Here is a 58078-nt window from a genome sequence, read left to right as displayed (position 1 = left end):
TATTTGGCTATGTTTTGCCACTGGGTGGCTCTACTAACATGTCAAAGATACCAGGTATAGGTTTCCAAAAATGATACTTAAGCATGGTAAGTCTTTAAGATGCATTTATTAAAGTTAATAATTCAGATATTTAGCTAGTGTCCCTGTGTACATAAAGAAACCAAATATTCAACTATAGTCTTCTTCGTGTGCCTACCAGCTCTAATGAAAGTGTTTTTATTTTTTTCTACCCAATTCATAAAATCAGCCATATTTAGTTGGTGGTATTCCAAACTTTTTTTTTTTGTTTTTACACATGTTACTTTGTCCCATTAGAGGTGGTGCGAGGGTGACAGCATGACAGATGCTTCTGGGAAATCTTGGGAAATGCAAAGATGCAACAGAACTGGGATAACAAACTGCACAAGTAACTTAAATATGAGTCAAATATAACATTTTATTTAAGAAACTCCCTTTAAAAAGGGATGTCGGTACCATATTAGTTGATCTAGGTAACCAGGTATGGATCTTTGTGGGTTTTTTCATCTGCATGAGTCTGTAATGGATGGGAGAGCCTATGACTTGCTTTTATAGCTAGCGTTTAGGTGAATGGGGCAGCCCTGTCACTGCAATTAGGTTGCAGCCGTTTTGGCAGTGCGTGGTTACAGATAACAGTTAAGGTATGTGTTACGTTCTCGCTATACAGGTATCCCCCGCTTTTCGAAAGTTCATCTCACACCACTTATGTTAGTACCTGTTTTCAGTAACCAAAAGAAATCCAAAGAGAATTTTCACTTTTTGCAAGTGACAGTAGTGTTCATTGCTTATTTGATTTATGCCATTTCAGCCTAGGACAGGTTTCATAGAAACACCCTATTTTTGGGTTGTGGGGTAAGAATGCAAGCTAACAGAGCCTATAAAACTATAGTGCAAGCTGTGCTGACAAGGAGCCTCTTGGGTGTCTTGGATCCATTTCTTTAGACTGTAAGCTCAGCAGAGCAGCTAAGTGCTAGCCCCCCAGGCAGATGCATTATAATGTAATGGACTGTAACTGCCACAACATTAGTCCTTGAGGAACAAGGAAACCCAGCGGGCCGTAATATTGAAAGGAAATTAAGTGTTTATAGGTCTGTTTATAGTGTAGAATGTAACCTCTAGAGAAGGACAAAAAAGACAGGTAAGTGAAAGTTTTCCAGGCATGGACTGTCTTCTGTGTATTGGATTATTTTATTCAGATTATAAGCAAGGGCCATATACCTCCATAATAAAAACTAAGCAAACCCTATTGCCCTAGAGCAAGATGGAAGCCCAGTGAACCACAATAATGGTTAAGGAAAAGTTAAATCTATGCTTATAATTCCATTGTTCTATTAGACTGTAAGCTTAGCGGAGTCTAATAAAACAGGAAAGGGGAAGATATGCAGACTCTGTCTTGGTTCTTTTGTCAGATTGTAAACTCAAGAGAGGAGTTAAGTGCTAGCCCTTTAGACAGGGTTCAATAACATCAGTGTACTGGACCCCCAAACGCCACAACAGAATACACCATGAAGAAGGGGAAAAAAGCAAGTGGACCATATTAACGAAGGTAAATGTAAGGTAAGTCTAATAGTATGTTTATAGTTATGTTTGTATGAGAAAGTAAGCTTAACAAAACCTAATAAGACCGGTAAGTGAAGATCTATAGATAAGGATCATCTGCTTCTTGGATTCTATCCCTTAGACTTTAATCTTAACAGAGCAGCTAAGTGCTAGATCTGTGAGCAGGGACTTTATTACTTTATAGTGTAATCAACCACAAAACATTATGATACCATAGTCTAAGGTAGTCTGGGGCATAATATTAATGAAGGTAAGTGTATATTTCTGTTTTTTTTTTTTCTGTTAGAATGTAATCTTGGTGGAGCCTAATAACATAGGTAAGGAGGAGATCAGAACACAATGACCCCACTCTGTGTCTGTGATCATGTATTTTAGGCTACATCATGTGTTTTGGCCTACTAGAGGATAAAGGAATCCCACGAGACCATATAAGGTATAAACATACATTTATGTGCCTGATTTCAAATTACAATGTGAATGCTTACTGAAGGAAAATAGCACAGGTAAGTGCAAGTTCTGCACACAAGGGAACGCTTCTTGAGTTAAAACGAGCAGCTATCTGATAGGTCTGCAGGTAGTGACATTATTACCCCATGGTATGATTATTGTGCGTGAGTTAGTAAATGTTAGTAAGAGTATGTACATGCATGTCAGTGAGTAGGTGTAAGTGTGCATGGGTATTAGCATGTGTATATGGATGTTAGCGTAAATGTGTACAATTGTGTGCATATGTGAGTTACCTGGGGAGGCAAGGGGCCAATGAGGCCACTTGGCTTTACCTGCCCCCCAGGTAGGAACCTGCCAGCTCTCGCCTGGTAATAAGAGGAGCATGAGGGCCCAGGCTTTACGTCTACACTAGGCCTCATGATTTCTGATGGCAGCCATGCCGACTAATTGCCAGCTCTATGAGCAGGTACCTTGTTTCCTATTACCGTACTGCCTGTTCATGTTCACACAGTCCAAATTTGTGTCTACTTTTTCAGATTGTAAACTAAACTGTGAAGCTAATTGCAAGCTTGGCACAAAGGAACTTGCTTTCTGTGTGTTTTAGCCTTTCACTTAGTTTGCTAAGCCTACAATCCATTTTGAGTGTAAATTCTGTGTACAAGGACGTGTTCTGTATGTTGACCCTGTTGTCAAAGACTGCAAGCTTGCCATGGAACCAAAACACTTAATGTGTGGGCTGTGATCTTAGTTACGAATATTGTTTTTGTATATGTATGTTCGTGTTACATTATACTCAGCAGAGCATAAGAGGGTGGGTAAATGTAAGCTGTTTGGGATTGGACTTGGGTATACTTTATTTTAAACTATTCTCTACGGGTAGATATTTCATATTAGCAAAGCATAACAGGGCAAATAAGGGTTAGCGCTATGAGCAGGGACTTGCTATACATTAATACTTTGGGAAAATGGGAGGCATACAGTATATATTGTCTGGTTTTAGAGTACATCATGACATGGAAGATTTCAGTATAGTCTAACATATATGAACATTATATATATATATAACATCACAGAGAGGTATTGGGAGGCAAATCCCTGTGCCCCACTTTCCTCCCCATGCCCTCTTTTCTAGGAGCTCAGAATGTTTGCTGGTATGACAGTATCAGTGTTCTACAGCCCTAAAAGCTCCAGAAACTTGTGTAGAAACAGCAGGAAATGGGTTTTTAAATGATAGTTATAAAGTAGCAGTGTATCATCTGGTGGGATACGAATGGTCTGCCTTTGTGTCACTGTGTGATTTTAGTTCCCTTTTTAGCAGATCCATAAAGTGTATTTGTCACGTACATGAGTCAGTATAGGATGTGTTGCGTATTTCAGCTCTGTTTGTTTAAAGCAGGTGGGACAGCCCGGTCCCGGAGCCGTCCTCTCGTTGTGTATGTTTGCCTAGAAAAGAACGTTAATCGTTGATGACATTAGGGGTGACAAGTTGCTGTGAATTTTAAAGTGAAGCAAAAATAACAATACTATATTTTCCAATTATGTATTTATTGTACAGTTCATGTATGAAAGATTATAAAGTACACATTGCTACAAAATTTAAATAGCACATATTTTCTCTGTCTATCTATACATTGGAATCAGTAGATAAACACATTACACTGAAGGAATATATTGTACACTTCTATATTGTATACATTTTGCTTCAACGTCAGTCACAGTTTTACTCAAACACACTTCTGTTCACTTGGCCCTGCCAGGGTGCTCTGCGCAGCCCTCACCTACCTACCTGTCAATTAAAAGACAGCAGAAAAAAAGGACTGATTAGGTTGTAAATACCAGCAAAAGAACAATCAAAACAGAGAGAAATGATAGCGTTACCCTAGTATACTGTGCTACTCAGCGGTGAAATGTCTATTAAGCAATGGAAGACAAGGTGGCTGATCACCTAATAGGGTAAGTTGCCCGAGATTTGCATCAGATGGCCTTCTACCAGCCACCGTAGACCCATCTGCCCGAGCTGGCCTCTCTCCAGGGCCTAGCAAAAAAAAAAAACAGGTTTCCCAGCGGGACAGTCCAGGGGCTTGCCAAGCAGCAGTGCAGTGTCTTAGCTGGCTTCCATTGAACTCTACAGGGAGTTTTGTTTGGATAGGGAGACTTTGTTTTAATACGTTGGTCAGGTTTGGGCACAAATCATAATGGGAAGTTCTGTTTGGTGATCTCACAGTATCTGGATAGCTTGACACACATTATCCAGTAAAATATTTTTAAAATTGCCATATATTTCCATACAAACTAAGGTTCTAATTTTTAGCACTTTGAAGAATAAACTTTGTCTGTCTAAGGTAAAATGACAAAAACGATTACAGGCCCCTTGGTAAACCATAGTAAAACCAGTTGGAGGGCTTTCATTTTACTTTTCCAAAGCATTCAATTATATAAGGCGATTCACAATTCTAATCAATCTAACCCAGTTAGCTTAAAATGCCAAACAAGCTTAAATTCATCAAAATCAGCTGTGCTCAAAGAAATAACTATACAACTATGTCTACATTTACACTCATCTGAGATTTTAATGAACTGACAATACTCAATGCATGCCAGCCGTAGTGAAATGTTACTGAGTGGTGTACCAAAAATGCAAAAGCGCTGATGATTCCACAGGATGCTGAATGGTATAAACGGAGTAAAGTGCTGTGTATCAGAAAGGAAAGGCAATTTGCTCATTAAACGGTAGACATGCGGAACGGCAGAGAACAGCTCATCTTGGGGTAAAAAAAGATAAAATTGGCCTATGCAATTTTTGTAATATTCCTCTACTAAATCATCTCTGTCAAAAAATTCACATACAAACTTGTAATAGGCTTTGTCACTGGTATGGAGAATTTGAATGCGATTGGCCGCGGAAGAAATTTGGGCTTAAGGATACATTTGGAAGAATCCAACATAAACTGTATTAATGAAACAACGAAAGGCAATATTTTATCTACTCGAAAATACTGGAAAATGACTAACACAAACACCAAGCGCAAGTTAGCCATATTTCCCCTTCCCTGTTTTTCTGTGTCCTTTGTGGAAACCATAAGTAACATCCGAGACCTCAGATTCAGACGGCACAACAGGACAGTGTTTAAGGAAAGTCAGATAAACTGAGTAATGAGCTTTTGATCATATAACATTAACCTCTTGGTATATTGGTCACTAAACCTACAGAAACTATGTTACTCTCCAACGCATTCAGGACACTTTAGAAACAGAACGGTTACCCCAATTCCAGTAATTCCCAAATCTCAATACATTACATCAGAGAACTGTATACATACGCAAAAAATCTCTATTAAATTCTATGTTTGCCTACTATAGACAGCTTCCCTTAGGAATGTAGGGACTTCTAAAAAGTGCATGCAGTGGCTACTGAATACTCAGTATATTTTCTTCAAGCATATGATTGGCTTTTTATGAAGGCTTTAGTGCATTAGGTGTGTATGGCATGTATTCCATAAACACCAAGGGATTCTTACCCTAGTAGACCATTCATTCTAAAAATCCCAATATCCAACCTGAAAAAAGGCTATTACTGCACCAAAAAGTAGTCAATTGTTTCCTCATTGAACAAGCAATGAACATACCTGACCATCCAAAGGCAGGTGTTCACTTGTGTCCCGGTGGCTTCCAGCCTTCTGGCAGTCCAGCTAGAGGAACATGCTCAAGGCCCACAAAACCGGAAGGATAGCATTAACATCACTGCCACATTCTGTCCCGACATTGTGGGCAACCAAGTATTATTCTTCATCATTCCTCATAAAAGCACAAAGTGTTACAGATACATCTAATCCCATATCAGACAAAAAACATACTCAAACATGTAAGAAAGTGAAAAAATATAAAAGTCTAAAAACTGATTTACACCCCTGTTAAAAACATTTCAAATTCATATAAAGATGCACATTACATTAAAGGAGCAATATATTAATAGTGTTAATCCACTGTCAAAATTTCCATTCTTTAAAATTCTCATTTGCATAAAATGTGTTAATATATGATACACACTCATGACGATGACACCTGTGTGATATGTCCCCCCCCGTTTGTGTCACAACACAGAAAATGCTGCTGAATTTACTGTGATTTATGTTAGTTATAAATTAATGTTACATATTTTATTTCTAAAACGTACTTTGATAATATGCACTAATATGCACACAGTAAAAATGGCATGCAGCTACACAAGTACAAAAAATACCCTAAAATCTTGAAATATTTAACAAAACCCCAGAAGTGAAAAAAAATCTAAGAATCTTTCATTAACAAGGAATACATCACTTAATATATAGTTTACATGGACGCCTCCTGAAGGCACATTACAGGTGAACTCAGTGAAATAATTTAAATTCTTAACATGTAACTAGTGAGAAAAGTATGGAAACCCCTGGTGGTATATCTGGTGAGGTCATAATTACTCATGTAGTCTGCTTTCAACAAAGATCATTTTACCCATCTTAAAGACCCATGGTTCCAATTATCAAACGACTCTCAGTATGGCACCATAAAAATATCTACTCAAAGGACAGCAAGTCGGGATGGGGACCTTCTTTGTCCAGGCTTGAGTTTGTTGGCCATGAACCACATGCTGAATCATTTGTCTCTTCTCTTAGCTCATCTTGGCTAAAGCTGATTTTCATGTCTGTCTTATACGAGTAGTTTGCAGCTGGAACTCGGAGGTCTGTCTCCAGCATTTCTTTGTGAATTAGGTCAGGTACAGTGAAGGTTGCCTCAGAAAGAACCCCGTTATGCTCCTCAGCATGCTCCTTAACATCAGTTTCTGCTTTTCCGTTGGGTAAAGGATCAGGCTGGTGTTTTGATTCTGGGGATCTGTCCTCTTCAACTACAGATTCGTTGGGGGTTTCACTTGTTATGTTATAGCTGGATAAAGGGAAACTCAGATGCTTCTCCGAGTTGGTTATTACCGGATTTGGTGAGATCATCATATCCTGTGTCGTCTTTAAAGCCCGTGGGGTGCGTTTCTTCACAACAGGTGGAGGAGGTTCAAGGCGAGGAAAACTCTCCAAAAACTTTGACCTACAAAATTTACCAGATAAGCGTCAGTTAGTCCAGAAGCTTAGAATGTTATATGGTCTTTTGTACCAAGAAAAAATAATATTTGTTAATTCACCAGCTTAATTACTTTAGTAATATGAGACCCTTCACAACTGAAAAATAACTTGTCACTTTTGATCAGATATCTCCTTTTTTGTTTTAGCATTCTGTAGCAAGTTTGATGAGACTACTGCTCATCTTTTTTTCTGAAACACTTGTTTCCTACCATATATAGTATTTATTCAAGGGTCACATAAACAATGCAAAGTTTTTAATTATTAATGAAAATTAATGAAGCATTATTCATGAACACCACATTTTAGGGATCACTGTCTCCTTCAGAAAACATGATGTCTGTGGAACACTCACATTTCTCCTTCACCAAGATTCCGACACAAAGACATCTCACTGCTGGTGAGCGCTGTAACCACAGTCTTGTTTACTTCTGTGACACCAATGTCTCCTCGATCAGTCTCTCTCCTTCGTAAGAAATCATTCACCTTGGCACCAACTGCTTTGCCTAGGTTTTTAAGGTGCTGGGTGCTGCCAACCAAAATACCGACTCCTGCAGGATCGGAGTTACTTTGTGTCTTTGTCAACTGGCTAAGGGATCGGCTGGGCTGTAGCTTTGGTGTGTGAGCTGCATTTGAGTTCTGGAATATGCTTTGGTCAACTGTCAAATAAACATATGATATCATGAGCTACATATTTTATTCACAAAAAAAGAAACACTAAACTATACATACTACTGCAGATACATAATAATTACAATATAAAATTCATAGTAGCCACAGCTAAGCACGCCCGTGTTATAAGGCAAGTTGATTTTGCCCACCACATTTCATTACACTAATTACATTCAGAAATATGTTCCGCCCATCTCTTAATAGGTAATAACAACATTTTTGAAGACTATTAGCTTGTTTCCTTTTTAAGCTACAAAAATGGCTTAAGATATAGGGTTAATGATCAAGATGATGACTAACCTAACCCAATCGGACTCCTTGATATACACTGTATGTAAATATGAGACAAGGTTCATGCTTTATTAACACCCATTTTCAAAACTGGTTAGGGCCAAGAATGATAATTACAATGGGCATCACATCCAAGACAAAACTATCTTCCTTAACCTACAGAAACAACTCCAATACTAGTGGGGTATGGACACAACGAATAAAACACACAAAGACTTCAACTGAAAACAGAAAAACAAAATAATGATCAGATAACGTAAGTGAATTGAAAACAATGAAGACACCTTGTTTTAGAAACACAGTCTACGGGGCTGTGGATGACACAAAAAAATACACAAGAATTCTGAACCACCAGGGGGAGAGAGTCACGTCTTACCTTACAGAGAATACTCGGGCAGCACATTATAAGAAAAGGAAACACACGTCATTTTGAAACCCATTTAAGCAATTATTGTTTTCACAATTTCCCAACTATTAACAATACCCTTAACTAATTTTGGTGGGAAAAAAAATTAATAATAACCAATATCCATGTGCAAAAAAAAAAGATATCACATGCATTAGTGACCTATTCGCTAAGTGGTCAATAAGCATATACATGGAATATGTGAGGTTTTTAAACTTAACGCATTGCTTAGGTGCCCGTAGCAATCCTCAATATTGCCATAACTATTAAATTAATGCACGTGCAGCTCCCAAATTAACATTAAGTCATATGTGTGATGTCAGAAGGTATTACAGCGAGAAAAATAAGGGTTATTTATCAAACATTTGTGTTAAAATAGGAATTGAAAACAAGGATAAACAAAAAAAAAAGAACAAGACAACTAAAAAGAAGAATACTACAGAATATTAAGAGACAGGAAAAGACATGTTAGAAATATAAAGTTTATTGTTAATTAACAAAGAAGAGGTAAGTGCACTTTTACAGACATAAAAACAGATCTAAGGAGTCACTAGCACAACAGCTTTATAAATGAACCAATACAGCTTACCCCAGAAGGGCACCGCAAATACAGAGCCTGACCGAGTCCAGTTCATACAACTTTTACAATGTTTGTGTTGTAAAACTAGCACTGCCGACGCACCGTGGATGCAATGGAGGCTTGACGGGATATTGGTAAGTACAACCACCCAGTGCAACTCTTCTAACCCAGCAACTAGTAACCCCTATAACCCCCTTGGACCTATAGACCATAATAGCTGGAGCGTAGGAGACTGTATGTCCCTTTAAAAACCCAATATGTTTACCAATGTTGACTTTGGGTTGGCTAAAAACAATAAAACGCAGTACCCAGCTGAGCCTATAGAGCATGATTACAGAGGGACGCCAAGCTGACTGCTAATGGCTTAATGGCCAATTTTGTTGAATGTACAAATCATTTACAAATATCACTTTAATAACAAATATAAAAGGTTAGTGAGGCCTGAGTGTTTTATCAGCCTTTCATATCCATACAGTATTTCACCTCTATGCAGCTAAGCTCTCCTGCTGGTTGTTCAAGACAAAAAAACAAAATAAAAAACTAGTGAAAATGTAATAATCATGTAAACCCACTTTGGGCATAGATTCCATAACTTGCAATATCAATTTTTCATTTTTCCTCTTGAAACTTTCTTTTGCATTCTATGGCAGAATTGATAATGAACTACCCAACACAACACAGTCCAACCCATGTAATGTAAGGACTGACAAGACCAAGGACTGATTGAAGGGTTAGTCTAGATGGTTCTTATCCATCATAAAATACTATGTTCAAGGTTTCTCTGGCTACTCTACCCTGGGAAGTTCCCAAGTGCTGCACAGAGAATGTATATATGGACATAGATTTACATTATAGGTATATAGATATCGAGGCCTGTCCTATTGTCCTGCAACAAACACATTGTGTGGAATAAGTACAGGTTTGTCCTAATATCACAGCCATTCTGCATGCTGGGAACACTATACATGTAACAAACCTGGAGTCAGGGAAGGGCTGGCACATTCTGGCCTGTGGTTGGGTGCTTAAAGCCAAGTGCCTCTTGTTGACCATCCCCACCCCACCAGTAACTCACACATACACTAGCAAACATACTCACACTCACAGTAACACACGCCTACACACTCATGCTAACACACCCTCACACATACACATTCATGCTCTCACACATTCACTCTTACATTTCCTCTCATACACGTTATGTGGTCCAAATGTCTTCACAAATAGGAATGGTCTGGGGGAGAGGGTAATTACCCACCTGCCCCCTTGGCCAGCATGCCCCTGCCTGGAGTTCAACATTCCTGCTCTGGATTTAAGTAACCAGAATGTGCATTTGTGCTTTCAGAATGATCACAATCGATAAAAAGAATTATGTTTTAAAATAAATCTCCTGTAGCAGTATGTTAAAGTTTTGTTTGATATTATTTGAGTTCCTTCCTTCTATCAGCTGTCAGATATGAGATATATTTACAAGGAATTTGTTTTTATTCTTCGTATTCATGTTTTTCAGTACAAAAATGTACCTACAAAAATATAATTTTATAGTGTATCAATTTTTAACAAAAGGTCATATTAATGCAATTGTGTTAATTTTTATGAAATCCATACAAGATGGATTGTGAGCCTCACTTTTTATACTTCGATATAGTGTTGCTTATATTTATTCTTTTTAATTGCTTGCATTACAGATTACCCCCAAAAAACATTTTTATTTAAGACCTCAAAAATCTACAGCCACCCTCAATTGCCATAAATTGATATTACGCAAGATATAACTACAACCATCAGTTCTTACTCAGAACTCTGATGCCGTAGAGTAAATATACATATTGGTCTGATATTGAACATACAATAAATACTGATAACTGCACATTTTAAACTATTACCACCATATAACACAGGCATAAAAAAACAAATGAAAAGAGATGAGGTAAAGTTACATTAATCTGTCCTGATATTGGACACAGAGTATAATTATACTGGAGTGTCCAGACACCAGGCTCAGCATGTAAATACAGTTTGAATACATCTGAATGTTTTGATACCAGGCACCATACGTATATATCTCTATGATGTCACATAATCAGGTCTAAACATAAATATACCCATGTTTCATGATATCACAGATGTACATTTTATAAATACAGCCAAATCCCCAAGTACTGTATATGAAATACATGAGTAAAAAAAAAAAAAGACAGCTCTATAATCTTAGTTTCACACCCAACCCTTACAAATACACTTTACATTTACACTGCTATCTCATCCTCCAGACTGTCCCCTAGCATGTCCCTATGTAGGACATGTGCCAGTCTACCATCGTGATCTTGTGCCCAAGAATCCCTTTCCTCACTGTCATCTGTGTTCGATTCGTATTCAGAGGCTATGCCAGACTCTCGGAACCTGTAGAGCTCCAAGCTGCCCAGTAGTTCACCCGTTCCCTGCCCTTCGCCTGGCACAAAGCGGTAACACTGCACCTTGACCAGGCAGTCTGTCCTACCTAAAGGGCTGCCCAGTTGAAAAGAGGGATCCGAATCAGTGAGTTGAGGCAGATCTTCAGGCTTTGGAGTGGAAGGGTCACACAAAACCGGGAGGACATTGGGACGGAATGTAATCTCCAGGAGACTGTCTTGAGATCCCACTAAAATTACACGGGAAATAAAATCAGCAATAAATCTATAATACGTTCATTACCACTTCACTGCACTTCCCCGACACACAATAATCATTGATGAGTTTGGTAGCTTAAGTCCTTCATTAATCGGACACTGAATGCACACAAGCCTTGCCCTGCCTTAGCTACATTACCTACATCACACCCGCACTAAATTCATATGACAAAACACACAAGACTGTGATCACATGTAAATGCCAAATAACCAGTACTATTCCAATAAATTCACTGGATTCTAGAAAACACCACTTACTAGGATTTTTTCCAGACAACTTGACCTCCAATTCCTGAACTTGTCTGACCAGCAGAGATATGTGCTGCAGCAGGTCTTTGTTCTGCAGAAGGAGCTGATGGACTCTTGCCTGAGATTCCAGCCTGGCAGCAGCTTCAGCCGACAGCTGGTCTTTCAGTAAATGGACCTGTGGAGAAGTATACATTTAGTGGGCATTAGTAACACAGTTTTGGTGGCAGGTTGTAAGCGTAAGAGAAGAACTGAGTTATGCAGAGATATATAACGGCTGTGTTAGAGTGGAATGACCTGGGCAGCTGTTGTAAATTCATTTTTATAATTGTTTGTCTTACAGGGAGGATCTATACATACATATCCATAGATGGAAACTATTGAGAGACAATGAAAAGGGAACGGGAGAATTTACAGATTACCTGAGATAACCAACATGAATGTCTTCAACCCCACTTTTCACAAACTGAGTATTTTTGGTAGAGGTTTCTAAAAGTTGTCATCTGTTATGTTAGCTTTAACAATGGGTAGTGGTCATAACTTTTCTTACCTGTGCCACGGCCACTTGAGTTTGCTGCTGTTGCTGCTGCAGTTGCTGCTGAAGAAGCTGGATCTGGTGGTGCAGAGAAAGTGGCGCACCAGGAGGTAGCTGACTGCTGGCCGGGAGAAGCAGCTTGGGAGAGGCCGGAATCACTTGGTCCTTCTGCATGGCCGAAAACACAAACCTTTAAGTGGCTTTAGGTGCATACCCATGCATTATACAATGCAAGAGCAGAGTATGTATTTGCATGTCAAAATGATTGGAAATCAATGTGCACTATGCATTCACCTTATTTTCATTTGTGTGATCGGTTTCTATACGAACAGCATCCAGGTCAGTCACTCCGCGGCTAAATGCTGGACCTTCCCCGCCTGCGAGAGGACTGTCCAGCGCATCAATATCCGTCTCATCTGCAGGATGATCCACACTGGCAACCGTTTGTGTCACTGGGGTAGGAACAGAAACAATTTAGGAGAACTGTCAGAGCCACATGAGAGACACAGGTGAAAAAACGTGGTAGGGCACAAAGCTACGATTTTGTTAGAGTAGAAGAATGTTAGTAGAGACAATACACATCTACACAAATAAAGTTGTTAAAAGTGATATTGAGAAAACACAAAAAGTGACATAAGGAGACATCAAAACAGAATAATATGGAACCAAGGAATGGTGTGTACCTATATACTGTAACTGTAAAGCAAATGGGTATTAAGGTACAGGACTGCTATGACTGTTAAGTGTCTGAATATCGATGTGTGTATGTGTACACTCGTACAACTTGCTTTCGCACTGTGGCCCCTTAGCTTTGTCTGTGGTCCCGTGAAATGTATGATGTACCCGACACCCGCTTTAGAAGAATCTTAAAGTATTTATCCAAAATGGAAAAACCCACCTAAATGATGTAGTGAGAAAAAAAAAGGGAGCAATGTCAACGCTTGGGGGTCAGCATTCCCTGAGCTGGAGAGAGTTGGCGGTATGTATATCTTATGTCGGCAGATCTGCAAATATCTGGGTGGAGAGGGGAAGGGGTAGATGCATATTGGGGTCTTCTACAGAGAGGAGAGACCATGAACATTTAAAGGGTAGACAACTATCAAAAGCATTAATGTGCATACACTGAAATAGGGCCCATAGAACAGTATTGCCCCAGGGCCCCATTTGATCTTGATTTGCCTCTGCGTTTTGAATTTCGATGGAGGAAACGCAATGACATAGCGCTCATCCTTGTATCACATGTACCTGGTACCGTGGAATCATCAGTACTCTTCTCACTATCCACATCTTCTTGTCCATCCCCGCCTTGCTCGGTGTGCTGCAGACTCAGCTTGTGACAAACCTCAAACGCTTGCCCCACCGTCCGGACAACTCGCATGGCCTGGCTCTGTGCAATAAGACATAACATAAGGGACAGTGTCATCCCGTCATTTGTCTTATACTTCTGTTAAATTATGAATATCCCTTTTATTTAGCTTTTGTTGATGTCAGTTAAACATAGGGTGTTATATAAAATAAAAAAAAACAATTCTGTTGAAAAGAAATTATATACGTTATATGACCAAAAGCATGTGGACACCTGACCATCACACCTATATGAGCTTGTTGGAAATCCCATTCTAAAACTACAGGTGGTAATATGGAGTTGGTGAGCACGGGAATTTGTGCCAAACATTTGCAAGGTCAGGGATGGACGTTGAACCACAAACCCTGGCTCACAATTGGTGTTCCATGGGGTGCACAGAGGTCCAGTCATGCTGGAACAGGAAAGAGCCTTCCAAAGTTCCAAAGAGTCCTTGTGCTGATGTTACTCCGTAGTGAGTGATGCTACAGAGGACAGGCACTTTGTTTTACTTGCTATGGGCTTTAGCACACGGCAGCCCCGCTCTTTGAGTGTGTGTGTGGCCCACTGCTTTATGGCTGAGCGGTTACTTCTAGATGCTTTCTCTTCATAATAATACGTTTAAAGTCACTGATCTCTTCTGCATGACCCATTCTACAGCCAATGTTTGTCTATGGAGGCGCCTTGTCTATGTGCTTCATCTTATACACCTGTTAGCAATGGGTGTAGCTGAAACACATAAACCCAATAATTAGGAGGGTGTACACATACTTTTGGTCATACTTTTTGTATGTATTGTATATTTTGTATTGTATATTTTTAAAGGATTAGTAGGAGTTTCTTTTGATATTAATACATACAGAAAAATATTTCATTGGATTAAAATATAACAGTGGGTGGGAAAGCAAAAAAAACCCTACACATTTACATTACATTTAACTTTATGAACTGTACACAACAAATGCAAATGAAATAAAAACATATTTACTTTTCTTTTTGGCTTTTAAAGAAACAATTGAAGGCGTATTTTGGGAAACATCCACAAAATATAAAACTGCTCATTACTCTCACCGTCTATGAATGTTTTCCTTTTGTATTCTGTAACAGTAATTCCCCATATCTATGGGTTTATTTTTATTTTTTCTGGAGATTATAGGGTCAGGCACTCCATTACATACTACATTATCTTTCTTTTTTTGTTTAATATTTTTGGTTGAAAGGCAGCTTTGGGGATTTCTAACGTTTTTTTTTGTAGTTAATATGTCTACTACAAAAGTTACAAGGTGTTTGGGGACATTTCCTGTTTTTACACAGGGATGGTGTATGTATGTATGTAAGAGTGTGTATTAGCATGAGTGTGTGTGATAGAATGTATGTAAATAGGTGTGCTAGTGCATATGTTAACTAGTGGGGGGGCATGGGGCCACTTGGATTCACGTGTCCCCTGGGACAGGAGGTGCTAGGCCTCCCCTGCTCACTTTAATCTTACAAAGGCTGCAATTAACCAGTCAAGAATCATGTCTACCCCATTAGGTTTTTAAATTAACGGGAAGGAATAATCAAGCAGATCCTGACAATATATAGTTAAAACAACGTTCCCTCATGGTATATAAGTGTTAGATTTTATATATTTCTTATTGTTATATGTGATCTGCACATATGTTATCTGGTGTACAGCATTTTTAAATCTGACTTAGAGCAATTGATCCATTTTAACCAATGAGTCTTTAAAATCGAAGGATCTTCATGATTGCTACAAGCTATAGAAACTTGCGCAGCTTTGTACATAGAATGTTTTTTAGCGCATTGTTTGTCATGCATTGTCCTGCTGTCTTCATAGTAAGACCGATACAAGTGCAGAACTCCGATCTCAATGCTGGAGAGGGTAATAAAAACTACAGGCAGGGAAGACATAACACAAGTGACTTTTTATTGCCTGAAGTAGCAATAAAGGCGGATGAATGTGACCATGTTGAAGTCAAACAATGAGAAAACACAAACTCAGCTTATATTGAATCTTATTTCTGTCCAGACAGGAGATTCTCCATGGCAACTGCTATAATGAAGCCTTGGAGCAGTCTATTCTCTTCTTGTTGGTATAGGGTTTTTTGGGTTTATTCACCAAACACTAAGATATTGGCGAGATGAAAGAAATGAAGTATTATTTAAGGCCACCCTAGGAGGGAAAGAGGCCAGACCACACCAACAAGGAAGGCTCCTTATCGCATGAGCAGGACTCCACCAAATCCCCGTAAACGTTTAAACAAATGCAAAATAGGATAAATTACTGCAATTTAGGAATGGCGACTGATGTTTGAAAAGTATGCTGAGTTTAGAGCAGTGTTCCTGTGCATGTATTTGTTCCCCTAATATTATCCTTAGCTAGGGTTTTCCAAATATAAAGTTACGGAATTGAAACATACTGGCTTTTTCTAGAAACCGAAGGTATTCACTGATACTGAGGATTGAATTTATCTAAAGTCTCCGGTTTTTAAAAGACTACATTTCATTTGAGAAGCCTTTACATTAAATCACCCGATTAAAAATGATGTAGCATATGTAGAGCTGTATGGGATCCATCAAACTGGGGCCTTCTCGTGGCAGGTAACCTGCTGAAAGAAACAGGCCCCCGGCCCCTGTGCTAGCTTGCTCTTGCACGAGTTGCACTCCTGAGTTCAGTCCCCTTGCAGAGGTTCAAGGTTTATCAGTAACACTAAACGGAGGGTTTAGGAGATAGGCCCAGAGAAGTTTCATTGTTTTATTAATTTGTTTAAATTGTTTTAGTGTTTTACTAATTGTATCTCCACTATACCCATGTAAAACAGATGGGGAATGAAAAGTTTATCGCCTCGCAGTTGCTGAATTCCTGGATTTATGTGTATCCTCTAACCAGCAGCAACATTAATGGGCTTCACTTCACATCAAGTCAACATACAGTCATCCACAATAACATAACACGTCTGCATTTTAGAACTGATATGAAGTTATCTCACTGCAGACTTGCATTGTGTTGCCTTCTCATTATGTTTTTTGGCCCCAAAGGTACTGCAGCCCCAAGCTCCCTTGAAATTAAACAACCCCAAAGCACTGTGTTATTTTGGACATGTTCGGCCATTTTTATATAAAGCAATATGCTTCCAGGTGCCCACGTTATGTGATCTTGCAGTGGTAGAGAGGCAGCAGCAGGCACCTCCCACGCAGTGCAGACAGACCTCCACAAGGTACGAGTGAGGGGAGCGGTGTATGTGTATGTATAGTGTGTGTATGTGTATGTATAGTGTGTGTTTGTGTATGTATAGTGTTACAGTCAGTGTGTGTACAAGTACAGTGTTAGAGTCAATGAATATGTGTCTTTACATATAGTGCTATAGTCAGCGTGTGTTTACTGTAGTGTTAGTATGTGTGTGTATGTATTTTGTCAGTCAGTGTGTGCTCTAATGTTAGCGAGTGTGAGTATGTTAAGTGCTAGAGCCAGTGTGTGTACTGTAGAGTGCGAGTCAATGTGTATGTATACTGCTAGCCAGTGTGTGTGTGTGTGTGTGTGTGTGTGTGTGTGTGTGTGTAGTGTCAGAACCATTGTACACAATCAATTTGAGCCGTGGCAGATTCCGTAGAATACTCCCATGCATTTGCAAAAGTAACACAATGGAAATTTAAGGAGATATGTGATGGCAGGAGTGTCCCTTTAATTGTATTTACAGGATGAGGCATATCTAATGTCCCTTTTCAAGGGCAGACTTTCATAAGAAATTATTACTGGCTTATAACACTCCACTTGTGCTAAAAAAAACATGTTTCAGAAATAATCACTGACTTTGTACACAGGGTACAAACACTTGTTCTATAACTTGTAGTCAGATTACCTGCTTGTGTGAGGGGTATGAAGAGAATAACATTAAGCATACCTCTGACATAAAGCAAAATAGCATTAACATAATATTTTTTGATGCATATCTGAGGGGTTACAATGCAGTGAGATTATTTAGGAGACTGGGGAACGCTGATTAAATGGAATGTATGATTGACAAAAGAAGTAACACGCATACATTACCTTCTTCTTTGACTTGAAGACATTGCAGCGGAAGATGTTACTGGTTCCGTCTCTGGCAATATAGCTGAAGATCTTGAGATCCTGGGAGTCATGCGATACATAGAATATTCTTTGGGCAAATACAACTTGGTTAGAGATTGGAAATAATGTAAAGAAGATACTCAAGAGGAAAAACAGTGATAAAATTAGAGCTAAAGTGAGGTTACATGTGTTAAATTCAGGGCCGGCCGAAGACTTAACGCCGCCTGGGGCGAAGTTTAAAATGCCGCCCCCCCCCCCGCCGACGCTGGGGGGGGGGCGCGGCATTTTAAACTTCACCGACGCCATAATCTACCCCCCCCGGTACTTACCTTTAAACAGTCCTGCGGCGAGTCTCACTGCTCTGCCACGGTGCCGGCTTGTAATGCTGAGCGCCGGAAATTGACGTCACTTCCGGCGCTCTGCATTACAAGCCGGCACCAAGACCGAACAGGGAGACTCGCCGCGGAGGAGAGAGAGAGAGGGGCGCTGAGCGGGTAAGCGAAAACCACTCGGTGCCCCTCTCTCTCTCTCCTCCGCTTCAAAAAAAAAAAAATAAAAATAAAAGCGCTTGGGGCGGCAAAGTTGCAATTGCCCCAGTCGGCTCCATTGTAGGGCCGGCCCTGGTTAAATTCATATATAAATTATGATTTAATTTATAATACATTACACATAAGAAAAGGAAACCCTTCTCTCCACATGTCCTGATGAGATCTCTTACTGAATTGCAATGCCACTTGGCCACTGGCCATCGCTGGAACAGTCTATTAGTTATGGGAAGAAGCTGCTGGATTCAAGGCCAGTTTTACATGCTAAGTGCCCCTAGGCACTTATCTGCACACTTTGCTGTACCCCAAAAAAGTAAAAATTAGAAAGGAGGGTATATGTTAAATATGGGTTGGGCATAGTGTAACAGTTGAGTAATGCTAGCTCTGGGAGACAGGCAGCTAGAACAAGTTTTTTAGGGGTGCCAACCACCCATTGATACAGTTAAATATGAATATGATCTCATGGACAGAACTGTAAACCCGTAGATTTGTGGATAACCTCTGGGGTATTTGGAGCAGAAACAGCCAATGGTTTTGCTTGATGAGGATGTTTTTTTATGTTAAATACAGCTACGGCCTTCCTCAAGACCTGGTTCAGATCACCATAAGCACAGCCTACATTATTCCTGTAACATACATTTTATTAGCATGTCAAGAAAAATGAGACAACTTGCTTGTTCTCCACGTCAAAAAAACCCAATAATATTTAGTAAATCAAGAAAACTAACCTGTAAATAGGATCTTGCATAACTAGCATCTTGTTCTGATCCCAAGCCCACTCCTTCTTCTGTAAAGAAAGCAAAGCTGAAAGTTAATTTTAGGAATTTAAGTCATCAGCGTGACCAGTACTCCTGAACATTTTAAGTCTTATTTTAACACAAAAGCCTTTAAATGCTCCAGCGGTTGGGTAAATCCCATATGGCTTAGTTTGATAAAACTTTGCAATTAAACTGGATGTTAGCAGACCCGGTGTGGCCAGCAAGGGTTTTCGTACAGAACACAATCTGCCAGAAACGTTAATTTACTGCTGTACATCATTCATTTCAGAGAATCATAAGCTTCTTAATATTATGTGGCTCTAGATGGAAAAAGTCAGACAACATGGGGATAGACGGACCCACCATCGCAAAGTACTCACAGAGTGACCACCAAGGGAGTTACGCCATCATGCTAGATTTACCATAATTTAAAAGAAAGGGAACATTAGCTTACAAAAACAGGCAAAATAAAAGGTAAATTATCATAGCGACTGTTTTTCTAACCTTTTTCTTCTTTTTTAGGGTCACCTTTACCCCATCCACAGACACCAGGATATTCACTTTTTTCTTTTTGATGTTCTTGGCTTTGAATTCATACTGTGGGGAAAACAAGAGCTTTAGCGGGAGAAACGAAATGAGAGAGACTAAAAGGACGAAAGACTTTCAGGCAGACACATTAGAGAGGCAGTAGATGGGACAGAGAAGAATATATTTATTGATTGAGAAACAAAAGGTAAAAAAGATACAAGAAGAAGCAAAGAAAAAGTGTTTTGGAAAGAAACAAGTATAAGTAACAAAGAAAGACATGAAGACCTAAATTTAAATTCATCTAAAGCGTTACTGGATTCCTAACGAGTTCTGAAATGTGGGTGTCAAATATTGTTTACCTTAATCATTACTACTGAACCAATTTTGCGTAGCTGAAATCCAAAACGAGAATGAAGCAAGCAAAAACAACCCATGAAAACTCTAAACCCATTTCCATGAAGTGTTTTTCATGTCCACAGTTTGACCCAAAGCCTCCCTTCGTGCCTTGGCTCCCAATCACGTGCCCACACCACAACCGAAGAGGTTGAAATTACTCCCTGTCCCCTCCATGCCGAGGTCAGTCACCACTTCCAAGCATCACAAAACCCATGCCATCAGCCAGTGCATTGCCATCCCAAAGCTTCTTCACTCTGCATGTCTAAGCCCCACAGCAATACAAACCAGAGGTAACAGCACCCAACAAAGAACCAGAACATTATTTGTCATCAACCTTAGCAGTTAAAGCGAACGTCCCAGGGAAGTGTATGAACGTATTACCCTTTGACACGCGATTACATTTCTTCTGGGATCTATTCACTAAATAGGGTTTAAAGGAGAGTTTGCCGGAGAGTTGTGCTTCAGTTCCTTGATCTCACTATTTAATATGGAAAGCCAATTCTGGTGAGTTTCTGCTGCAGGGGAGCGGGGCCAGCTCTGTATAGTGCATAGAAGTCAGTGATTTCTTCTGCAAGTCTGCTTTCCTTGCTGGTGAAAACTGTCAGAGTTAACCCTTAAAAGTAAATAGTGTGACGAGGAAGCTAAAACCACAACTCACAGTTGCACGCTCCTTCAAATTACTCATTTGTATTACCAAAACCTCTCAGCATGCGCATCCAAACTACTATCCAATATCTGAATTAAATAAGATTTCTGTAGAGCACAGTCTGCAGCATGCGGCCGTTAACACACCAAGTCACCACTGACCTGTTACTTTAATCCATAGAGTTCATATCCCACCAGTGAGGGCACAAAAGAAAGAGTGAATCAGAAGCTAACAAAGACTTCTTATTTACAATGGGCAGCTTCCATCTCTCAAACATCCACTATGCAAGGACAAAGAGGAGAGTATATTTGGGTGTAAAGTGTATAAAATAGAAACTATTGGTGTTAACAAGTGACTGATCCATGAGCCAAATAAAATCCATTGGCAACTAAAAAAAGGATGATATATTGGTTGCAGCAGGCAAAGCTTCACAGGTAAATACAGTGTGTTGGTTTATTATATATACAGTGAGGGGAGGATATTCATCTGCTCTTGGGTTGAGTTGTAACTATGAGATTCATTTTCCAACAACATATGGAGAACTGCACGACTACCTCCTGTTTTTTGAGTCCCAATAGATGGTCAAATGCAGAATGTAAGGGTTGGAGCTTATGAGTAAGCGCTAGGTTTAGCGCAAAACGCGTTAAGAAGTTAGTTTGCCTAGATTCCTTGGCACTTTATTTCATAAATATACATTCAGAGTGCGGGACCTGTGTTTTTCTTGAAGATCGTAGATGCTAATCAACATAGTTAGGAAGTTAACAGACTCAGAGTAAGCGAGGGTTGTCCCCTGGTGCACGTTATTATTGTTTATGGTTTTATTTAGCATCATCATATTCTGTATCGCTGTACATCTCCAGCATGCAGCAGTCAGGATAGAACCAGCCCTGCCTACCCTCGTGATGGGCTGCACAGATCCATCGATTTCAACATGGATGGGTGAAGCAAGGGGCATTGGAAGGAGTCCAATTGTGAAAAATACCATAGCTGAAGCAAACATTCCCAGGGTGCAAGCAGCAGCAGAACAGAAAAGATCAGAAAAGTCTGAAAGCAGCCCTATAATAACACAATGATTTATTTAAGAAGAAAGAGGACACAATGGCATTAATCATTCTAACGCTGTAAAACAAGGTTTACAACATTGCTTGATTTAAAATAAACATCCGACGGTTAAATCACAGTTCTTGGTAAATTGTCCATGTGCCTTTTGAATCTCCGAGCATTGCTATAATTAGTGGCTATGGATTTGGCACAAAGTTGAAGAAGCCTACATGCATGATGAAGGGCTATGTAAGTTCTGTAAACTCTTTCTTCGGAGTGTGTGGTAGCCACAGATTTCTAGTTTGGTATGGAGGGAACTTGATATTGAACCCACTGGTGTGACCTCAAATTAAAGAGTACTCCATGTCAAACAATAAGCGGTAAGCGGTGAGTACGTTGGCCCACACAGGGAGTTGTATAAAATGAACTTTTTTCAGACTTAACTATACAGGAATGAGTATAATTCAGATGAAATTACCAGTTAGAATTTAATACATCACATGCAAACTGAATGTACCATGCACTGCACATTCTTCATAAAGGTTGAGTTGACACACGATTTGTGGTTTCAGTTCCTTTATGAAGATTCAACCCCAGTGGGCTTCTGTTACAGAAAGAGCTTGGTGGGTCTTGTATAATACAAAGTGATATCTTAAAGTTGGATTTCTTCAAACTCTCCCCATCCACTGAATTATGCATCACACAGAGCCAGTTTACCCTTTTTGACACTTTCAACAATGCACAGTGAAGTGAGGGAGTTTAAACCTCTCCCGCAAACTCCCCAGCCAACTCTCTCTTTAGTAAATACATTCCAATTCCTTATGGAGACTGGTAGTTCAGCTCTATGGTTTTGTTATGACTTACTCTCAGGACAAAAAAGGTCTGCCACAAAGCCTTGGGTCCTACCTAAGACTGTAAGCAGCAACACAGAAAACATTTTGTCTCCTATATTACAAAAAAAAGTCAGAAGATGCAAGTGCACTTAAAAGAACACATTCGGATCTACCTTACGTAGCAGAAAAAAATAAGTATGCCCTCTTTTAATATATATATATATATATATATATATATATTTATGCAATTATTTTCTAAGCAACATTTGGCTGCTTATGAAAAAAAAATGTGTTCAAAAAATTTAATTTGTGCATTTAGTCAAAAGTAAAAAAAGCAATTTTAAAAAAGATGTTATAATCTGCAAAACTATATATAAATAAAAGTTGCTAAATAATTGGCCAGCTGTCCCAAATGCTGGTAAGGCTCATGTGATTTCATTCAAAAGGTTGAAACAAAAAAAAGTCTATAGTTTGGAAAAGTGTGAGAATCTGCACACCAGATATTTAAACATTTTTGTAATTCAATTTGTCTTTAAACAGCTTAAGTATTTTGTTAAGCTTTGTGTTTTATAGTGCAAATGTGTATCAGTTGATTATTTTAATGAGTTTTCTATTTTCATTCTTGCTGCGGTGTGCGATCATGAATGATGATGATGGTGAGATAGTCTTGCAGTTGTACTTTCAGTGGAAAGCTTTACAGATATGGCTTACACCAGGCACTAATAAGTAGCATACAGAACCAGACTAACATAAATCTTTACAATATAAGTTACTTGGATACTTAATAATCTGCTACATGAGAGCAAGATGGCTCTTCCCCCCAAGAGTATTTCAAAGAATTTACAGAAAAACGCAAGATTGATATCAAATTTACAGAAAGAAATCCGTTTAGGGATACATTTGGTGTTAAAGAATGTTAAGGAAAATTACAACATGCCAATCACACAATATCTCTCTCTCTCTCTAAACATAAATTAGGTTTTAGAAGTGGAATATATCCTGTGGGGGGGGGGCATACACAATATTCCCCCCCATTTTTCAAATGTGTTATACTGCATTTTATTCTGTAAATAGATATAATTTGTGTGGTTATACTAAAATAAAAAAGAAAGAAAATTGGGCTTGAAGGAAGACAGAAAAAAAACAAAAAATACTGCTTGTGTGAAACAGCTTGGGTCCTCAAGGGGTTAAAAAAGTGTTTCAACAAATTATAATTAACCAACACAAAAACAATGCTACTTTTTGAGTAAATTGTGTATCAACATACAAATCTGGATTGTTACAGAATGAGAGAGTACTTTTCCAGATTGCCAAATAAATGCATCAGAGTAGTGCGAGTATGTTCCTAGTGACACCGACACGCTTCTATACTAGCCAGTAATCTGATTGTATTCCAACACATGTAGCCAATAGGATGTTGAGAGAAAAAAAATGTTAACGTGTGATTGTTATCAAGGAAATCACCAGAGTTTCCAGCATTTCCTTGGTAACGGTTGCGATGGATAATTAGTTGTCTCATTTCAATAAATGAGAATGAGGAAAACACCATTGAGGTGACTCATACACTGCTTCATTCACACATGGACATAAAAGGATAACCTGGAAACACGTTTTGTTAAGCGATTAGTGTTAAGAACCACTAGAAAAACCCTTATGTCAAAAAACAACTGAAAAAATTAAAAGGACAAATAGACGTTGAGTAAACGTAACCTTTTGCTACACAGAAATATACCTTAAATCATTTATCTTATCTGAAGATCTTGTTTTTCTTTCACACCATATATCATTTCTATTATCTGTATGCCTATTCCAAACATATTTTTTTAATAAAGGGATTACTATAAAGAACTCAAATCCCAGTTGGTTACAAACCAAGGCAACAATAGTGAATACACACTAAGATGTAATACAATGCATAATACAAGTTCCACACTGAAACCTAAACCAAGTTCTACACTGACCTAGATTCACCATTACAGACCAGACAATGCCATGTGAACTAGGATGTACCACAGCATAGTACCCACTGGTAGGAGAACCTGGGGTCCACCACAGCAGACCAGCCAAAGTCATGCGAACACAAGCCAACCACAGCTGATATGTCAATAGCGTATGAAGCTTGCACTCTGTAAACCTGGATTAAGCCCAAAAGTCATATCAACACCACAAACACATAGATGCACCCTTAGAATCCAGTAGCATTGACTGTATGTAGACAGAACTATAGCAGCTACCCAGCAGAACCTAAAATGTCAAATGCTGCCTTTGTTGGACCATACTGATCATACTTGTGTTATACATGTCTAAGATGTGCTTAGTTGTCCAGTATATGCCAGTAACCTTTGGCGCAGCATTTTCCTAACCCACACAGGAGAGCAAAGAAACACATATTGCAGATCTTGTGTTCTACAGTGCATGTAAAGTATACCATGAAGGATTCCTTCTAGCTGATCATCTTATCTCTGTGCAGTTTCTCCCCATGCACATTTTATGGTCTAGGAAGAGCACTGAACATATTTGCACAGTAATTACCAATAATAACACTGTTTCTGTGGGCAGATGGAGGCCCCAGAGCAAGACAGCTTTGATTAGATCTAAATACCTGGGGACGCTATGAAATGAATACATTTTTCAGTGAGTCAGCTGTAAAAAAAAATGCTTTATTATTATGATGTCTTTTTGATAAAATGGAAGGTACATTTCTTATAACGTGGGATCTAGCTCAAGGGTCTTTACACAGTGTTGTCCGCTTATGTAACTTGATGTAAAGATTCCATTCGTCACATTAAGCAAAATAAATCTTCACTAGAGCATTAGAGCTATGATGTTAAAAAACAGCATACAAAATGCAAGATGCATTTACACACTAGCCAAGGTGTAACATTACACAGTGAGAGACCTATAAAAGGCATGTAACCTAAATGGGGCGCTCTTCCCCAATAGGGGCTCAAACACATGTGAAAAACAAATAATAAATAATAGTATTGTATTATTGGATCTCAATATAAAAGGAGGGGGATTTTTTCTATGCACTCACAAAAGTCCAGAATGACCCTGAGTCATCAGAATCAATCCTTTTTCTAAAAAAAACAATAATTAAAGAATATAGCATAGTATCACATTTCAGATGTGCAAAATCCCAAAAGAGCAGCAAATACGGTACGTAAAAGTTCGTCCTCAAATAGTGATGGACTGTAATCCTCAAGTCTTGGGCTTCTTCGGGAGGTAAGTTGCCAAAAAATATAGAAAAAGTGTTAAAAGTTTTCTGTCTGCCGATCATCTTTTGCCTGTGAGTCATAGTTATACCTGGAACCTCTCCGGGTTTCGTTCCAGCGCATCAATCAGAACAAACCCATTAAATTTGATGGGCGTATAATTATATATATATATATATATATATATATATATATATATATATATATATATATATATATATATATATATATATATACATACATATACATATACATACACACACATACAAACATATATAGAGAGATACACTTGCAATGCTCTGGACACAAAACAAGCAATATTCATTACTACTCCTGGAGCAGTGTATGTGTGGCAGCACAGTTCTGAATGCACACTTAATGTGAGCACGCACTTAATGTGGACAAACATTCAAAATAAATACAATTTAAAATAATTCATAAATTTTATTTACAAAGACTATAAGAGAAAGCTTTACAGCTCCATTCATGGTCATAGAATTAGTCCTGATGGAAGTGTAGGCAGAATACAAGCAAAGACGAGAATATATTAACTAATTGTGTTTATGACTCAAAGTTAATTGAAGTGACTCAGAGCATCGCCACTTCTTATACATTCTCCCTTCGTAATCCATAGGGGTGCTACTTGTGAAGACTGTTGCTTGGAGAGTCTATACAAGAGGAAGCATGTGCGCCAAATGATTAAAAGGTTAAAAAAAAAGGGAACACTAAACGGTAGCAAAAAAGAAAAAAAATAACAGCTTTTCATTTGGACAATGCATGTGAAGCTTGGGTTGCATGAGAGGGCACAGCACAGGTTGCCATAGAAACCACTGAGATCATATATATGGAAATAGCGGCTCTATACACAGCCCCCAGTTGCTTTCAGTACATCACAGTTTGCAGGACTTCATTCTCCTCCATAAGGGCCGCTTGCTCCTTTTTCTACTACAGCACCATTCTGTGTCTACTGCCATAGCAATAACCTCCATTGTGTTTGGGAAAGATCATGTTTGGAGAGTTGCTGTTGATGGCTGCCTGGTCATTAATATACGTTTAATAATTCCAGTTCAAAGTGGCAGGCGCTAAACTATACTTTCAACTAAAGTACGAGGGAATGGGAGCGGCTGGAGACAGAAATAGCCTATCTTCCTGTAGATTAAATGCTCACGGAAGAAGGAAATTCCTCTCCTATTTTAGTTTTGTTAAGGACATGATCTGTTATTTGCCGTGGATGTCACTATTAAATAAACAATAAATAATACATTCATCAAGCCACGAGTCTTACACCCAGACAGCCCTCAAAGACTATACAGAGTTAGATGTCAAGGAAAGGTATAGAGGTGCGGGCAAAAAAGTGTGGAGTAAGGGGTTTATCCACCTGTGCTCAAGTGGAGATATACAATAAATTGTTCTGCTTAAGCCACTTGAGAACTATGTGACCTTTGCAAGCAACCCAAAATGCTCATTCATCCCAAGATTTTGTTAATTGAATCAATCAGTACCATTTTTCTTTTCCTCTGGCAAGTGGCCCTCAACAGACCTTGTAATCCAACACTTTTCCTTACAAGCAAGTAAATCAACTGAAGGAGTCAGATCCAGCCTTAATCCAATTCCTACAATGACTGCACTCCCCTTCTGATGAGCCCGGCAAAGAGAATTCCATGGCTCATACTCCCACACTAACACATTCTTAAAATTCCTTCTCTATACTGAAGCCTGGTACAAATCTATGACCCCCTCACCTCGGTTTGTAAGCTCTCCTCCTTGTCCTCATTCTCCCTCACTTTTTTCCCCTTTAAATTGGTTCTCTACCATATCTGGCTTCCTGAACAAATATGAATTGGCGACTAAGGCCTTTGACAACCAGCTATAACCCTTTGACATCCTTTTGTGGGCGAGTTTCACCACACAGAGTAGAGCTTTCAACACAATGCCATGGTGGTCAGAGAAACGCTGACTTCCACGAATGTTAATGAATGGGATGAAGGTTAAAGACAATAAAGTCTTCTTCTTATATTACAGTCCCCTAGGTTCACATTGCCAATATATGAATACAGGGGTTACTGTCTTCATAATCCCCAAGCACACAGAGGAAAAATTGTATTTCCTCAAAACATTATTACAGCGCAAAGGCTATAGATCTGACGCAGGCATGTGATGGGACGGTGTTCTCATTTTCTTCTTCTTTTGATCTCCTATACGGTTGTAGAATGTGCGTTAACAGTACATCGCTCAGCTCCAGAAATAAATGTAACATCTGGAGGATTTGTTTGGAATTAACATTCAGGAATTTATATTATTGTAACAATGTGAGTGCTTGGAGATGGAGCCGGTGATGCCTCACTCGCATCTCTGTCAAAGGATTAGCTTCAAGCTTATCTGTTCACGTGACCGCAGTCACATACAAGTAAATCCTTCAGATTTTGCTACACCTCAGAATAAAAAAGGGCCGAGCAAATCCCAGTGCTGCTAAAATTTTACCGTCTCCTAAATGTTTGTTTAGGAGGTCTTTTGATACATCTCCTGGATACTGTTACAGAAAGAAATTAAATCTGACTTCCAAAGTGGGTGAAGGGAGATAGTAACACATAGTACCCTATTCTCTACTGCCTATGGATACAGCATGTAAAGGGGCCATAGCCTAAGGAATCAATGCAATAGCTAAGAACTTAATGCAATGACTGGTTACTCCATGGGTCCCCCCAAAAAATGTGGGTTTACTGTGTAAACAAGGAACCAGTTGTCTTGCAGCCTTTAAACTGTGGCTCTATGGGTGAGTGAGACAGTGAATTAATATATAAATGTTAAGGGGCAGAGGTGGCACAGGCAGGCTGTTTAGGGGAAAAGATGGAACAGACAGGCTGTTTAGGGAGCACAGAAAAGCTGCTTGGGGACAAATATGACAAATATTGCAAGCCCATGGATTTATCCATTACTTCCCGTGCAACTGCTCTGTTCGCTCTTTGTTGTTGCCCTTGTGTGGGGTATACCAAGAAATAACCTTCACACGGTTTGCATTTTTACTCTGTTAATTTTAAGATCTGGTTCCCCTCTTTCCACTGCCAGTCACAGCCTTGTTTAAAATGCTCTTTAACTGCAGAACATTACTTTCAAAGGGAATAATTTGCGGCGCGGATCTCCTCACCCTGCACAGACCACACACTCACCTCAAGATATCAGCTCTGGTGCAGACGTTTTGGTTTTCCTTTATTATTAATCACATTAATTTATGCTCTTGCTACGATAAATATGTTTTTATCCATCTAAACTTTTTTCTTTAATATCAAAGTGCATTAAAATGTAATTGAGACATTTTTGCAGCTTGCTGATGGCATTTTCTTTAACTTGCTCTCCTCTGAAAGAAACCCATTCCTGTGTCATGCCCTGCTCGGTAGCACTGCATTGAAGCGGCAGCAATTCTCATGCATGCTCGCAGTATCATGTTCAGATAACATGCATGTGATTAGCTGTTGCTGCTGGATAGAATGGGAGTTCTAGGGAGCATGCGCAAGCAGCATACTATGGTACGCTTCCTGCTTCCAGTAGAGGCAGCTGGGGGAGGAGTTAAATGGGACACAAATCTCCTTTTCCAATTCCAATAAATAAAGATAGCCTACTCCAACCTGAAAGCAGTTTAATGCACTGGAGCCCATTAAGAGCGGACTCCAATTTGCACTTAACATTTAAATAGGGCCGGAGTGCTCCTCTAACAAAAACATACCGCACTGTGAATTTTCTCTTGGCATGAAAATGAGGAACATGGGAAAAGGAGTATCAATTACTCTTTGTTTAAAGGAACGAGCTTGTGTCCCTAACAGCCCTACTAAAAATGCATATTTACGACCTCTTAAGAACGCATTCTTAAAACAAAAAAGAAAAAAACAAACAAACACATACACACATTCTTATATGAAGTAGAAGCTGCAGCTCTGCAGTTGCCTTCCTCCTCTGTGGGCAAAAAACCCTTGCTACTGATTGAGTGTTTGAATGGAGGTCTGAACAGATCCCTGCCCACATCGTTCTCCTAATCAGCACTGGAACTGACTGGAGGTATGTCCGGCCAAACAGATCTTCTGTTTGGAAAATAACTGGGTTAGGGGAAAAGGGGCAGAGGCAAAGGGGGGGGGGATTCTGCAGATGCATTTGGGACACCATTAAAAGTTAAAGGGACTATGCATTGAAGGGCTTTATGTCTATCTGTGCATGTTAAAATCCCATCAATGTTTTAGCCTCTACTACTTCTGCTACTTCTGCTGGGAAGCTGTTCCACCTATCTACCACCTTCTTAGTAAAGTAAAACCTCCTTACTTGACATCTAAGCCCTCTAATCTTAGATTATGATTTCTTGTTCTAACAATTAAGATTAAACTCCCCTCCTGTACTTTGTTAAATCTTGATTATAATTGTTTTACACAAGACACCCGTTCCACAAACAACTCAGTAAGATCTCAAGAGATGCGTGTGATTAGCGATGAGTTCTACACAAAACCCAAAACGAAAGAAAATACCTTATTTACCTGCGTCTATTAGATCACATTCCAAATGCCCCTGAATATCTTATTGTATGGCATTCTCTAAAGATACATTTTTGTGGTTTAATGTATATCAATCATTGTCAAGACAGGGTGTTTTATTAATATTTTTAAAGTATAAAACAAACCGCATTTTACATTCATATTCTCACACGAGCTCTGAGTTGAAGAATGCAAGGTCCCTTGAAATAAATGTGCCAAAGACTTAAACCATTGCCATTAAAACAACTCCAGAAGCATGTAATACTCAACTGAAGTATCAGAAAATTTGTGGAACCTCCGCTCCATCCACTGAGGAATCTTTTCTCATCTTGACGCATCACTTTAGTATATATTTCACATATTTTCTTAGCGACCCAGTTAATTAGTTTGACGTATTACCCAGCAACCTGACGATACTCCCACTAATGATGTTGTTATGTCAAACAAATTCCTGAATCTTGTTTATACAGTCCCTATAGGGGTCAGGGCTTACAGGTCTATAGTTTCTTTTACCCATACCCTAAATATACAGCAAACAACTTCCATATTTTCACACTACACCATGTCAGACACTGTATCAAGGGCCAGTCCTCAAATAGTGCCCATGTAAAAAGCCTCACAAACATTCTAAGTCTTTTATATACTTAGAAGGCCAATACAAGCAAAGATCTCTGGTGCATGTCTCCCCACGTTGAGGAGGCTTCTCTTGCACCGTGGTTAGTCGTCAACCAAACCAGTGCAGAAACCAGACTGACCGCTACACCCTAGAGACATTATCTGGGTGACTGCTGGCACCTCGCTGGTCCATCCATCACAAGCAGCAGCCAGAATCTGAGATTGGCCCTGAACACGTCAACCCACTTGCATAACACAAGTCCACAGAATAAGCATGCAAGCTTCATTAGCCCCACAACACTTATCGCCCCTTTGATACAATCACACAAATGTACAACACAACCGTCCATCACATCTCTTCAGCCATTATTTACACAAAACACTCGTTCCACAAACAACTCCATAAGATCTCAAGAGGTGCATGTGATTATTTGTTATTATTTTCAGTGCAAATATGTTCACCAGTTACCTCACTGGGCTCCCTGTGCTGTTTTTTTTTTTTTTTTTTTTTTTTAATTTTATTCATTTTCCATTTTAAAAAAAAGTAACGTTCTTCTATGATGGGAAGAGGGAGAAATATTGCCTCTCAATCTCTAATACAAACATATCCAGCTTATTCTTTGACTTACTCTTATTCGCCTCATGGCTGCAACAATCTCCACTCTGCTGTTGGGCCGCGGGACATCCAAACTCCCGATGTACTGCAAGAGACACGCAAGATGTCATTGTATTGATATATATTGGTACATTGGATATAACGGTGTGCCAGGTCCTCGTATATTGTCAAAAACACACATACAACACGAGGTCTCATTTGTTTCACAGAAGGAGTAAAATGTTTACACTGAACTTGGCTGCCATACCAGAAATACAAGAAATGTCAGGAGCTTAGAAAACGTGGTCAGCAAGGGAACCGTAAAGGGAGAAACAGCAAACAACACAAAATACACAATAACACAACATAAAACCAGAGGCTTTGCATGTAATAAAGCAGAGTTACAAAATGTCGCAGTCAAGCGAGGTCACCTCCTATACTGTCATATTTATTATACGAGGACGGTTTCACCATCTGCTTCTAAGTACTTCCTGAGAGTTTATACAATAGAGTTACATATTTCTACACACAGAAACTATACAATACCGTTTACATACAAGAACACGTTTCCTTAAACACAAGGACAATACTTTAGGGTATGGAGTATTAAACTGTGATACCTTTTAGTGGGCCAACCAAGAAAAACATGTAAAATTACATGAGCTTTTGCGACTTCAGAGGCTTCTTCTGATTTCATCTTAATATGGTGGATCACTAAAGGGTATCAGCTTCATTACATTACATTTATTTATATAGCACCAGCACATTCTGTAGCGCTGTACAATCAGAGGCTGTAGGATAAATGTAAAATCCCAAACAATAACAAACTGGTACAAAAGGAGAAGATGGCCTTGATCTTGGGAGCTTACAATCTAATCGGTTTAGTGGGGAGTAAAGACTTTATTTTCACTTGGGGCAATAAAGCAATATGCATTTTTCTGCATTAGGGTATATGATAAGAGTCCACGCTGTTAGCCAAGCACTCTATGTCTTCTATGAGGAACAAATGTCTTTTGTGATCTGCCTTTAAACCACAATAATGCTTGTTGACTTACAATGGTCTCTGTTTGGAAACAAGTGTGGTACTGTTAACAAAAGGGACAAATGTCTTGCGATGTGCCAAATGTGATTTTTAGTTTTGTTTTTCCAATGCCAGAAATCCCATAACAAGGTCAATGGGAGTAACATGTAAGAAACCCTACAAAGACCCCATGCTAGCCGGCTAACATCATGAACAATGGATATTAGTTATGGCCTTCAAGCCATTTTGGCAACTATTACAGAATTAAAGTGACAATACTGAAAACCCTTTAAAGGTCATTGAAATTATGTGGCCAAAAATCTCTTTCCCCTCTCTCTTTCTTTCTCCCCCAGAGCTCTCTCTCTGTTTTCCTTCTTTCCTCATTCATTTGCTCTCTCTCCGTTCCCACCTCCCTTTCTTCCTCAACTCACCCAGAACAGGGGCAAAGACACAGCTGCCTCAGAACTTCTTAAACGATAGTAAAAATTAAACAGATAAAATAAATGTTCATTAAAAGAACGTGACAACACTTAATGATTAAAGAGGGTGGATTTGATTTTACACAGTGATAAGGCCACATATACATTATATATATATATATATATATATATACATTATATATATATATATATATATATATATAATATATATACGCATACATACATACACTCACACATATCATATTATATATATATATATCTGTTGCTTTTAAATACTCAGCATTGGTAGGGTATATACAGGCTGTATAATATATTAGGTAAAGATTTGTTCAGGTGGTAGTTTGTCTTTATACACAGAAAGCCTTAAAGCATTTACTGAGAACTACCGCAGCAGGGAAATAAAAATGACCTTAGTTAAGAGATATAGTGATTGCGGAGGACAGTAAAAAAAAAAAAAAAAACGGTGGCATAAGAGAGATTATGTGTAACATGAGACAGACCACAAACTAGGCCGAGGAGAGAGAGAAATGTTACCGACAGAGAAGCAACATAAAGGATTAGGGGGGGGAGATCAAGGTGATCACTAAACATTAATTTCCCGAGAACATCCGCAGCAATCTAGTGCGTAATGCAACATTTTTAACGAGTTACTTTCCAGAAATACAAATAAAAGGTAAACAAAGCAGACCATAACATAACATATTTTTATACAACTGAATTTAATTGATTCTATGTGTACAGACACATATAATGGAAATATATACCTATATAAGTGTGTGCATATAATATATATCTATAGATCATAGTATTTCTGGTGCCAGTTATGGCAGTTGGCCACAGATTAGGGAAGGTTTATTAACCAGGATGGCAGAGCTCTGGCAAAAGACTCAGGAACCATTGATGATCCTCAAACAAATTATCGGGAATAAAAAAAATGTATCTATTCATGTGGCGATATCATAAACCATGGTGCTTTTCTTTTGTCCACTGCAATTCCATGATCCTCTGTGAAGTCTCTCTCTCTCTTTATTATATATCAAATAACAGATGGAATAAGTATCTCGTGATAATACCTTTTTTATTGGACTAACAATTTTGGAATGACAAGCTTTCGGGAGCTCTTCTCCCTTTCTCAGGTCTAAAACACTGAGAAATGTTTTAGACTTGAGAAAGGGAGAAGAGAAATTTCGCTCCAAAATTGTTAGTCCAATAAAAAAGGTATTATCACGAGATACTTATTCCATCTGTTATTTGATATTGACACCAGTGGACTAATACGGCTACAACCTCTACTCTAATTATATATATATATATATATATATATATATATATATATATATATATATATATCACCATTTCAGGTGCACAGTTTGCTTTAAAACTCAGCCTTTATAAAACTTAACCTGTTTTGAAGAAGGTGAGTGTGTTTATAAGGCTGTCACATATAGAACTATCATAAAAGATGACAACGGCTAATTAATTTATTTATGCTGTAATCAAGATTCTTTCCTTTTTACATTTACTGTAAACACTAGGCTATTTAGGCTTTCATAGAAAGCAATGAACTAAACTGACATAGTCTATTACTTATTAAACCGCACATCGCTCTTACTAAAATCGCTTAAAACTGCTTTAGCCAGCATTTTACAGACTGGGATTTCTTAAGGTGCACCTGTCATCAATAAAGTGAGGGTGCAGTTCTTGACAGTTTTTCTAGACAAACCGTGAGTGCATGTAGAGTTTACTTAATAAACATACAGAGGTTGTTTACTTAACCATAACGTTTAGGGAAATGTAGGTGACATAAAACAGTTTGCTGATTTCCCAATGCGTGATTAAAGGCTACAGGTCTCCTGTGAGAAAAGTTATGGTTTGCATGGGATGATGTCATGATTTTTATCTATACATGGTCCAGCACAGTCATTCTATTACAAAAGAACTTCATGACTAATATATAACCCCGGGAACTTTCCTAGGTAGGCTACCCAGAACTCTCCCACTTCTGGGTGAGTGGCTTTGTGAGGGGGCGGGGTTAGCTGGACATATGGGTGTGTCTAGCTATTTGGGGTGGTACTAGCCTTAAGTGTACATCGCCAAATGCCACGCCTCTGCCCGGAGAAAAGGAAAAGTGACTTGGAGACCCAGGGAAGTAGCAGTTCATTTGGAGACTTTGGAGTTAACCCTGGAGAGTTCCTAGGTATGGTGATATAAACAGCAGGAAGTTTACACGAATGGAAAATTAGGCATCCTTTACGGTAATTTTGTACTAAAAATAGGTTACATTGCTCTGTTTTTGTACAATGTACCATTGTGGTTATGGCAACATAGGTTGCTACAGAGAATGCTCCACATGTTCTTTATATATGTCCCCTGTAGTGTGAAAAGAAAGAATTCCAACTTTCCTCTAAAAAGTACTTAAAACTTTTACAATCAGAAACAGATCTTTGCCTAACTTGCACATATTTTTCTACAACAGGGTTTGTTCACTGTTAACCAGGAATTCATTATCTGAGCTCATTTTTATATGACAGATACTGTGTTATACGAAGAACAGAGCTTGCATTTATACTTGCCAGAGGACATACTAAGAGAAACCTGGCCAGCCCCGGATAAAACAGGTCGTATTACCTACAGCAACAAAAAGGTGCAGGTGGAGAAACCAGAGGACCTTACTCCAGAGGAAAAAGTGACCACGCAATCCACAGAAGGGTCACAGCACAGTGCTCACTAAAGTACAAAGACCCAACCTTGGTCACAAGCTCGTTATTTAATCAGATGAAGGAACCTATCATTCATTTATGAAACAGACCATGAACGACTTATAAGCCGGTCTCCTGCTGCCATTGCAATGTGATGGAAAAGGCACATTCTCCAACCCGCAATATGCTTATTAAAATATTCAGCCCCCAGGCTTTTTCTCTGTATTAAGCATATAAAGCTGTACTAGTGGAATTCCAATGCATGATTAAGCTGAAGGCATTGGAAAAAAAATGTCTACATATTTTCAATTCACAGATCCTGGTACACAAAATCCCCACTGTAGCAAACCTTTTATTTAAATCAAAGAAACAGATTCCTTATTTTTATCTACAAAGGAGACAGGTGAACGTGAATTGAGGTTTTTGAGATTACTGTAAGAACACTGTTGGTCATCTATACATTGAATGGGCAGTAATGCCCGGTTTAAATGGGCAAAATAGGTTTGCTGTTGGTTGCAGAAATAAACCAAGCAGTTATCTGGGCCTCTATGAATATGTACAGGTAAGCCAAAATGTATGGGAAAGGGAGGGGCTTAAAAACACATTATTTATATATATATATATATATATATATATATATATATATATATATATATATACACACACACACACAGATACACATGATACAAAGTCTAATTCTGCTGCTGCAGTTGAGATAATGAACTTATTATCATAGTAACCATTGGAACAGCTCAACCCACAGGGACATTCATTCAATTAAGATGACTTGTCAAACTTTGCTCAATAATTGCTCTTTATATCTTACCCCAGATTTTTCACATAAATGTCTTTATTTTGGTATAATAATATTTTAATAAAAACAAAAAAGCCATGTTGTTCAAAATTATAGGAAAATAAATGTATGATTTAAAAGTATTCATAGTCAAAATAATTTCTGTGGAGCTTATTATGCTAAAACTTTTTTCCCCCTAACTTATTCTACTGCCTTTTTCGGTACAGTTATTAAAAAAGAAAAGCGTTAGAGACACAAAAATTTTGCTAACTTATTAGAATTGTCATTACTAGATGGTACACAATATTTAAATAATATAATAAAATATGTTTAGCTGTATTTATATGTATGGGGTTTTTTTTCTTCAAGTGGCGGTCTGCTTTACGTATTGTAAAGATATGTATATCTCCCGTGTATATACTGTATACAGGCTATGCTGCCGTCACAGGATCAGTTCAAGGTCCAAATTACTGTTTGAAGATAAAAGAGCGTTTGTTGGTCTGGATTACGGGAATGTGTTTAAATCATCTGGTTGTAATACAAGGCAGTACTCCATATCTATGAATTACCCACGTGTAAAGATAAGTATATAGGTCACATGGAAATGCATCCACCGAGCTATGTAAAAAGGGAGAGAAAAACAGAAATCTAGACATTCGGGACAATGCATGGGTTAGAAATAACAACCCTAGATTGTAAACTCATGTGAGCAGGGCCCTCCTCACTTCTTGTTTCTGTAAGTCAAATTGTTAAGTTACATACTACTTGTTATGTCCTTTCTAGCCATTGTACAGCGCTAGGGAATTTGATGACGCTATATAAACAATAAATAACAAAGAAACATAGTATTCCAAATACCCCCTGCAGGAATTACAGAAATCCCTTACCCAGGCAAAACCTCCCCCTTCTACATGGAATGCGGACAGCTCCCTAAAGTTACAGCAAAGGAATCAAGAACAACCCCCCCTTCAGAATTCTTAATTTAATTACCAATGTATATTTTTGTTACTCACATAAAACACAAAGCAACTTTAATTAGTAACTTAAGGAACTCGAGAGGAACCGAGCTACCCTCACTAAGAGCAAATGGAGAGCGTATGGAGGAACTTAATAGTGAAGAACTTCACAGACATCATGAAGAATAATGTGTAAGGTGTATATAAGAAATGATTACATCATATACATGAGTATACATGTCATTGCTAGGATACACTATTGAAAACCAAAACCACGTCTAAGGATGTGTGATAGTTTTAATCAGAACAATGCAGCAGGTGAGATTAGCGATGATGGCTGGTGTGCTTGGGAAGTTCTTTATTGTAGAAGATCCAATATTTAAAACCTTATACAGGGTGCCGGGTGCTACGCCACCTTTTACAGTAGCAAGATTCATTAGATATTTATTCAGGAGCAAAGAAATTATATCTAAATGGCCCGTGATACCCAATAAAATATTACTGGGCTAAAACCCCTAACTGTTCATTGGGGCAACCTTCAGATTCTGCACCTTTATGCTCTTTACCCATAAATGCTCATCACCTGTTGTTTCTGTAAGTCAAATTGTTATGTTGTACACTACTTGTTATAGCTACCCATTGTACAGCGCTACGGAATATGATGGCGCTATATGAAACAATATATAGTTTGAATCTATAGGATTCTACACCAAACTCCAAGAGAGAAACTTCCCAGTGGGTTCCGGCAGACCTCCAGACATTCACAATAGAAGATTAAATTCCAGAAATTCCATTCCATGCCAAGGTGCATAGCAGAGGGAACTGTAACTAACATCACTCCAACCTTTATTTTTGATACAATTATGAAAGTGAATTTATAGAAACATTTATGGATTTAATTGTGGCGTTTGACAAGAGAGCAGGAAGTGTGGCAAAGACCTAGATAGAGGGCTGGATGACATCATGGGAGATAAGGATAACTAGATGTCGATGAGCAAACGGACTGGCGAGAGAAATTTCCCAGTGCCTGTCTGTAATGTGCTTAACACTTTATATAAAAATAATAAGTATACAAAAAAGTCTGATCATTTTTTGTTCAACATCAACCCCCAACATGTATCATAAGTGACCTGACCAAGTCAAAATATATAGATAAAATACATAGGCAGATGTGACTCTGAACAGCATCTACATACACACCCCTATGTGGAGCTTTATTCCCTATAATGTCCTATAGGGGATTCATAATCCAATAAATTGCCCCCCCCCCAATTGAAAAAGCCCAGCCTGAAATACTCAGTACTCGGTATTCTAATAGAGAGAGGGTACAAGGGCAGGTCATGTTGCCCCAGTGCACTTCTAGTATCAGTAGTACCTGTCACATAACGAGCCCCCACCCTCCGTGACAAAACCATTCACCGTAGTCAGGGTCTCTAGACCCCCCCAAAAAACACACTATTGGGGATCCCATTTGTAAAATGACGTCAGACAGCTTGTCTCACCTTGGCCTCGAAGCAGATCCCGTGCTGGAAAGCCTCCTCATTGTGCATGGGGATCCGCAGATCGTGGCCGTCATCCACCAGGTTGTACCTGCTCTTAACCGGCATGTTGGGGAGCCCGTGATTTCCTGACAGGAGCCCATTCAGGGCAGGCACTGAGTCTCACAAATCCCTGCGCTGCATGAGTCCTCCCGCTGGACAAGGGGAGGATCCGAGGGAAGAGGAAGCGCGATCCTGGAGCTGGGAGGGAGCCGGCTCACCAATGGAGGCGGCGGGGACTGCCCACTGGCGGGGGCTGCGTGGGGAGACGGCCCACCGATGGAGGGGCGTGTAGGGACCGAGCTTTAATGCTGGCTGTGAGAGCCTACCCACTACCAGGAGCTTGCATTGGGATGCGTGTGTGTGGAGCTGATACCAACGATGATGAGTGCGAGTGGAGCTGATAGCAAGGATGATGAGTGCAAGTGGAGCTGATACCAATGATGATGAGTGCGAGCCTGCGAGGGGAGCTCATACCAAGGATGAAGAGTGCGAATGCACCTGACACTCGGAATGATGAAAGTGAGTGGACCTCGTACCCAGAATGTGCGAGTAAAGATAATACCCAGAATGATGAGTGTGAGTAAATCTGCCACCTAGAATGATGAGTGTGAGTGGATTGGATGCACAGAATGGTCAATGTGAATATAAATGATACTCAGAATGATAAACGTGAATAAAGGTGGTACCCACAATGATTGGTGTAAGTGGACCTGGTACACAGAAAACTGAGTGTGAGTAAATGTAATACCCAGAATTATGAGTGTGAGTGTGACTGCTGCCTAGATCAATCTGCTTTACATTGATATGTAACATAGACTCAATAAAATGACTACATTTACCCAACTCACTACGTCTGCTACAAAGAAAGACCACCAAGAATACCTGTCCATGTGGTGAGTTTGAGTGAACATGCATCTGTGAAATGGCTGCTCTGCCCATTTGAGTGAATGATAATCATCCCCTCTGAGTGATTATTTGTGAGTAAATCTGTTTATTCTCTGGCATGGATAAGATAGATAGCAGCCTAACCTATGTGATGAGTGTGAGTGAACTTGTGAGTTGGCTTCAATGGACCCTCAAGAGGCGGGTCATAAGGCAGCATTTCTTGTAAAGTAAAGTAAAGTGACCTGTACCACCACCATCAGACCGAGAGTGCAGTCTACCCACAACAAACACTAAGAGAACATTTGTCTTATTTCCATAACAGCATAGATTGTGAGCTCCCTGACCTGATGGCACTTATTCCCCACCCACTCCCTGTGCGCTGCTTTCACTTTCTTCTCTCCCAATGGAGGTCAAGGAATGCCCTGCCAGATACATTAGGACCATTCAATTTATGGTGAGAACAGTTGACTATCAGACCTATATGATCTTGTTGGACATCCCATTCCAAAACAATTTGCATCGATAAGGACTTAGTGCCACAAGTTTTTTTTAGTGTGCCTGCGGGAATTTGTGCCAAAAGAGCATCTGTGAGGTCAGGCAATTTATGCCAAAGGTGTTTGATGGGGTTGAGGTCAGGGCTCTGTGTGGGCCACTCAGGTTCCTCCACACCAAACTTGTCAAGCCATTGCTTTCTGCACTGGACCTTGCTTTCGGCACTGGGGCACAGTCATGCTGGAACAGGAAAGGCCTTCCCCAAATTGTTCCCACAAAGTTAAAAGCATACAATTGTCGAATTTGTCTTGCTGTAGCATTAATGTTACTCTTCACTGCAACTAAAGGGCCTACCCAAACCCGGAAAAACAGCCCCAGACATTATCCCTCCTCCACTAAACTTTTTCTTCTGGCATCTGCCAAGCTGAAATGAAATGAGACTTCCAGAAAATGAAGTGCAATTCATCACTCCAGAGAACACATTTCCACTGCTCCAGCATCCAGTGGCGGTGTGCTTTACATCACTGCATAATTATCTTTGACTTTCATGCAGCTGCTTGGACATGGAAACCCAGGGCCGGCCCTATAATGGGGCAGACTGGGGCAATTGCCCCAGGCGGCACTTTAAAAGGGGCGGCACTTTGCCGCCCCAAGCGCTTTTTTTTTGGTTTTTTTTTTGAAACGGAGGAGAGAGAGAGGGGCACTGAGTGATTTTCGCTTACCCGCTCGGCGCCCCTCTCTCTCTCTCCTCTGCGGCGAGTCTCCCTGTTCGGTCCCGGTGCCGGCTTGTAATGCAGAGCGCCGGAAGTGACGTCAATTTCCGGCGCTCAGCAATACAAGCCGGCACCGTGGCAGAGCAGGGAGACTCGCCGCAGGACTGTTTAAAGGTAAGTACCGGGGGGGGGCATTTTAAACTTCGCCGACGCCATAACGGCGTCGGCGGGGGGGGGCGGCGTTTTAAACTTCGCCCCAGGCGGCGTTAAGTCTTCGGCCGGCCCTGTGGAAACCCATTTCATGAAGCCCCCAACAGTCCTTGTGCTGATGTTACTTCCAGAGAAGGTTTTAAACTATGTAGTAAGTGATGCTACAGAGGACAGGCAAGTTTTACTTGCTATATGCTTTAGCACACAATAGTCACAGACAGTGACTGTGCATGGTCTACACCTTCATTGCTGGGCTGTTGTTGCTCCTAGAGGGTCCCACTTCACAGTAATAGCACCTACAGTGGCCCGGGGGAGACATTTCACAAACTGACTTGTGGCATTCTGTGACAGTCGCTGAGCTCTCCAGTACAACCCATAATACTGCCCATATTTGTCTATGGAGATGGCTACCTATGTGCTTCATCGTATACACCTGTTAGCAATGAGTGTGGCTGAAACACCTAAACTAATTAGGAGGGGTGTACACATACTTTTGGCCATAAAGTGTATATACAGTGCTGTGAAAAAGAATTTGTAGCGTGGTCAACACCTTCTCCGGGTCAACACCCGAATCCTCCGGGTCACGGGAGTGGAGTCTTGACACGCCCTGCTCCCCACCCATTTTCCCTTTAAACGGGGATGTTTCCCCCCAAAAAAATCCAGGCCGCGTCCCGCAAGTAATGGGTTTGGGTAGTCGGAGCTCAGAAGTTCCCAACCAGAAAGGTAATGATACATCAAGTCATCATGGTTTATTTTAGAAGACTTATGCATAGACCCGTTCAGTAATTCGTCATTAACAAAAAAAAACAAAAAGTTCTTTACAAAGAAATTATATTTAATGACACAACATGAACAAGACAGGCGACAGACATATTAAGTCTCATGACAATGTGATTTTAGATTGGACAGGTTTATACCTACACATAAACAATGTAAAAGTACCTATCTTATTGTTTAGATGACTTTTCTTCCACAGAAAATATTAAGCTTTAAGAAAACATACAGGATCTGTATAAGAGGTGATTTATCTTCTAACACTTTAATTGCAGTAAACACATCCTGGAGTATTTAAAAGATTACAGGTAGTTTATGATGAATTAATCATGGCAACCTCATGTTAGGTCATTATGTAAAGGGACACACACATGCAGCGCAATAACAAATAGTGCATATTAAAGTACCGGTACTTTGTGAGCATTTTAATATGCAAGAAGCAAAAACCGTACACCTACCTTCAAGAGAAGCTGCAGCTCCAGAGCAGCAAGCTTTAAGCTAAAACTCGAACAACAGAAGGTACCCTCTGTTGAATGAGTTTTGGCTCCTTGAAGCTTTCTGCTCATGCACACAGGGGGGCCGCCTGGATATCTTGCACACTGACAAGCAGAGGATGTTTTTGGCAACTCCTGCAAAGCAAGGACCTGAGGAACAGTAAGATGCCAGTGTAGCAGGAAGGAGCAGATCAACCTCAGAAGAGGGCATGGTTACCCATCTGCTATACAGGAAGAGCCACCTTGCAATTTGGCAACACACATCTTTTGATTGTACAGCTCCCTGGGCTGGTTGAAAGACCAGAGGATCTCCCCAACTGGCCCATGATCCCCATTGCCTACGAAAGCAGAACAGTTCCTGAAGAGATACTCCTAATATAGACTTGCATTAAAGCCATCTAACATAGTTCTAGCCGATCAGGAGAAATTCTCACCATATGCATACAATTTGCTCTACCTTGCCATTAGGATGGCTTGAATTTTTGTATTAGATATTTTGCATCAGTCTAGGACATCTTTGGGCATTTGACCAAGTCAGGAAGCTTGAGGCAAAACTGGCATTTGAGCAAAGTCTCATTTGCATGAAAGACAACGCTTCTACATGTAAACAATTAGAAACACGTATGCTTCCAGCACAATGAATCATATATCTCATCATGCTCCGGGTCTCAACCTGACTGCACAGTGAAAATGATGTCATTGTTGCCTTAGACTTTGTGTATATAGATAGATAGAAAGACAGGCAGATCCACCGATCAATCGCCACCTATCTATACTTTAAGGTCAGTAGCAGATACATGATGCACCTGGGGACCACGCACTGAAGGAACAGATCTGCCGCAGTAATAGGTGTTAAAATAAGGGAAAGGTGGGCATTTCCCCAGTTTATCCACTGGCCACTCCGTATGTTTGGTATAGAAATCCCAGTGCCTCGTTTGTCTATTTTATTTTCTTGAAGCTTTTTGTATGCATCAACAGAGCACCATCAACATTACACCTGTCAATATTGTGTTTAGCTCCTACATATACCAAGGGTTTGTGATATTTTATCCCAAGCATTTGATCAATTGTTTGTTCATTGATTGTTTAACATACTAATATGAAATATTTATACTGTTTATTCCAGGAGGTAATCAGATTTCATTAGATGCCATATTTACATAACTAACCCATCATGTAGACTAAAAAGTATTATAATAAATGGAGAAAAAAAATGTAAGAAAAACTTTTTTTCTATAAGAAAAATTGCCCACAACTAGTGTACCTGAAGGTAAACACATTCACTTAGTCCCACTAATATTTGAGAATAGTACACATGGCACACATTTTACCATCAATTTTTGCCAGTCGACAGTATAATAATTTATTGAACTCTGCAAAATACCCCCCAAAGATTCAGATTGGTGGAGTGTTTAGGGTTTGGATTTGTGTACCACAAGTGTGCGGAACTCACCAAAGCATGTTTTTACATCAGGCTGGGCTAGAGAGGGCAAGCAGGGGTGGTGGCTGCTTGAGCTCATTATGCCCCTTTTCCGACATTTTAGAAAGCATTATTTGTTGGATTTGGAGGAATACTGTATATATAGAATATGCCCTCAAGCAGATATGCACATTCTATTTATTGTTTTATGTAGCACCATCATATTCCATAACGCTGTACAATGGGTATTTAGGTATTTATATGTTCATTCAAAATGCTGTTCCTTTTAGCCAAACATTAATTGCACTTGTATGTTAAAGGAGCAGGGTAATGTCCATGGTACTCTATTAATGTAGAATGCATATAAAAGTAGTCTATATAAAGTAGTTAATATGCATTTACCTGTCCTAGAAGTTGCAGCTGCCCTTTGTGTCTGTTGTCCGACATTTCTTGACACCGATTAGCTGCTTGTATTGTCTATCATGCACATTGAAATGTATTTGGCTGAACTCATCTCCTGGGGCATATGGATATGGGGGATTCTGCAGAATCCATACATTTTCAAAAGGAACACCACAAAAATCTAAAGGGACCACATAGCTGTCATATACATTAAAGTGCGAATTATGGCTGGAGTTTCCCTTTAAGCAAATACATTTTAGCAAAACTTTAGTTTTATTATTGCCTCTTAAGGTTCAATCACATAAAAGCAACACAGAAAACAACTACCTAACAGTGCCTGCCTCTGTTTCATAAAACCATTAAATGCTCCCAGACAAAATTATAAGCAAGTCAATTTTTTTTCTTTTTTCAAGATTTACTTCTAGAAAGAGTTTGGACATTCAGCACTTCTCGGAATGATATGCTGAATTTAGTTGGTAGACTGGAGTACTTTAAAATGCATTCTTCATTAGTAGGGCGGTCAGTCACCATATGAAGGATGAGAATGCATTGTTCTAACAATTATTTTATTTTAAAAAGTTAGACTTCTAAAACCAGGTGAAATGTGTCGGATTTTACACTAGTGTTTTGTATACATTATCTCATCAACTATGCTAGAGGTATTTCAAGTAAGCTTTGTTATCAGTTCCTAGTGTTTACTTAAGTTTTAAAGTAAATATTATGTCTTGAAAACTCCACCACATTCCATTAACGCTGAAAAGTGAAAACCTTTTTGCATTCAGGCAGTTTCTGTCCAGTGCTTTCATCCTGGTGGGAGAAATACATGCTGTAATCAAAAGTCTATTTACCAGTCTAGGGGCTGTTTAGCTTGTGCCGTGCTGTGGCTATATCATGTGGCTCACTATACCCTCTCTTCTGTATGGCTGTAAGCTCTTTTCAGCAGGGTCTTCTCCGCTTCAGTTCAAATAGGTTTGTAATGTCACCAACTATTATTTTTTTGTTCCTGCCTGTGGAACCAATACATCAGCAAATGGTAATAAGAATAAAAATTCTTGGCATTAATGGTTAGAAGACAATGGAAGAAATACTAATGTGGAACATACATTACCAAGTGAAAAAAAACTAAAGCTCTGCTAGTTTTAGCTCCAGTGAAGGAAGCAAAGAAGAACAATAGGTATTTACACAGTATAAACACCTGCAGACAATCTCCTGTTTCTCAAGTGACCCCGTTTGACTGCAGTCTTTCTTGGCGCTGTTGAAATTAATTTGATTACAGTGCCACCTACTGGCAGATGCTGAACGCAACAACTACTTAAACCTCATCCCTTACAATTTACTAAAGGTTCTTAGGGCTGTTTTCTTTTTCTTTCATGAGATTCCAGAACGTTTTATATTACATTAAAAATGAATAATTTAACTCACATCCAGGAGTGCCATCATGCTACCCAGGAGCCCCCAACATTCTTGGACAGTGCCAACACTGCCAACTTATTTTAGGGACACTTGTGATCAGTGATAAATAGTATCAAATGCAGGTGCTCAACTTCTTTGTGTTATTAATCAATAAAGTCTGTTTACATTTTGAGACGTGAACATACATAGTTACATAGTTACATAGTTATATAGGCTGAAAAAAGACATGCGTCCATCAAGTTCAGCCTTTCCTATATCTGTTAATTTGTTGCTGTTGATCCAAAAGAAGGCAAAAAACCCCGGTTACGCTCTTTCCAATTTTGCACTAACCAGGGGAAAAAATTCCTTCTTGACTCCAAAATGGCAGTCAGATTTCTCCTTGGATCAATAAGCTGTTTCCCCATAATTAAAGATTATGTCCCCGAATATTATGTTTTTCCAGGTATCCATCCAGTTGCAGTTTAAACGTCTGTACAGACTCTGATAAAACTACCTCTGCAGGCAGAGAATTCCACATCCTTATTGTCCTTACTGTAAAAAACACTTTCCTCTGCTTAAGTCTAAATCTCCTTTCTTCCAGTCTAAAAGCATGACCACGTGTCCTATGCATAGTCCTGTTTATGAACAGATTTCCACACAACGGTTTGTATTGGCCCCGAATATATTTATATAATGTTATCATATCCCCTCTGAGGCGATGTTTTTCTAAACTAAACAGATTTAAATTAGTTAACCTTTCTTCATAACTATAGTGCTCCATTCCTCTTATTAATTTTGTAGCCCGCCTCTGTACCCTTTCTAGTGCTATGATATCCTTCTTTAGAATAGGTGCCCAAAATTGCACAGCATATTAAACATAGTAAATATATCTGGTGAAATCAAAACAAGGTACTTTTGGTATGCCTAGACTACAAAACACCCTGTAGCATAGTACCTCAGGCAGCTGACTACTTCAATTTAGAATGTATTCCTTAAATGTATTAGACTGCCTTGTGTAAATCATCTTACTTTATTAAGGCTGTAAAATATTATTGACTGACTGGTTTGGTGGCCATCTAGTGGTAACAATGTATTACTACACATGTGGTGTTAATACAACAAATACAAACCCATGTATGCTATTAAGACACATGCATTTATCTTTTAGTCTGCCATTAAACTGACATGTTTTGAAAAGGTAATTTTATTAGTAACATTAACATTGTAAACTATTCTGTAGCAGGTAGAGCAAAGTAGTTATTTCTGGATGCTCAGACATTGACTTATCAGTCCTGATAGACAATGGGGTCAATAATGGCGTAGAGGAACAAACTAACTTAGGTACTCAAAAGCAGAAATACAACTATTGCCCCTACACCTAGTAACAATAGACAGATGGAATAGACAGGAAATGGGCATACTTGCAAAATTTTCTGGTTATCTATTATGACAAGCCCCTTTCTCTTTTTTCCTCCAGTCTGGCACTGCCCTCTACTAGTTCCATATGGACAGGAGAAACCTTTGGACCATCATGTCTGGAAATGTCCCTGTATGCTCATGACATGCTTACACACTTACTTACACTAAATGCTCTTCTACATACAAACACACACACTCATGCTAACACATAGTCCCTTTCACACACTTATACATACACATTCATTCCATTGATATTTAAATTTTTTAGTACACCTGGGTAACAGAAAATTGTTAAAACCGTGACTTCCTGTTATTTATATTAGGTAACACCTAAATTCCCGATAGTCATTCAACAAAAAAATATTACAAATCCTATAGAAAGCCATAAACGTGTACAAAATGTCTATATTGTATATATAGATATATATCTATATCTATATCTATATATATATCTATAGATCTATATATACTCAGATATTTGAATGTCTTCAAATTATGAATATTTTTAAAATATGCCTCTTTGTGACTGTCTGCACATAAAGGGAATGTAACAAATGTTGTCAGGATCTTGTTTAAATAATATTAAGTGACCAAAACCTCAATACTAGGGTGAAGTTGACACTCAGATATGCAGAATACAATTGGAGCGCCATTAAAAATGCTGTGTTCCCATGGGCTTTCCACCAACAATCCCACCAATATCTTATATATGCCACAAAAGATAGAAAATGAAAATCATATTACTGGGTGAAGTATGCTTTATACAGGGTAAACTCAGCCCTTCTTGGAGGTAAAGCTAAGTGTGGTTGGTTTCTGTTGTGGGATAAAGGGTCTTTAATTGGGTCCTTCTTAGGCCTTTTTCCAGGTCCTTTGGGAATGATCCTATGACGCACTCACTCTTCAGAAGTAGTGAAGCAATCAATGTCCCTCTTTTGCAAGGGCTTTATATCAGTGTTTTCAATCCAATTAAGTGGACAACTACTCTGAAAGAACTGATTTTATAGTGACAAAACCGTGTCTGTTATACACTGCAGAACAACAAAAAGGTATAAAAATCATTGTTAACAATTTAAATTAGGTGTCAGACGCAATAAACCAATAAAAAGAGGGATTTACACTAAGCAACCAATCAGGAGAAGCAGATTATTTCACACCCTTAGGGTGGAGATAAAGCGGCTCATGGAAGTATCGTCTACCCCTCTCCTTGTGGACAACAACCAATCAGGGATACAACTACCTACCTACCTTCCCTGTGCTATTCAATGAGCATAGACACTCGACTCAATCTTTTTTGTATGTGGCTGCCTGATGTCAATCCAGGGACAACTCTTCCCCTGCTGGCGACCAACACTCCCACTACCATCACACTTCCCATTTCAAGCCTCTTCTTGCAGACAGTCACTATAATGCATAGTGAGATCAATGTATTAAAACTGCAACTCCCCTGCAACGGTTATATGTGTGGGCCTTATTCAAGGCTTCATACATTTATTTGATGCTTGGTAAATAGAGTAGTCTGGATATTTTGCTGTAAGGTTGTAGTTCAACTCCTTGAACTCTCTATACATTATGAAGGACTATCTCCAGTGAGCTTCTGCTGCAGAAGGAGCTTGGCAGATCCAGTAGGATGTTTAGTTGAATCAGTGAGGTGTCTTCAAAGTCTCCTCACCTATAGAATTATGCAGGACCAGCTCAGCCATTCTTGCTTGAGAGGCTTGGTTCTCCATAACGAATAGTGAATTGCAGTAGTTGAAACGACAGCTCTCTTACAAACTCTCTTGCCAATTCTCCAGATATTGAGTCCATCCATGTGTTCCTGCATGATTAAAGATTAATCACTCAGGAGTTGAGTGCTCAGCAGTACTAGAAATGTTGTAATTTGATGCTGAATGTCTTTCGCATTACCTGCACGATTGACCATGATCTGCAACATGCTTAGTAGAAAATTACTTATTTTCTCAGAAATCGTGAGTCTCTCGTTTCTTTTTTCACCTTTACATAGAACACATAATTGAATGAACGTGATCTTTACTTCTAACCACAACGGAAATCATTGATCATGCCTGCATCAGATCTGTGAAAAATTCAAAGTGAATTTCGTTTCTGGGCTTACACTTTTTCAATCCAAAAAGTATTTGTTTCAGTTTACCAAGCGATGTCTAACATCACTTAACCAAATCAGGCTTCAAATGATGGCATCAGGGTCAGGACAAATGTCTGGGGATACAAAAACTAAAATGGCATCCCGGTAAATTTTCTTAATGGGCCCAGGGGGATTAGAGTATCAAAGCTGATTACAAATCTCTTAGGTAGAGATTGTTTTCTATGCGGGTGGTGCTGGGCTCTGCTCACCAACTTGCCTGGTTACATATACTCTCATACACTTACCTTCAAGTTTTGGTTAGCCCTTCCTCCCCAACCCAGTTCCTTCAGTTCATATATGGAGCAGGAGGTCAACATACCTGGGAAGTTTGGTGCATTGTAATATTAAAGTCATTCTAGTTTGTCCCTTGGTGGTTTAATAGAGTCATGATGATCAAACGATTCCCTATATCCTCTGGTGAATATAAGGACCCTTCTTCCTAATGAACCGGATTGGTAGGAGTTTTGGTTATGAATATCACCACAGAACATGCTGCCCAGGTTTTATGCCAAGAATGATTGATTGTGTCTCACCCTGACATTTTTATGCAATCCTTTTTCACAGCACCAACAACAATACACATCTAACAACTATTACATTCTGGATTCCCATCAACAAAATGCAATAAATAAATACTAGGTTTTCTTAAAAGAACAGGGTTTGCAAATGCTAATAAATGTTACATAACTGTAGTTCTATTTTCAGCTGTACTTGTCTCGTACATGCAAATGAATCCATGTGACTCTTTACAACAAAATATGTGGGTGGCTTTTTTCTTCTTTTAGTTAAAACTAAAAGATCAGGTGACCATGTTTCTTTGAATTATACAGATTAACTTCATGCATTATAGAGCATGACTTTAACTAATTATCATATCCTTTATAGATTGTGCACCCATTTGTTTTCATGTCATATTTATCTCAGGAGAAAGTAATCAGTCAAAGTTTTATGGTATATGAGACTGGTTGAAGACACAAAGAAAATTCACATGTTGACAGCCCAGCTCCAGTTAGGGATAAGCATGTAGTAATAACAGTGAAATAGCATAACTGCCCTTCTATATACATTCCGCTCAACCACAAAGTGAGATATCAGTGATACCACCATACCAGGGACACTCCTAGGATTGCCCCCTCCAGAGCTTTCTTCATACAGCGACTTACAGGCCTGGACAGGGGTGGGATGGGCTTGGGCTCTAACAACCAAGACATCAAATGCTGCTCTGGAGGCCCTTCATACCTACCACAAGAAACAGAGAGCACGGGTCCGCTCAATGCTCTTTTACAGTAATGTGGATCAAGTATGTGGATACTTGACCATCACACCTTTATGAGCTTGTTGGACATCCCATTCCAAAACCATAATAGTGTCCCTGTGGGAATTTATGCCCAGTCAGCCAAACAAGTGTTTGTGAGGTCAGGCACTGATGTTGAACGGGAAGGCTCGCAATCTATAATTTGTTAAATTCACCTCAAAGGGAGAAACTCGTCAAACCATGTCTTTATGGACCTTGCTTTGTGCACTGGGGCACGGTCATGCTTGAACAGGAAAGGGTCTGCCACACAGTTGGAAGCATACAATTGTCTAAAATGTCTTTGTATGCTGTGGCATTAACATTACACTTCATTGGAAGTAAGTGGCGTAGCCCTAACCCTGAAAAACAGCTCCCACCCACTCTCCCTCCTCCACCGAACTTTACAGTAGGTATAATGCATTCTGGTAGGTAGCAGTTTCCTGGCATACGCCAAACCCAGATTAGTCTATCAAACTTCCAGTTAATGAATTATAATTCATCTGTCTACTACTCCAGAGTCTAGTGGCAGTGTTCTTCACGCCACTCCAACCAATACTTGGCCTTGCGCATAGTGATCTTCAGTTTGTGTACAGATTTTGGACCACAGAAACCCATTTCAAGGAGCTTGGAATTTTTACGCACCACGTGCATTAGCACTCAGGATCCCCACACTAGAGGCTTCAACTTAACAATAATAGCACAGTGGATCGAGGCAGATTTAGCAGCACAGAAATGTAATTAACCGTCTTGTGGAAAAGGTCCTATGACAGTGCCACTGAGCTCTTCTCTACGACCCATACTGCCAATGTTTGCCTATGTGCTTCATTTTATATACCCGTTAGCAATGGGTATGGCTGAAACTCAATAATTGCGAGAGGTGTCCATATACTTTTTGTCATTTAGTGTATATTATGTACTGTATATATTGTTTTTCTGTTAACGATTACTTGTCACCACTGATCACATGAATGTGTTCTTGTCATCTTGGAAAAGACATGGGATTTTTTTAAAGCCAGTTAATTGAATGGAACTTCCATTATGAAGTTTGTCGAGAATGTTACCACGGTCAGAATGCTGATTCATTGGTGACCAGTGGAATTTTTCTCTTTCTAGTTTAAGGTCACGGGTAAAATCCTTCGTATTTCCTGTCACATTACTGGAAAGATCCCAAAAACCGTGCACGTCGAAGACTTTGCATAAACACTTTCTAATCCAAAAGCATGACAGTAATATTTATGATATTAATTCACACTACAGCTCTTAAGCTAAATTACAGAATGCATCATTGTGGTTCAAACAAATAAAGGTTATAGCACCATTAAATGATATGGCAGTCCTTGGTAATATAGATTCATAGAATTTGACAAAAGATGCTCTACATTTTTCTTCTCTATAAGGTCAAAGCTTTCTTGGTTCTCTGTCTATTCTTTTGCTTAGGAGAGCCTTATGCCTCTACCATGCATGTACAATGTCCCTCATTGTATCAGCCGCTAACACTTCTGTTGGAATGTCCTCATATCCGGCACCCTCTCCGTTAACCAATTTTATTAAAACACATCAAAGCCTTAGCTCATCTAAGAGTATATGGTAACATTTCATGTCTTTGAAAACATACTTGTCTATCTGTGTTTAAACACTTCTATCATATCGCCTCTCACATATTTGTCTATCAGTACTTAAAACACTTCATATTTCCTCTCTTTCTTCTTTCCTTCACACTACCTCCTTCCTTCTTGTACTAATGCCTTTGCTGTAGCAATAATTATTGGATCACTGACTTACAGGGGATAAATTAATAATTAGTAATATTTCTTTTGTATAATCACCTTTTCTAAAACAAAAAGAAAAAATGAAAACAAGGGAGTGAATATAAAAACTATTACAATTTAACCCCTGTAAGTCAATGTAAAATTGCAATTTCAATGACTTTCATAAAATAGGCATCTAGTATCTGTTACAACCTCCGCTTTCTTTGTTGTAGATTATATTATTATGTATTTGCAACAGAGCATAGTGTATTCAAATTTTCTAAAAAGAGTGAGGTTTATCACAGATATCAAGATCGGTTTGTTTGTTTTTTCAGCTAAAAAACAAAATGATGCCTTTAATGTGATATTTGTGATAAGGCTTTGATGTTCCATCAGCTGAGGTGATCTGAAGAATTGTTGCGTTTCATGACACATGCCCTAATGCTTTTTTTCAGTAATACAGCCTCTACAGCTGTAAGGTACATTTCACATTTGTATCAATGGCCATTAATTCTGGTAATGAAGGACACCCAATAATTCAGGTTTGTAAAAATATTCTCCTGGCTGGGTGGTTTATTCAATCCCTCAGTCCTTCTGGCAGATCTTTTTGTGTTATATTACAGAGCATTGTTTCATGGAAGCCTTGATGGCTTGAGTTGGATGATTAATGATCCTTTTGGTTTAATAATAATTCATCATTAGTCTATGTTCTTACCAGCAAGGTTTCAGTAGGAATTTGTATCATATTTGTTAACATACCAGTTAAAATGGTTTGCACACCAGATCAGGATGTCTGAAGACCACACACAATTATTTTTAATAGATTGCCATTTATCTCAATAATAAGGCAGATTTGGGTTACTAAGTGAGTAACATAGTATGTTGAACAGAAGAGGTCAGCCTATGGTGAAAGGCGGCATGTTGGAGTTGCTTGATAGCGAGTGGATGTGAGTTAGAGGTAGGTGGAATAAATTATCATCCCATCCAATGTGTCTGCTGTATCACCCGTTTTATTATCTAGTATAACAAAGTTATACTAGATAATAAAACGTTATTTTCTTATTTAAATCTCTAGGGCTCTCCCAACTCATATCAATACCTTTTTATATTTTCACCCAATGGATCCAAATACAGCTGTCTAGGTACAAACTCATGTTTTTTTTTTAACCTTCTCTAGATAAAATAAAGTCAGGTAATTTAAATAGGTATAAGCAGGTCTTCCTGATGTTTTTTCAGCCCCTAAGGACGAGAGGCAGCATTATTTAGCTTTGTAATAACTGCAATATTGCTCAGTGTTCAAAAGTATAGCTTTTCAGTTTGTATATTTCTCTTATTAGCATCTGCACTCGCTGTTCTTTAAATAATACTGTCTAAAGTAATTGTCTGTGCAGTGAGGCGAGAGGGTTGAGGACCAGAAAGTGCGCATTCTTACTTTCCAGTAAGAGCCAGTCTGGATAAAACATTGGCCAGTGAGGAAGTTTCCCAGCAACCCTGGAGGAGGACAGCAAACAGACTAAGCTCTGAATGTGACTCAGACTGGTCTGTAGTAAGCTATTATTTCGTGATCAGCTTCTAAAAATACAATTTCTTTCTGTGAGACGTGTGTTGTGCAACCACCATGAGACATCTTCACATTCATCATGTCTCGTACATTCAGTGTTTTGAAGCTAGCTATATAGTGTTATACATTTTTTTATACTAGCATATTAATTTTAGCTTAGTGCTATTTATTTATATTCTCCAAGATATGTGTTACAATATCATAACCCTGCATTGAGAATTACAGAGCCCTAACTAAGATGTCACAGTTTTACACATTTTTCATTCAAATAGATTTTTGCTTTCTGTTAATAGTTCTGATGTTTAATCTTCAAAGTACCATCCATACTTGCTAGGAGGCTGTTCCCTAATGAATATACCAATTTTCAGACAATTGACAGCCACCAGCATTTTAATTTTCAACTTAAAACCCTGATTGTGGCCAAAGAGGCATATGAAGTATGACAGAACCAGTAGAACCAGTGGCATTGAGAGGTCTGTCATGAGTGTTGTCCAAATCACATGCCAATATGATTTTGCTAATGTCATATAAATTAAAATCCTACATTTATTCTACATTTTAATCCAACTAGAACATTATATGTTGTAAGGTCCCTAAGGAAGGCTTTGACATCTGAATGCTCTTCTTGCTGGCTAGTTCCATATAAACTATATGGTAAGCGGTTGAGTTACGTTAGAATGGATCATTTGAAGAGATTAATAAAATGATTCCCAATTAAAGTCCTTCTACTTCAAAAATAAACCTATATGAACCAGTCTGATATTAACTTGAACTCATTACCTTGTTTGAAATGCACATTTGTACTCACCCAAACACAGAAAAAACAGATTCTGCAATATTTAAAGTGTGATCCTATTTAGGTACACTCAAAGCGATTGAGGAGGTACTGCTCATTTTTTTTTATTAACTAAAGCTGTGACCAGCCGTGCTCATGGCTGTGTTCAGTCATCTGTAAAACATTGTTGGTAATTGAATTCCAGATCTGCCGCAGAATGCAACAGAATGTTCTGAGATCAAAACGTTCTTTTCAAAATAAGCAATAAAAAGTTAAAAAAAAAATTTGCGAACATTGTTCTCTTTACTTATATTACCTACCACTACTGGGTGGCAACTATGTATCTATGTTGACCTAGAAAGCAGAAGAGTTCAGGTCCATCTTAGCTTAGGTGGGCTCATCATAGGCCAATTGTAGATGGAAAAGCGGGAGCTAAGGGTCCCTGGGGTTATCTCATTATTTCAATATAAACACAAAACACATCAAAGACCATCATTTAACATATAATTCAGTACATATTTTTCAACACTGTAACACAAAACAATGCCTAAGGTTGGTAATCTCCACCAAGGAGAGTGGTTTTCTCACCATAGCAACCAATGGAATGGTCAAATCAGCAGGAACATTCCATTAATTGCTATTTCACCATATGGTTCAGTACTTAGTTAGTTATAGCTAGAAAATTTTAAGTAGTAAATAATTATGGCAACACAATCCGAAGAATGTCTTGCCAGGAAATACCGTATTGGCTTGAATATAGGCTGCACCCGAATATAGGCCGCACTCTTAAAGTTTGGTGCTATTTTAAAGAAAACATTATTTTTAAAGAAAAAATACACATGGTGGAATGGTAAAACAGTATTTTATCTAATGAACAGGCATACATTTATTTTAACATTTTTGGTATATATTATACAGTTTGTCAACATATGTTATATACAAACAGAAAACCAATAGCCATTTTAAGCCCCTCCCCCCTTAATTCATAATGCACCTTACTTATGGATATGCCCCTCTGCCCCAGATATGCCACTCTGTGACCCAGATATGCTTTATAACCCCTGATTTGCTTTATGCCCTCCAGATATGCCACTCTGACCCCCAGATATGCTTTATGCACCCTAGAAGTGCCACTCTGCCCCCCTGATATGCCACTCTGCTTCCGAGAAGTTCCACTCGCCCCCCCCGATTTACCAATGCACCCCCAGACTCCCTGGTGTCAAGCAGGGCCAGTCGGTGGACGTCTGTGCGATGCACGCAGACAACCTTCGCTGCCATCACTTTCACAGGGGCTTCTATGGTGGAGCACCGGAAGGTTATGTCACGCCGGTGCTCCACCATAGATGCCCCGGCGGAAGCGCCCCCGGTGGAGAGGAGGCACTGCATGTCCCGGGCGTTGGGCGATACGAACTGTGCATCCCTGCGCTAAACCCTGAATATATGCCGAACTCCCACTTTAAAGACTTAAAGTGGGGGGGGGGAGTGCGGCCTATATTCGGGCCAATACGATACTATAGGGATTTAAAGCTGGGTATTTTCAGGTTTATAATAATTTATTATTCATATATTGTTTTATTATAATATGTGCTGCTTTAAATGTGTCTGCATAGTTTTCTTCCATGAGTAATTCCATGCAAAGTGGCTATTCCCACTGGCTGCTAAACTCAACCACCGGATGCAAATGCACTGCGAGTACACACAAAAAAAATCACATTAACCAGGAGTTTTTCACTGAGTGGGTTCGTTCACAGATCCCATGATGCCAGGAAGTAGTTGGAGGGTAATGGAAACTGAAGCACTTCTCACATGAGCGCCAATGTGAAATGGGATAACTTCTAACAATAAGGCAAACAATACTGCTTCGTTGAGCCATGTTAAAATATGGCTGCTCTGAATTATGAAGATTTTTCAACGTGACATTTCTAAACCACGACCAGCGCCAGGAATAATTTATATAGTGCATTCCGCTCTACATAAACAGTCTTTATAAGCCAAAGAATCAGATTGACTCTATGCTTCTATGAGTAGAAATCATCACTGTAGCCCACATATATTGATTTTTTAACACAGATTGAGCGGGCAGTAGTCCTATTTATTATTGTTTATGTTGTATATTTCTGGATATCCCTGCATAAGAACAGGTTGATTAAAAAAAACCCACTACATTAAATAATTTTATGGTCAAGCAGGGATATCAAGTAATCCTAGTCTATCCATCGACCTCGAGGCCAGTAGTTCTACTCCCTTGATTTTTTTTACCTCTAACAGTGCTGAACCATAAAGAAACATACTGCACATGCAGTATTTTTGGGGGATTTGTAAAATTTATTCTTGCCAAACAAAAATGGGCATTTGGTGGATATTCTGCGTACATCCGAATATCATTGATACATAGTCGTAACCTTCCACCCTTGGATTATAACATTAACATTATTGTTAATAAAATTATACTATACCTATCAATGTGATTAATGTGAATGCGTATTGTGAGTTGCCTACAGATAATACGACTGATGGACGTGACATAAACAGAAGCCTTATCTAGATTACAGTGTGTCAATCACATATGTAGCTCTTATAAACAGAAGTCATTGTATGATAGCTTCGCATTAAAGTAACAAGGACAGACCAGTCATGCATTCAGTCAATATTCCTAACACATTATTATTTAAGTATTAAGTCACCCTTAAGTCGCCGTTAGCATTACATTATTAGTCAACCATTATTATTTTGTGTATTTAAATCTTTCTTTGACTTTCAAGGACTCCATGTAATACATGCATTACATTTTTATGAAAGTATGTGTGTGTATATATATATATATATATATATATAATTAGTATGTACATATATATACAGTATATAAATATATATGTAGCTTATCCATTTAATGAAGCACATAGTAGCCCAAACTATAATTTAAATACATATTATCTTGAGCCTTGACACCCTGTTAATTGGTCTTCTCATGTCACTGCTACCGCACCTCGGCTTCCTTTTGATGTTGCTGGTAGTCTAATTTTTCTTACTTATTTGTTGCTTATATTTTTCATTTCAGTCACTGGTTCCACATATTCACCATTATTCCAAATCCTTCTTTTAACCAATAAAGCTACACCGCAGTGTATTTCCTATCTAGTTCCGAATCACCTCACATCTCCCTCCATTATCTCCATGACTGTACTTCCTCTCCTATTTCATTACCACCTCTCACACCTGCCTGAAAAAAATCAGTTTTTTTTTCCTTAAATACAAACATGGAATTGAATCCTTAATT

The 58078-nt window shown here is 39.0% G+C and overlaps 1 protein-coding gene across 2 annotated transcripts; it reads right to left on the bottom strand.

Annotated features, from left to right (window-relative positions):
• Window positions 1-6167: 6167 nt before the first annotated feature.
• On the bottom strand, window positions 6168-39272 carry LOC128499803 (carboxyl-terminal PDZ ligand of neuronal nitric oxide synthase protein-like). Of its 2 annotated transcripts, XM_053468728.1 has the most exons (12): window positions 39041-39272; window positions 31664-31735; window positions 19751-19843; window positions 19217-19275; window positions 17923-18031; window positions 13775-13916; window positions 12824-12981; window positions 12545-12697; window positions 12007-12172; window positions 11580-11720; window positions 7489-7792; window positions 6168-7101 (listed from the first exon to the last, which is right to left on the bottom strand). In XM_053468728.1, exons 1-12 carry the CDS (start codon window positions 39143-39145, stop codon window positions 6579-6581), a joined length of 2025 nt encoding a protein of 674 aa, XP_053324703.1. In that variant the 5' UTR covers window positions 39146-39272; the 3' UTR covers window positions 6168-6578. The 2 variants fall into 2 exon arrangements, with proteins under 2 accessions (XP_053324703.1, XP_053324704.1); XM_053468729.1 differs by lacking the exons at window positions 6168-7101; window positions 7489-7792 and having other exon boundaries at window positions 11314-11720; window positions 39041-39270.
• Between the last annotated feature and the right edge of the window lie 18806 nt (window positions 39273-58078).

This window comes from Spea bombifrons, chromosome 6, assembly GCF_027358695.1.
Source record: "Spea bombifrons isolate aSpeBom1 chromosome 6, aSpeBom1.2.pri, whole genome shotgun sequence".
In the NCBI taxonomy this organism is placed as follows: Eukaryota; Metazoa; Chordata; class Amphibia; order Anura; family Pelobatidae; genus Spea; species Spea bombifrons.
The sequence above is the reverse complement of the archived record's forward strand: the minus strand, read 5'-3'. Positions and strand labels throughout refer to the sequence as shown.

Coding starts and splice junctions, on each gene's coding strand:
- LOC128499803 (XM_053468728.1), bottom strand. CDS start 39,145: ATGCCGGTTAAGAGCAGGTACAACCTGGTGGATGACGGCCACGATCTG. Junction 18,032..19,216: donor ATGCAAGATCCTATTTACAG/GTTAGTTTTCTT, acceptor ATTTGCCCAAAG/AATATTCTATGTATCGCATG. Junction 12,982..13,774: donor TGATGATTCCACGGTACCAG/GTACATGTGATA, acceptor TTCCTACCCCAG/TGACACAAACGGTTGCCAGT.